We start from the raw sequence: 72089 nt of genomic DNA, 5'->3' as shown, positions 1-72089 counted from the left end.
CTGAAAATAAAAAAAAATTAAAAGTAATTTAAAAAAGTAAAAAGTTTTTTTTTTTAAAAAGTAATTAAAAAAATGAACTGTAAAATATAGAGCCAATATAAATTATATATAAATAATAACATACTGAGTAAAGCTGAAAAGAATGTTAAATGTAATATTTAATGCCAATGAAAATGAATAAAAATAAATGTTTTAATTTTTATTAGAATTTTTACAAATTTTTCTGCATCTAATAATCTCTCTCTCTCTCACTCTCTCTTTCTCTCTCTCTCTCACAGGTATAATCTGAAGGCATTAAGTCTGGATTTTCTGGAGCAGTTAGAGCGTTTCGTCCCATCCGACTACGAGCTGAAGATGATCCAGAATTACGAGCACGATGGCCGCTCCGTGCTGGAGCTCTCTGAGGAAGACCGCTTCATGGCCCAGTTTGGGAAAATCCCACGACTCTGTCGGCGAATCAACACGCTCACGTTCATGGGGAACTTCAACGAGAGCGTCCAGCTCCTGAAGCCAGTTAGTATGACCTCCTCAATTTTTTTAGAATCAGTTGAAGACAATAAGAGAAAATAATCATGATATTTCTAAAATCACAAATATTCCTCATCATATATATATATATATATATATATATATATACACACACATATAATCAATATTCCAAAAACACAATTTATTTATTTTGAGATCAAATTCTTAAACTTGCATGAAATATGATTTATGTTTATTTAAAATTTTTTATATATTTATATTTATATCAAGAATTAAATGAGAATTTTGTAAATGATAAATAAATAAATATATATATATATTAATAATTAAGTTAGTTAATTAATTAATTCCCAAAATGACAAAAAGGTTATAGTATTTAATAGAGTTAAATAAAATACTTAATTTAAATTAATAGAATTTTTTTAATCAAGAGTAAAATATGAAAATTGCAACAAAATTTTTTTTTTGAGAAAATAATCATAATATTGATGAAGTCTGAAAACTAAAACTAAAAATGCTAATATTTTATTAATAATAATAATAGTAATAATAATAATAATAATAATTTAATTTTTTAAAAATAAAATTGTATTATTTTGAGAATCAACTTGAAGTTGAAAGGAAAAAATGGTAATATTTGTAAGAATGCATGAAAAAGGGCATAGATGAGAGAGAGTGAATATAGTAGTGTGTGCGACACAAAGTTAAATATTTTTAAATTTTAAATTGATGGAAAAATCTCTTGATTACAAAAGCATGTGTGTTCATAATGGGATCAAGGTAATGACAGAGATGATGTGCTTTCAGTAGAACAGTCAAGAGACTTGATACGTGTTTGTAAAAACGAGTAAGTCTAAATTTATATTTACTCAACAACTTTGGGGGAAAAAACATCTTTCCACACTGCGGTGACAATAAAGCATTTCAGCATGTTCATCAAAAAGCACCGAATTATTCAGATAATCACATAATTACACCGCTTATCTCTGCATTACCCCTGAGATGTAAATGCAGATTATTTAGATGAAGAGCAGCTTAGCATCTCTTCGCTTGATTCGGATAATGGGTTTAATTTACCTCATTTCTTTTTTTTTCCTTTTTCTGTTTTGCCTAGCAACTGAACGCCATCATTGCTGCATCCATGTCCATTAAATCCTCCGGGAAACTGAAGAAGATTCTGGAGGTACAGCACAGCACACAGGATTGGATGACCTTTTTTTTTTTTTTTTTTTTTTTTAGAACGAATATTTTTAGAACGTCGTCATTTATTTCTGTTCAAATTTTCTTGTCGTTCATTCAGATCATTCTTGCATTCGGGAACTATATGAACAGTGGCAAGAGAGGCGCGGTTTATGGCTTCCGCCTCCAGAGTCTCGATCAGGTGAGAAAACAAACATGGAAATGTGTGTGTGTGTGTGTGTATTCATGGTTTATTAATGTGATGAGAAGAAAAAACTTTCTGAAGTGTTTTATACCACAGCAATTTGCCACTAGTTACATTATTTTTCAGTACCTAAAGAACGTCATATTGTAGTTTTTATCTATTTATAGTTGCATTCAGACAAGCCTGGTCCAGCTATAAACACTTATTACTGTATACTGTTGAACAGAAGGAACAATATTATGATGTAAACATGTTACAAACCTGTTGCCATGGTGACATTTGTTTCTGTAAAGAGAGTTTATACTGTAGGTTTTCAAGTCTTCATGATTTTGTGGTTTCTCAGTAACATGGCTGTGAGAGCTGTAACTGTAAATGGATAAAAAGTCATTACAATTTTCTTTAAAATAAATACAAAATGGGTGTGTAAGAGAAATTGACGTTAAAAGAAAAAAATTATCCTACTATTCTTAGTCATTTCTAAAAGTTGATAATTTATATTTATTATTTTTATTATACTTTATATATTATATAAAATATTATATGTAATATATTTATTTGTATTATTACGAAATAGAATATTTAAAAATAAATGTATTTTTATTTATATCTCAAGAATAAAAGTATCATTTAGAATAGATTCCAAAAATTAAAAAAAAAAAAGAAGAAGAAGATGAAAGTGGCAATATTTAGTGGTAAATACTCAAATTTACAGGAATAAAGTGTTTATAGCAGCATTTTGGGGAGAAAATAACCAAACTTGCAAGAAAACAAAACAAAAAATCATAATAATAATAATAATAATAATAATAAAGAATTATATTTCTAAAGTCTAAAAGCTAAATATAAGAAAATGTCTAGGAATAAATTAGTAATGTTTTTAGAATATGGTCTTGAAGTTATGATCAATTAAAATTCTTGATTCATCAGCCTTTTAAAAATTCTTATGGCGTCACAGTCAGTGTTTCGTGCAATCTGGTTTTTCCGGCTCAAGTATATCGCCATTTTTGCCTGAACAAATATGAAATTGATCAGTTGGCACCTGAACCGGTGTTTTCTGACGTACTTAAAACCAAAGATAAAACACTGAAAAGTAAAAACAACATTAAAAGACCTTAAAATGCTCCGTAAAAACACAAACAGTGGAAGTAATCTGGAGAAGTGAATAAAAGCATGAAAAACTGTTTCTCTCTGTGAACAAAAAGGACAGTCATGTGCAATATCACAATTTAAAATGGATATAAAAGAGTTCACAGAGATAATACAGTGTAAAATTGGAGGTCGGCAGCTTTTTTGGTTAATGGTGGTTTGTAAAGTGCCCTCCACTATGGTTTAAAATCATCAGTAAAACCATGTACACTTCTCCATGGGGTGTCTACGCTCCCACTAAGCTTTTTCTTATTTAAAACCTTTACACACGCTCTGTAGAGCAGCTTCCCCGACACTGACCCAAAGTCCATCTCCCCTTCGCCCCGGCACTCCAGGAGGGGGCCGGCACACCCGTCGAGGTCAGGAGCAATGTTCAGCTGGGGAAAGGGTTCGTCCTCTGCAGGACCTGTGTGCTGATAGTCCATTAGCTGAACACGCTCCTCTGATGTCAATGCAGATTTCCAGCAGTGTAGAAGCTGACTGACAACACGCAGGGACCGCAGTCCCACATGCACTGCCAGGTCCTCTGCCCTCGACAATTCTGACCCTGCGATGTTCACAAGCTCCCGGAGCGTAACGATCCCTGAGGAGATGATTGTTCTGGTCAGTGCAGGGATGGTCACACTGGAGATGTCCAGTCGCCCGCCGTACACCAGAGGCTCCTCCAGCAGCCAGTGTAGCATTCTGCAGCCCTTGTTCTGTTTCTTAGAAAAGTTCCACATTTTAAAAAGTCCACGGTAAAAGGCTGGTAATCCTGAAATGTATTTTCAAGCATTCTTGTGTCCATTAAAAACAACGCTCTGTCCAGCCCCAGTCCTTGAACTGTTCGTAATAATCCACTGGCTGTTGCTCTCCATACCAAGTCTCTGGGTCCAGTGAGGAGTCTCTGGATGAACTGGAGGCAGAAGGCTGCAGCTCTGCTGGACAGCTGGACCAGCCCCTGTCCTCCTTCCTCCTTCGGCAGATGAAGAACACCCTGTGGAATCCAGTGTAGACCGTCCCAGAAGAAGTCCACCAGCAGGGCCTGGATGTTCACTAGCAGGTTCAGCGGTGGATCCACGCATGCCAGCTTGTGCCAGAGGGACGACGCGGCGAGGTTGTTGATGACCAGCGTTCTCCCCCTGTAGGACATCTTTGGAACCAGCCACTTCCACCTGCTCAGTCTGCCCTTTACATGCTCTACAGAGCCTTCCCAGTTTTTGTTTAAAATCTCATTGAAGGTTGCCCTCCTCCCCACTCCACAACTAAAATGGCAGAGGATAAAATCTGAAAGTCATTTAAAATATCAGTTAAAACATTGACATCATTCTGTGTGTTTATCATCACTACCTGATCATCTGCATAGGCTGATAAACATATTGAGGCATTAAGCGTGAGTGGACCAGCGTGAGTGGACCAGCGCCCCCTGTGCTGTAATGTCTAACAGGTCATTCATTTTGCCTTTTTTATTTTTGAGGGCTTCAACATGCCCTCGATTTCCAGTGGCCTCCAAACGCTGGAGTTCCACTATTTCTATCTCCAGAGCTTTCAGAGATCTAACAATGTCTCTTGTGACGTTAAGAGTGTACTGCTGACAAAATTCTTTTATTTGTGTTTTAGTCACATCCCCACCACAGCTGAAGTGAACCAAAAGCTGCCTTCTCATGTTTAAAACAATTCCATAAATAAATAAAAGACTCTTTAAAATTAGCGTCTTCTAAAAGTGCAGTGTTAAAATGCCAGTAGGCACTCCTAGGTTTAACCTTCTCTTTTAGTACACTGTACCATGCTATGGTCAGAGATACCTACTGGAACAATAAAACACTAAAAAAACATCAGCTGATGCTTAAAACCATAAAAACGATCTAATCTTGCCAGGGAGAGTGTGTTATCTATGGCATGGGCCCACGTGTACTGTCTCTTATTCTTATGAAAAGTTCTCCATACGTCACTTAACTCTTGGGCCTCCACCATCTCCCACAGACCCTTACGGGAAGCCACATGAGGTTCTGTGTGGTTCCAATCTAAAATATCTGTAGTACAGTTAAAATCACCACCCAAAATCTCTGCAGTGTTGCAGTCAGCAATAACATTATTCAACATGTCTAAAAACGTCATCCTCTCCACTGCACTAGTGGGAGTGTACACACAGATAAAAACTAAAACCTCATTCTCATAAAAAGTTTTCACTTTTAAAAGCCTCCCATTTAAAATCTCTTCAACTGAATAAAAACTGAATAAAACTGCGAGCAAAGAGCAAGGCAACTCCAACACTGAGCGTTGTGTTATGGCTTAAAATCACCAACCCATCCCACTCCTTCACCCAATCAGCAGCATTGCTGGTATCGCTGTGGGTTTCTTGCAGCATGGCAACGTCAATGTGCTTCTGCTTTAAAAGACCGTACAGTTTAGCTCTCTTATTCTGTTCTCTTGCTCCATTAACATTTAAACTCACAATATTAATTCCAATCATTAAAATAAATAAAACTAAACAGAGGGTAAAAACCACTCTAAAATAAAAAACACCACACATTATTCATCACCAGAGTTTTCCTTGTTCACTCTAGTTATCAGTTTCTTCAGACGGAAAATTTCAACATCAATAAAAGCTCCTTCTCTTCTGAAGAACTTAAAGTTGTGAATAAATTGTTTATGGTCAGGGAAAAACTCTTCTAATGCCACGTTCTTTTGCCATTTGGTAGTCCTCTGCACTATAAATGACATTAACCTGTTCCTCCTGAGAGTCAAACGTTAAAACCAAGTCTGACATGCAGTCGTCACTGTCTGATTCCTCCACCTTTGTGTGTCTTTTTTTTGCTTGCTTTTTTCCCCGTCCCTTACCTTGTTTTTTCCTTTTATTTGGAACTTTAAAAACGGGCTCATCCACCATATCCACGTCTCCCCTGTCCCCCTGCACTGGTGTAGTGTCCGGTGTTTCCGGGCGGTCGCTCTACACCTCCGTGCCTGCCTCTGCCAGCACAGGCAGCTCCAGCACTGCACCAGAACCCACTGAGCTCTTCTCAGTGGAGCACGGCTTCTCCTGGTCCAGTTTTCCGCAGCCGGTCCGGCCGTGCACGGCTTTTCCGTTGCTGGCTTGGCTCCAGTGGGCTTCTGGGCTGCAGGCTGGGCTTGGGATTCACTTTCCTTCAGGTCTAGTGCAACAGCAGCTCCGAGACCCTCAGCAGCCGGCCAAACTGTAGCCGCAGGGGGAACGACTCCAGCTGACTCAGCTGCGTCCTGCCTCGGTCGCTCAGAAACACTGGGGTCACTCTGCCTCTCAGGGCAGGCTCGAACAAGGTGTCCTGTTTTACCACATTTAAAACACTTCATATCAGCATCAGAGGAAACAAAGATGTTGTAATCGAATCCTTCCACACTGAATTTAAAAACAACATTAAGCTTCTCCACATCTTCTCTGAGGACCATAAACACCATTCTTCTAAATGAAACCAAGTGTTTCACCAGTGGGGACTTACAATCGAGGGGGATTTTCTTAATGGGGGAGACAATTTGCCCGTAGTGAGACAGCTCTTTACAGATAGCCTCGTCAGAAATAAAGGGAGGGACATTGGACAACATGACCTTCTTAGATGGGGAACTGAGGGGAGAAACCAGTACTGACTCATTATTAATCACAATACCCTTCTGAATCAGCTTTTTCACTTTCTCAACATTATTCAGAAACACCACAATGGCACTGTTCATTCTGGAGGCAGAGACAATGTTCTCATGCCCCACCACATTACCGATGTTCATTCTGGAGGCAGAGACAATGTTCTCATGCCCCACCACATTACCGACTGCTAAACAACATTCTTCAACACTCGCCAGACACACAACACGGACACCATGCCGGACACACAACACGGACACCGTGCCGGACACACAACACGGACACCGTGCCAGACACACAACACGGACACCGTGCCGGACACACAACACGGACACCGTGCCGGACACACAACACGGACACCGTGCCGGCGAGTCAAACTCTCACACAGCCTCGCGTTCAGATCCGCCATAACCACGCTTCACAGACACGCTACTCACACACACACCTGCACACACCCACAGACATGCACACACTCACAGTTATTATCCATACACACACACAATAAGTATATAAATATTCCCAGATTTTCAATGGAAAATAATCGCACTTAGTGCCGAAAAAACTGGCAAAACGCCAAACGCTCTCACACGCCACACTCGCCTCTCTGCCACGCATGCACAGAGAGAGAGAGAGAGATTTGATATTTTCTGTACTTATGATGCTTATGCTTTTGCTCAGCTCCTGGACACAAAGTCGACAGATCGCAGACAGACACTGCTGCACTTCCTGGTCAGCATCATACAGGAGAAATTCCCACATCTACACACCTTTCATACTGAGCTGCACTTCATGGACAAAGCAGCAATGGGTGAGCGAGTACACACACACACACACACACACACACAAAGATGGTGATAACACACAAATGTTTTTTTTTCTGTTCCTCTCAGTCTCCCTGGACAGCATTTTGTTAGACGTCCGTGCCCTCGAGAAAGGAATGGAAGTGACCCGGAAGGAGTTTGAGGAACAAAAAGACAATTTGATCCTAAAGGACTTCCTGTCCAACAACAGCAGTCTGATGGACACTGTGGTTAAAGACGCAAATACCGCCCAGGTGTGAATTTCTGTTTTTTAAATTATTATTATTTATTTGCATGGCATTCGACTCTTCTTGAAGGGTAGCCTTCAGGTCATTGAGGTTCTGGGGTGCAGGGTTACGAGCCTCTACATGGCAACTCAGCTGATCCCATAGGTTTTCTATGGGATTCAGGTCTGGAGAAAGTGCAGGCCACTCCATCTGAGGTACCCCAGCCTCCAGCAGCCGTTCCCTAATGATGCAACCTCGATGAGCAGGAGCATTGTCGTCTATGAAGATGAAATTAGGCCTGTGTTGTTCATGCAGGGTCACAATGACTGGATTAATGATGTTATTCAGGTAGTATCGGCTTGTCACTGTACCATTCACAAGATAGACACACCTGCCCAGACTGTAACACCACCACCACTAAAGGCTCGTCTGGTGACAACAGTGGCTGATGCATAGCGCTCTCCTTGACATCTCCAACATCGTTGGCAGCCATCATTTCTGCTCAACGTGAATCGACTTTCATCAGAGAACAGCACAGAGAGGCCCACTGGTCCCTCGTCCAGCGTAAATGCTCCCTGGCCCGACGCCTGTGCCTGGTGGTGTGGTCAGGTACCCTTGCAGGTCGTCTAGTTATGCAGGCCACGCTGATGTAAACGGTTTCGAATGGTCTGACATGACACTTGGGTGCCTCTCACCTCCCTTAAATGTGCCTGGAGTTGAGTGGCATTCATCATCCGGTTCCACAGGGCACTGTTCACAATGAAGCGGTCATCAACGTGGGATGTGGCCAAAGGACATCCACTTCTATTCCTTTCTGTGACTCTTCCAGTCTCTCTGAATCTCTGTCGCAACCTGCTGATGACACTCTGTGACACTCTAAGCTCAGTGGCCACTTCCCTCTGAGAACATCCTGTTTGAAGCCTCACAATGGCGAGTTACTGTTGATCAATTGTTAGGTGTGGTCTTGGTCTCATGATGTCAAAATGTGAACAGCATGATGAAGAGGACTGTTTAAATACCAATTCTAATTGAACCAGAAAATTTATTGGTCGATTCATGGATCAAACACCAGTTGTGAATTTTGCCATTAAGCACCTTGTTAGAGAACAGCAAGTTCTGCAGAAAGTACTGAAACACTGAACAGTTGGACATGTGCATTCAAAAGTGTAGAGAAGGTCAAATTAAGTTCATCTGTAAAGGTTATAGTGCATTTTAGGCGCATCCCGAAATTTCACCCGAAAGCCGATTATCCTTAACTTTTTGTGAGTAGTGTATATATAAATAATAAAACGGACACTAATACACAAAAGAACATCAATCTCTCTCTCTCTCTCTCTCTCTCTATTTAGGAGGTGTATGAATCAGTGGTGGAGTACTTTGGAGAGAATCCCAAAACCACTCCCCCTTCTATGTTCTTCCTAATATTCATTAGGTTCATTAAAGCTTATAAGGTAACTTAAGCTTAAAATATCATTTTTAATGCCATGGTTGTTATTTTGGTCATTTGTTGTAAACACAGCACAGTACTTATGTAAAAAATGATTCAGGAAGCGATAAGTGGGTGACAGAGAATGTTGGTCAATTTGCATATTCATTAGTTGTTGCGTTACTGAAGTGCAGCTGAAGAACGTAGCTTCACACATTTTTGCTCCATTCACATTGTATGGGTTTCAGCTTCAGCTGTTTATATTATGTCTATTTACTTTAATCTCATTCAGCAGTAATGTTGTAGACAGGTCTGCTAAATGAAACTTAGGATCAAACTCCAACTTCTCTTCTTAGACGGCTGAACAGGAGAATGAGCAGAGGAAGAGAGACAGCTTCATGGGAGACGATGCAAGCAAAGGGACGGCCATGCTGGATGCCGACAAAAGTGGAAGCAACGTAAGAGTGTGGGCTTAAAGAAAGAGTTTAAAAATGGAGGAACAAAAGAAACTGAGTGGAATAATCTACCTTAAGAGAAAGATGGTAGTTTGATAGGAAAGCTCCTGTAGTAATCGTAAACCTTTTGCCGATGTTCATGGTGTTTCCCGCTAAAACAGAGAAAAGGTCTGGAGACCAGAGCAAACCTGTCGATAAACATTTCATTCTTGCTGTTCAGCAGATGCCCATGATGCCACGCTTGGCACAGGTGGACCTGATAGCAGAGCTGAAGCGAAGACAGGTGTCCCCTCTGATGCGTGAGGGCAAGGACGGCACCATTGAGGACATCATCACAGGTCAGCATACGCATCAGATTTGTGCACACTTCCAGTCTGTCTTTATGACCTTTCCTATTTCCTGTTCTTTTCTCTTAAGACTCACTTGTTCTGCTTGGTCTCTTCTCTCTACCTCTTAGCTTTGAAAGCTGTTCCTTTCACGGCTCGTTCAGGGAAGCGCTCGTCCCGGCTGCTCTCTGACTCCAACTTCAATGATTTGAGTCCTTCATAGACTCCTTTCTCTCTTTCTCTCTTTCTCTGGTAGTGATTTTGCCTTTTCATGCCCTCTCCCTAGGCAGTGTTTCAATTTTGCAGTGATTGTCTCTCTCTCTCTCTCTCTCTCTCTATCTCTGTACAGGTCTGAGAAATCAACCCTACATAAGAGCTGACGGAGCGAGACGCAGCTACAAATGGAAACCAGCACAGAAGCTCCAAGTGTCTTCAGATATCTCTCTCTAACACACCCACGCAAACACACACACACAAACACACAGAGGCATGCACAAATGCAGAGAACTTGTATCAACAATCAGGATTTGTCAAAGGCATGGTCAGAGATTGATCATTCTGACTCTTGCATGAACAGGATTTTAATCTGTTGTATGTAAACCAGCGCATTGTGATCATCACGCTTGGGAAGATTCAGTCCTGATTCTGCTGAACATTAATGCTTCAAGATATTTTCAATAACATCTGCTTATGTTCTGGTTGGAATGTGTTTTATAGTGGGGAACTGTTGCTTTATGTACATGTAAACTTATTAATCAATAAAACGCATCTGATTACACAGAGTTGGGCTTCACTGAGTCGGATTATTAACACACGGTTAATAACATTATAATAACATTGCAGAATTATGTGGTATGAACATTATGCCATTGAAAAAATAGTGCATGGTTTTTACACAATAATAACAATTACACAACTGTGCGAGCTTTGTCGTAATAACATAGTAATCATGTGTTGTAATAACATTTTTAGGACATTTTAATACAGACCTTGGTTAGACCACTGTATTAACATTGTTGTAACATGGTAATAATGTGTATTTTTTATAACTACAACAGCCTTAATTATAAAATTGTTGGAATCGTGTTTTGTTTGTCACCAGCGTGCAGCAATAAACAGTAAAACATAAACAAACACATAATCACAGTAATTATCAACACATACAGTATACAAACAGTGCAGCAGGAGCAGAAATTGCAGCAAATTATCCAGTGAATAAAGAAAGACAATAATAATTACAATATGCACAGAACATGAAGAGAAACTCCACTCAGGATTGAACCCAGGCCCCTGGAGCTGGCAGGGGGCAATGCTGCCTGATGTGCTGATGTGCCAGGAGCATTCTTCTGCAATAGCACTAGTTGATTGAAATTTCTGCAAATAAACATTTTTAACAAATGTTTTATTAATTGTTACATTTGCTAATTAACCTAAAAATAATGAATATTTTTCAGTTATTAGTCACTGAGTGAATGTAAGTCTTTCAAATAATCTAATAACTGCAGGAAACAATACACACACACACACACAAACAACTAACTCTGGAATGTTTGACAGCTGTGTAGGGATAAAATATTTACTTAACTTTAAACTTTATCATTTTTTTTCTCTATACTTTTCTCTATACTCTATACTCTATACTTCTGTAAAGCTGCTTTGAGACAAAGTCCAGTATATATATATATATATACAAATAAATTGAATTGAATTGAATTGAATGTTTTTAAGTCACCTTTTTAACCGAAACCTCTCTAAGCCCCACCTCCTTTCCTTCCCTTTCGTGGCCCATGCACGCTTCTGAGCTTGAAAATCCAACAGAAACAAACAAAGAAGGTTTGCGTGAGTTTGGTGTGGAGGATCATGACTGGCCTGCACAGTTGACTTTTGACCTCAATCTGATAGAACACCTTTGGGATGAATTAGAGTGGAGACTGTGAGCCAAGACCTTCTCGTCCAGCATCAGTGCCTGACCTCACAAATGAGTTTTTAGAGGAATGGTCAAAAATTCCCACAAACACACTCCTAAACCTTGTGGAAAGCCTTCCCAGAACAGTTGAAGCTGTTATAGCTGTAAAGGGCGGGAGACAACTCCATATTAAACTCATGTGCATGTAAAGGCAGACGTACCAGTTTTGGCCTGGCTCGCAGTCTCCACTCTAATTCATCCTAAAGGTGTTCTATCAGGTTAAGGTCAGGTTGAGGTTTTATTGCAGATCCGAACACACTGTGGTGGTACTGTAGTCGCCAAGTCCAGTGAAAAGAAGCTTGCATTACAGTTTTAAAGGCCTTGAGTGGGCAGGCCTTGAAGGTATGACAATACAAAGGCCTTGAGGGAATACTCTTAAAGGCTGCGTCTTTGTTTTCACAGAGTTCCGGACGCCGCCATTCAGCTAGCCAGTGTTTCGTGTCGACAGGAATGCAGCTCTTTGCAGTAAGACTCGCGGTGGCGGTGTGTGTGTTTACATCAACACGGAATGGTGTAAGTACTCTGTAATTGTGTCTAATTACTGCTCATCACTAGTGGAGTTTGTGACTGTCAGATGCAGACCTTTTTATTTGCCACGGGAATTCACTACCGCTTTCATTTTCAGAGTGTACTTTCCCCCCAGCGCTAATGCTAAGGAGGCTTTGTGCGAGCTGTACGGAGCTATTAGTGAGCTGCAGAACGCTCACCCCAAAGGACTGTTTATCATCGCCAGAGATTTCAACCATGCAAATCTCAGAACAGTGCTCCCTAAATTCCAGCAGCCTGTGGACTTTGCAACGAGAGGGGTGAACGTATCATGCAGAGCCCCGCCCCCACCTCGGCTACTCGGACCACATCTCTGTTATGTTGATTCCAGCATACAGACCACTCGTCAGACGCTCTAAACTGGTTCTGAAACAGGTTAAGACCTGGCCTGCAGGAGCCATCTCTGCTCTTCAGGACTGTTTTGTGTGCACTGACTGGGACATGTTCAGGGAGGCTGCAACCAACCGCGACTCTATCAACTTGGAGGAGAACACTTCATAAGTGACCAGCTACACCGGCAAGTGCATCAATGACGTGACTGTCTCCAAGACCATCACCACACGCTCCAACCAGAAGCCGTGGATGACTGCAAAAGTGCGTGCTCTCCTGAAGTCGAGAGACTCTGCCTTCAGAGCAGGGGACAGGGCGGCCTTAAAAACAGCAAGGGCCAAACTGTCCTGAGCCATCAGAGAGGTGAAGCGCACACACGAACAAATTCTACGCTCAGTTTGAGGTACAGAACAACGTAACAGTGAGGAAGAACAAACCTCCTCCAGAGGACAAGGTGCTCTGTCTCACCACAGCTGATGTGAAGAGAACTCTGTGCAAAGTTAACCCACGGAAATCTGCTGGACCAGACAACATTCCTGGCAGAGTGCTCAGTGAGTGTGCAGAGCAGCTAGCAGATGTCTTCACTGACATCTTCAACATCTCTCTGAGCAGCTCCATCATCCCAACGTGCCTTTAGACAATGACTATCATCCCTGCGCCTAAGAAGTCTACGGTTTCCTGCCTCAATGACTATCGTCCCGTCACACTCACACCAATCATGATGAAATGCTCCGAGAGGCTCATCATGAGGCACATCGAGTCACAGCTACCACTCTCACTGGACCCCTTGCAGTTTGCATATCGTCCTAACCGCTCCATGGATGATGCCATCAGCACAACCCTCCATCTGGCCCTCACATACCTGGACTGTAAGGACTCATATGTACGAATGCTGTTAATAGATTTCAGTTCAGCATTCAGCACAATCATTCCTCAGCAGCTGATTGAGAAGCTGAGCCTGCTACGCCTGAACACCTCTCTCTGCAACTGGATCCTGGATTTCCTGACTGGGAGACCTCAGTCAGTCCGGATCGGGAACAGCATCTCCAGCACCACCACACTGAGCACTGGAGCTCCTCAGGGCTGTGTGCTCAGTCCATTGCTGTTCACTTTGCTGACTCACGACTGTGCAGCAATGCACAGCTCCAACCACATCATCAAGTTCACCGATGACACGACCGTGGTGGGTCTCATCAGCAAGAACGACGAGTCAGCATACAGAGAGGAGGTGCAACAGCAGCCTGGTGTAAAGCCAACAACCTCTCTCTGAACATCGGCAAGACTAAAGAGATGGTTGTTGACTTCAGGAGAACACAGAGTGACCATTCTCCACTGTTCATCGACGGATCCTCTGTGGAGATAGTCAAGAGCACCAAATTCCTTGGTGTCCATCTGGCAGAGAACTTCACCTGGTCACTCAACACCAGCTCCATCACCAAGAAAGCCCAGCAGCGCCTCTACTTCCTGAGGAGGCTGAGGAAAGCCCATCTCCCGTCCCCCATCCTGACTGTGTTCTACAGAGGGACCACCGAGAGCATCCTGAGCAGCTGCATCACTGCCTAGTTTGGGAACTGCACCGTCCCGGATTGCAACACCCTTCAGCGGATAGTGAGGACAGCTGAGAAGATCATCGGAGTCTCTCTCCCCTCTATCACAGACATTTACACTACACACTGCATGTACCGGAGCATTCGGGCCCTCACAACCAGACAGTGTAACAGTTTCTTCCCTCAAGCCATCAGGTTCCTCAACACCCAGGACTGAACTGTACAAAACTCTCTCTCTCTCTCTCTCTCTCTCTCTCTCTCACACACACACGCACACTCTCTCTCTCTCTCAACTCTGTGGACACACACACACATAAGTTATATTGTTCATTATTTATTGCACTACCTCAACCCTTGTGAATACTTCATCTACTACTATATTTATGTTTATTTCTATTTGCACTACCTCAACAACTGCTGCTACTGCAGTTTTGCAGAGGCCGCTATATATATATATATATATATATATATATATATATATATATATATATATATATATTTATATATTTATATATATGATGCTGTTTAAAGAAAAACCTATTTTACCACCTGGTCTGATCGGTAGGCATGAAGAACGTGCTGGAAACAAGTACAGCACAAAATTGACCTGTTTTGGAAAACAACATGACTCTAGTGAATTTTAATAGAGGGCGATTAAGTACTTAGTACTTTAGTAATGATTCTACCCAGAAATCATAAAAGATGCAAAAGTAGAGTATGTGTTAAGACACAAATCAAAGTACTGGAAAGACCTATTACTGAGTTATGTCTCTTGCATGAAGAGATATTAAGTGTTTAGATATTAAGGTATTAGATAGTTATTAGATTAGATATTAAGTGTTTAATCATTTTTTAATCATGTATTCTCTATTGGACATATTGGTGCTTTATGTATATTTCAATTTATTTTGTATAGCGCCTTTTACAATAAACATTGTCTCAAAGTATATATAAAATACTATTTGACCTTGACACACACACACACACACACACAAAGGCTGTGGAATTTTTCATTAAAAGAATTTTTTATGGTCTTTATGACTGTTTTTTTTTTGTTTTTTTTACATATTATTATGCCGGTATGGATATTCCTGGTTTATGTAGTTATGACTTAACTGCTATTGATTATAATATTGGCAATTCAAATAATATAATTCGAAGCCGTTTCTACTCTTTCTTTTTCTGCTAAATTAATTTTTGATATATTTGGTATATTTGGAGGTATTGATGTGAACAAAGATGATTTTTAATATTTTTATATTTTACATAATAATAATAATAATAATAATAATAATTATTATTATTATTATTATTATTATTATTATTATTATTATTATTATTATTATTATTATAAAAATATACTTTTAGTTTGATATTTTTAATTATTATTTATTTATTATTATTGTTGTTGTTGTTGTTGTTGTTGTTATTGTTGTTATCTAGATACATGTATTTTGTGCCGATGGTTTGCTATGTTTGGTGTGAGGTCATGGGGCAAAGGCTATATGACATATGCCAGTTAACAAAGTATGAAGGATGTGAGAGTGTGTGCATAATCTAAACTCCTAGGTTTTCTCCAACTTCAGAACAAATGGTCCAAACAGTGTTTTAGAAAAAAAAAAAGAAATAAAACAAAGTTGATTACAGTAAAATTATATACACAAACTCAGTGATCATTTTATTCCGACTTCACCGGTCCAGTTATAACTTGTTTCATACTCACCCGTCTAATTTGGCTAAACCCGTGTCCACTGGTAGCTTCAGAGACCTTCTCTTGGATGACAGGATTGTAAATGCTCTCTGCTGGTGTCACCCATTTCACCTGCCTCATGGATTTGATGCCTTGAGATGCTTTTCTGCTCATTATGGGTGTAAAGAGTGGTTGCATTGTACTTCTTCCACATGGTGGCGTGAACAAGCAGATGTAAAGGTGTTCCTATTAAAGTGGCTTTAATAGTTAAATGAGTAAACCAGGACTAAATCGTAACCCAATTTTGATTTTTATGTAAAACATCCGTAATAAAAATAAAAAAGAGAGAAAGAGAGCATGATAATAAAGATTCAGACCGTAGTACAAGATTGAACACTTTAATACTCACAAAAACACAACAGTAATATACAAAACCAACAGTCTCTGGTACATAAGGTTCATTATTTTTTTTCCCCCACCCCACAAGAGCAGCATTATAATTTCTCCATACAGCTGTTATTCGTATTGGTTGGAAATGTGCATTCAGTTGTTTATTGTTCTAATCACAGTTTTGAACAATAGTTTTAGTTACGAGGTTTACAGACGACAGTAAAGCGAGCGAGCGAGATCAGCTCACTGACACGTACATGATATGATACTATCTTATAACCAAAAAATATGTTTTGTATTGTTTTGTTTTGGTTTTTTTATACAGAATTCATTTCTATTTTACACTCAAAAAACAGCGTACAGAGTTGCTTCTGCATGCAGACTTCAGGTACATGCAGTTTCGCCAACGTGGTCTCACAGAGGCAAAATTCGCAAGAATTCACTCGAGCTTTTCGTATGAAAGCTGGAAGGAGTCGTTAGCCGGTGGGTGTAAAATATTCATCCGAATTGCTCTCGCTCTTTTTGGAATCTTACGAATTTTGCATGATTGTTTTCTCACTAACATCTTGTTATTAACATTAAAATAAAAAAAAAATTCTTACATACAAAGTCACTAAATTAGTACACTATAATAACACAGTCTATGTACAGTTCAGGTTTTTTTCGACACTTTTCCTTTCACGCTTTCATTCGGAGACATTCCTACGTGTGCTTTTGCAGTTTATTTTGCAGACAAGCCGATTGAAAACCAAGAGATCTGTGCTTCTGTGTCACCCAAGAATTAAAAGTGCAACGCATAGAAAAGAAAGAATCTCTTGTTTTATGCTAGCGGCTGTATTTTCAGGGCTGAATCTTGAAAAATCCTCTTCGGGAGGACTAGCAGCAACGACTAAAGGTCCACTGCAGTAATAATATCATATAGTAAGTTTCATTTGTGGTATTTTACAAACTCTAAGACGCAAAACTTGTAATTATGTAATGCTTCTCAATGTAATATGTAATTTTTCTCAGTTTGTAGCAAAAGAACAAAAATTACAGCCTAACTAACAGGACAAAAACTAACAATGAAGCAAAACTAAAGAGACAAAACCAGTCCAGCTCTTAACTACGGCAACTCTAATGGGACAAAAACAATACAGTCCTTAACTACGGCAACATTAAAAGGTCAAAAAGTAACAGGGCTGTGAACCCAAGTCGAGAGTAAACAATATAGACGAGTACAGCAATGCTAAAGAGACAAAAAGTGGACAAAAACATGGAGGCAACACTAACAGGACAAAAAGTTACATGGAGGCAACACTAACAGGACAAAAAGTAACATGGAGGCAACACTAACAGGACAAAAAGTAACATGGAGGCAACACTAACAGGACAGAAATTAACATGGAGGCAACACTAACAGGACAGAAATTAACATGGAGGCAACACTAACAGGACAAAAAGTAACATGGAGGCAACACTAACAGGACAAAAAGTAACATGGAGGCAACACTAACAGGACAGAAATTAACATGGAGGCAACACTAACAGGACAGAAATTAACATGGAGGCAACACTAACAGGACAGAAATTAACATGGAGGCAACACTAACAGGACAAAAAGTAACATGGAGGCAACACTAACAGGACAAAAAGTAACATGGAGGCAACACTAACAGGACAAAAAGTAACATGGAGGCAACACTAACAGGACAGAAATTAACATGGAGGCAACACTAACAGGACAAAAAGTAACATGGAGGCAACACTAACAGGACAGAAATTAACATGGAGGCAACACTAACAGGACAGAAATTAACATGGAGGCAACACTAACAGGACAAAAAGTAACATGGAGGCAACACTAACAGGACAGAAATTAACATGGAGGCAACACTAACAGGACAGAAATTAACATGGAGGCAACACTAACAGGACAGAAATTAACATGGAGGCAACACTAACAGGATAAGAGTAACATGGCAGAAAAACAAACTACACTTAAAGTAACTGTTGAGAGTCTTAACTACGACGCAGATGGGACAAAAGCTCAGGGTGACGTCACTAATAAAAGAAAATCACCACAGCGCTTTGTCTACTGTAACTCTAACAGGACAAATGTAACAGGAAGTCAAAAGTATTGGGATGAGCTAAGTAGAGAAAAGTACTGGGGTGCCAGCAAAACTACATTGAACTTAACCAATGGGATAAAAACAATACTGTCTTGAAATAGAGCAACACTAATAAGACAGCCCATAATTACAGCAACACTAACGGGATAAAAATAATAATAATAATAATACTGTCCTTAAATATAGCAACACAAAAACGAATACTATGAAGTTGAGCAACAATAATAGGACAAAAAAATTTACTAGACTGCATTAGTAAAGGGTAAACATCCAATAAAAAAAAGGGGGTGGAGCTTTCGGAATGCGTCTTAGAGCGTATAAAATACGTGTACATTCGCGTCTAATGCAGCTCTGATTGTCTTTATCTGGTTTACTGATAAAACGGCAAAATCTGGTGTGCTTTTTAATTAAAAAAAAGTTTTCAAAACGGTTCCAATTAATATCCAACGTTGTATGTTTAAAAAAAAAAAATGCTCTGTGATTTTAAAAAGATAAGTGAAATGACATGTTTTTTGAGGGAAAAAAATCGGGTTTTCTCACTTTACTATTCAGATTCTTGTGCATTCGATCGTCATTAAAATTGTTAGAATAAACTCTGTCTCTGTATATATTTCTATATTAAAACCAACTCTAATGGAATATATCAGGTATTCTTTCACTAACACTCTTTCTGAAAATAAGCGCACCTCGCTCGACAGGTTTCCTTTTTTTGTTTTATTTTCTGTGCACTCGTTTCCTTCTGAAATACAAAAATACAAAAGATTCTAATCATACAAACACTATATAGTAGGCATATTTCCTAAACACAATTTTGGTAATAAATACATCTAAATTAGTCACAGTTATCACAGTTAGTTGCTAATTCCGTATATGCATTTCATGGATCGTGAGGTCTCTCCGTAAGTGCTATGTTGTTTGTTAGGTTTCTGTTTCTTTCGAGGTGTCTATGGTGTGGTGGAAAATTCAATTTTTTTGACTTGATTTTGACCCTCCAAATTTAGTTGTTCAACCAAGACATTACTTTTTTTTTATTTAGTTATGCACTGAAGCTGCAAGATTAAACAATTAATAAAAGTCTAATTAATAAATATGAATAAAATAGCTACCTGGTGGTTGAGTATTAGGTTATTGATGGTTTACAGCACAACAGCTGGGCCCCGTCTCCAAAATATAATTTGGGATTTATACTGGAAACCTGAAAGATTTTACAGCACCAGATTGTATTTTTTTTGTGTATTTTATTATACTGTGGATTGGTCAAAATGTTGTTGATTCATTTTCTACAGCAGCATTTTCAAGTCAATTTTTATAATATTTGTATTCGTCATGATTCCCGAATTTTTCAAGCACTTTTTCGAAATTTTCCACACGTTTTCTGAAAGACATGTCACAGGTTTATCATCGAAAGTCATTACATGCTGTGTGTGTGATTACACAGGAAGGGGTTTAGACGAAGAATCGTGTGCTTGCAGTTTCACAACCTCAAGTAGATTTCCACACCAAACAAGTTAAATTTTGCAAATTTTGAAGTCGCAAAATCGAATCTTTTTTATCTCAACATTGTCTGATGAAGGAGTTAGTTCTAATACATCGTCATTTTTATAGTAACAGCTTGTTCAGAGAGACTTGTTTGGCAAACATTTAACAAATGTAACCTTTTATTTTTGTGAGCTTCAGGGAAATCTTCAGGGCAGAGCATGTTGTGCTTTGCGGTTTTTCTGCAACATGATCAACTGCCTTTTTTGCTCTAGTTGTTGTTAACTTGAGAGTTTATAGCTTCTATAGGATAACTGACGTGTTCTGATGTTCCACAGTTACGTCCAAGTAACTAGAAATGGATAAAAAGTACACTGATCGTTTAAAAATGACATCAAATTGTGACAAATTGCTGTGGCGTAAATTCCTTTACTGAAAAACCATCAACTTCTAGGTGATGAATTTGCTGATTATTATTATTATTATTATTATTATTCTTTCTATATATCATGTTTTATTCCTTATTAAACCTAGTAGCTTAGTGATGTCATAACGTAGCTTAATAACGTTGAATCGAGTACAGGAAAAGTCTGATATTGTTTTATGGAAATGTTATTCAGTGCCAGTGAGTTCTTTTTTATTAGTTATATTAAGTTATCTATAGACTTGCAGCTCCAGAGCAAAACTAAAGAAACTGAATAAACAAAAATACATTTCGTTTGTCACTAAACCTTTTCGCTTTTGATAAATCCCATGACATTTGCTCACTTCACACCTGTGTATGGGCTACAGATTAAATACCCAGTGGTGTTGATGTTGATGTTATTTACCTGTACATACAGTGATACATTATTATTACATTTAATTACTCTAACTTACCCTAATGTATTAGATATAACAAGTGCAAGCCTGCCGTTCAGTATCCTACTCAGGGTCCCGTGCATGCGTCGTCCTCGCGGTTCACCTTCACGGTCTTATCACCTTGGATAGGATCAGATCTCAGGGGAGGACAGAGCGAAGGACAGTGATTGGCTGAAATTAATGGCAACATGCCAGTAAGGAGAGAAAGAGGCTGTGATTGGCCAGAAAGGGACATTGGGGAATTGACTTGCAAAAAGGGTTATGCCTCAGGATTAAAAAAAAAAAAAAAAAAAAAAAAAAAGCACAAATCTGTATATTAGACCTAGTAGGATAGGTTTGAAAAAGTTAAGTTTAAACTTGATTTGAAAAAAGAGTAGGACTTAATCTGAATTTGTTTTATTTCTTTGGGGCATGAAGCGCAGCATGTGCAGCATTATGTCTGGTGCATGCCAAATTATTGTTTTTTTAAGCAATGACGGAATGTGAATTAACCAAAGGAGAGAAGTGCAAGCATGAAAAACAAGCAAGTCAGGAGAGGTGATCGAGGGTGGAAAGAAGAGAAGAGACAAAACCGTTAATTGTGATGGCTAAAATTGTGGGGGGAAAAAACCTTTAAAAAACAGTCAATGTTGGAGGACTTCCTGCTGTACAGCTATACACTGGTGAAAAGTCTGGACTTTTTATTTTTACTGTTCATCAAAAGTGTAGAATTATACTGTGACCCCCAAAAAGAGCAGATTAAATCAAATTCTTTGGAATACTTTAATAAGAAATCAATTTTACGCAATTTTTCCCTTTACCTCAAATACAGTGTTACGGTTTTTAATACTTTGTGTTAAAGCTTTAAGGCTAATGTGGCAGCATTGTTATTCAGGAATTTTTTTAGAAGTTTGAATTTGTTTACACTGAAACTAGTCAGAAACATATTAGGCTACAAGAGTAGGAAATGAAAGTTTGGCCCTGCCCACTACACCGGTCCTTGGAGTTACATGGAAAAGCAGTAAAATAGCTGACTATTAGCTTTTAGCTCTAATCAGCCTGTTAGCTTTCAGTAGGTAATTCACCCAGTTAGCACTGAACTGCTATGAAGAAGCATCTACAGTTTTTTTTACAGTTTTATTATTATTCTATGTAAATTAGCATGAACTTGCAAAAAAAAAAAGTGCTTGGACCCCAGAGATCACTGCTTGGATTGTATCCATGAAGCCCATGAAGATTTAAGCAGATGGAAAGATTTCACTTCTAATACATGTTATCTACGTAAGCCTACATTTGTAGCAGCCGTATATTCACGCTGACATAATAAGACACTCATGTTGCTTGATTCTTTTGCCTCAGAAACAATACCGCTCACAGAAAATGAAACGATTTCAACAAGCCACTTTTGTTTAAAAAGGATTTAAGCTTGGATTTATACGCTACATGCTCTACCTCAAGCTAGCCTTGTAATCTTAGCCTGTCTCCCTCAGCACCAAAACAAACAATGTTGGCTTGAGCTACGAAAACATTCTCCAGTGGATTTCTTTTCCACGTCTGCTTTGAGGTACACGTCTGATATTAAGGATACTTCCTCTCAACTCTGGACATGTGAAAATGTTTTATTTTTTGATCATTATTTAATGATTATATATTTCTCCACGAAAACTTTTAGTTCATCAAAAAGAGCAGAGCTCTGCTAAGCAAAACACACACTGTATAAATTGTTCACAAAAGCTAAACATTGCCTCGTGGCACCTTCAGATGCTAATCCAGGACTTTGTGGTATTTAGGAGCAATCCACTTGACTTTTAATGAATAATACATCTCTTCCACAGCCAGGGTGGCTTACAAATGATGTTTCTGCTTACTTTAGCCAAAATGGCTGACAGACAGAGGACTAATTAGATTTATTACCAGGATTGCCGCTAAGCTTCAGACCCATATAAAGGCTGTTTTCTGTGAAGAAGCAGCACACAGGGCATGCTAGCATGCCAAATTAGCCTGACCTCTGGCTGGGTACAAAGCAGAAGCTGCCTGGCTCCAACCATGTTGCTGACAGAAGGTTGGCATCTGCGTCATGCTGTGGTTTCGGCCGCGATGCTCACATCATAGTGCATGGTGACCAGATTGAATGGTTCAGTGAGCTTTTCCGTTCTTCAGAACCGGCTGAATGAAACTGGCTAAATCCAGAATCTAACTCTGATTTTAACAGTAAATCTCCTGGTATCCCTGGCTCCATCTCAAGGGTCGCTTTGTTACTTTTCCGGTTAAAAAAAAAGTGGTTACTGTATGTGAGTAGGGGGTTGGGTTAACAAGCTTATCAATTTCAGTGATGCATCGATGAAGTATTCAGAGACACAAACAATACTAGCAGGCAGAGAGAAAACTATAGTCTGAGCTGTGATATTTTTGAAACAGTAAGAAAACAATGTGCCAAAAGGTCTCATGTGAAGCTACTTATCCAGAGAGACCTCAGCCCCACCCACTTCATTTCTTTTGGCTCACATGACCAAGGCTTAAACAACCTCAGCCCCGCCCACACAATTTCTAGTGGTTTAAATGATCAAAGCTCAAACAGACTTCAGCCCTGCCCACTTAATTTCTATTAGCTCACATGATCAAGGCTCAAACAGACCTCAGCCCTGCCCACTTCATTTCTATTAGCTCACATAATCAAGGCTTAAACCGAGCACAGCCCTGCCCACTTCATTTCTATTAGCTCACATAATCAAGGCTTAAACCGAGCACAGCCCTGCCCACTTCATTTCTATTAGCTCACATAATCAAGGCTTAAACCGAGCACAGCCCGGCCCACTTCATTTCTATTAGCTCACATAATCAAGGCTTAAACCGAGCACAGCCCGGCCCACTTCATTTCTATTGGCTCACATGATCAAGGCTTAACAGACCTCAGCCCTGTCCACTTCATTTCTAGTAGTTCACATGATCAAAGCTCAAACAAACCTCAGCCCCACCCACTTCATTTCTATTGGCTTACATGATCAAATCTCAAACCAAACTCAGCCCCGCCCACTTCATTTCTAGTGACTCACAAGACCCAGGATTAAATCAACCTCAGCCCCACCCACTTCATTTCCATTGACCTTGTGCATTTGTAGATGGTCTAACATGGACACCCTAAAGTTCTCACTCCTTTTTCTACTCTAGATCATAAAGATTGTCTTGTGTTCATCCCAGGAGCATCACACACTGATCACACACTCAGTAGTTTGTCTTTACTTTCCTACACCTAATTCCACATCACCTAGTGGAGAATGTGTTCCCACCATAAGTCTCCAGATTCCTTCTCTCTCATCTTCCACTGTCGCTATTTCCTCCTTGGATCAGTTACGGTGGATTAACCAGCCTCAGCGGACTGCTGTATGTCAGCTAGCTAGCTAACATTTTCAGGGAGAGCTAATGGTCTCTAATGCGCTCAGTCTGTTTCCTTCAGTGTTCATGTCCTTTCCCTCTCTCTCTCTCTCTCTCTCTCTCTCTCTCTCTCTCTCTCTCTCTCTTTCTCTCTCCCCCTCTCTTTTTTTGATCATTTTCGTTCTTTGGCAATAGCTGGTGTGCTGTGACTTTGCAAAGCTGCCCTTGCAGATAAGAGTCACTCGAGAGTCTTTGGAGTGCTTCCCTTTTCTCTCCTTCATCTCTGGAGTGTTTTTTCTTTTTTGCTTCACCTCCTGCTTTCATCTTCTGCTTCTATTTTTCAACATGATTTTTGTTTATGCAGAAGCAATAGTGATTTAGTCCGTTTTAGGTTTGTTTGTCTGATCCAGTCAAGACGGATACTATAGATTTCCTGCGTTTCCTGGTTTGCCAAAGTTTAAAACCACTGATTAGTGTTATGCGACTACGGGCTAGCCAAAACCTGTGAGAAAATATATAGAAAAAATACATTCAGTATGTTATATCCAGCTTGGCTCTGACTGCTGCTTGAGTTAAAATGCTACGACTGAATCATAGAAACCTTCGAAGTATCCATTTAGATAGATTGTTGGTCATCTAAACAAAGGGATTAAACACTGTATTTCTCTTGAGGTAAGGGAAAAGGTTTTTTAGAGCTCACAGCATACTAGAAATAGGTGTCTAAAGTCCATAGGGAAGATGGCACAAGGGCAAAAACTCTTTAGACACATAAAGCAGGAAGTCCTGTGGTGCAGTTTGTAAACAGATTAATTAACTCTTTGTTAACAAATGGTAAAGTCCATCCAGTAGCTCAGGTGACTGCAGCCATACACAAGAATGAGAAAGAGAACAATGTGACCCGGAGGCTTTTTTTTTTTTTTTTATGAGGACTTGCTCTGTTGTAACATATTACAGGAAGTTGGTGTGAGCTTGAGGCATGACTTTGGAGCTCTGCTTTTTAATATGAAGATGGAGGAAGCAAAAAAAAGCAATAGATATTTGAAAAAACAAACAAACAAAATGCTTAAATGGGGTCTGCTGAACGGTTGAACCCCCTGCAGAGAGGTAGACATCATGCCCATGGTCAAAAAAAATGTCTAGCTTCAGACTTGACAGATGATCCTAATTGTGCTTAGCGACTTGTGTGTCGACTTGAAATGTCCTTAAGTGCTAGCAAAAAAACAGACTAGCGCTCAGCTAGCAAGTTTCATCAGGATACGGTGCTAGCGTAGCAGGTAAGCGCTCAGTCCTAGCTCGGGCGTCAGGTTTGGTCGGAAGCATTAGCGCCAGTAGCTGTTTAGAAGTGAAATACCTGCTGCTGGCCCTGCTGCTCGCGCTGCTTCCTGTTTTTCCGCTCCAGACTGCTCTGCTGCAGCTGCTTCAGACGAGACGATGATGACGACGACGGTGTCTTAGCCGACCCTGGAGGAGTTCCTGCATTCTGGACCAGGAGAAACAAAAACGTTTTAACGCAAAGTCCTGGAAGAAAAACAATAAAGTTCACAATCTATAAAGAGGAAGATATACAGGAAAAAGATTGACCTAGCATGTGTGTGTGTGTGTGTGTTTGTTTGTTTGGGTTTTTTTTTTAAAAAGACACGATTTTCACTCGCTTCTGTTATGACACTTCCACCAGGGGAGTTCGGCGTAACATATTACCCCACGCCATGAACAACAGAAAGCACACACTTTGTGTGTCACGCGCCCACACGAGAAATGTCTAAACAGCAACAGTGACACTGTCGTAAATTACACCAGACAAACAAGAACGCAAGCAAAACACTCGCACAAAAACCGCCCAGGCTGAAGCAATTAAGCGAAGCGGCATGAGAGCCGGAGGTTTAATTCCGTAAAGGTTATCTGTAGGTCGCTGCATAAGACACATTAAAAAACATATGAAAAAATATTATTTTCTACAAAATGTCATTGCCATTCTGGATGATTTACTGTATATACTGTAAAAAGGAACAAAACATTTCATGACCTCACAGAAAACCTTCACCGACTTCAATAATTCCACACAAATCCTCGGTTGCTATAAAAACTATAATTTTTAATACAAAGCCATGATCTGAAATAAAGACTGGACTGACAGTTTGAGCTGCATTAAAAAAATAAAATCCATCACAACTAATCAGAATCAAGAGTTCAACAGCGCTGCAGTAAAAGCCTGTAGAGATCGAATTGTTTATTTTAAAGAGTGAAGAAATGGCAACACCTTATGGCATTGTAATGAACGGCAGTAATATATACATGGGAACGTTTGTTGTTGCAGCTACTGGATTTTCTGACACAATTTTCCTGAGCTCATTCGAATACACAATTTCCAGAGAGAGAGAAAAAAGGGAGGAAAGGAAAAGATTAATAGAAATAGAGGACAAGATCTTTTATGCCCATCATACACTGGCAACGTTTTGAGGCATTTTTCATGCAGATTTTTAATCTGTTTTTTTAAAACAATAATTCACAAGAGGTTGAGCACAAGTATTGTACTGTAACTCTACTAATACACAAAGTATTGACTGAGACGTAAAGATTGTGTTATTTATGAACCAGCTGACAGTTTACATTACAAAAGAACACGGCAATAAAAGATAACAGGATTGGCACTGGAGACTCCTTTCTTAAATCTCCTTACAGAAACGTCATCATATTTACAGGAACATGTCAAATCTGTTTTAATGCTTACATGCTGCATCTGGCACACAAGTAAGTGGTTATTATCATTGAACCAGCCCTTTCTGACCAATCAGATTTAAGATCTTAGTAGCACTGTTGTAAAGAAGTATATAGAAATTGTCTCAGAAAGTTGCCAGGGTATCCAGTATATGATAAGGATCTAAGCAGAAGGAAAACCGGGAGGGTGAATTAACCGGTTACCTCTAACCACAAACTGCTGCATGTCCACTGACCCAAACTGGGGGCGCTGCTCTCGGGACTGGTGGACTGTGGGAGGTTGATGGACCTGGGGGTGACGGGCTTTACCAGTGCTGGCTGGAAGATCTGCCATTTGAGTGTGTGTGTGTGTGTGTATGTGTAGGGAGAAATTGAGATATGACCATATCTGTGATTAAGCTCCTAATTGGTTGCTTCATTTACATTTTTGCATAATTACATTGCTTCACTGGTTATTCTTCACATTCTCAGTTGAGTCCAAAAAAAACATAATGAGATGATAATTAAAGAGTAATGCTTAGGGGACCAAGACAAAAACAAATACCACTGTGTGCTTGGAGCAGTAACGCATTAGCATTTGACTGAAATGCGGCATCACGGCATTAATAAATAATTAAAGAAATCTTATGAAAACAGGATTTGTTTTTCACAGCGCACTACCTCGACTCTTGGCACAAATTCCTTCATCCAAATTCTACCTCAAGCTCTGCCATGATCTTCTCATCTTCATCTTCATCCTCCTTCATCCCAGAAGCAGCAATAACCGGCGGCGTGGAGGAGGGCCGGGGTCCATCAGAGGTCGAAGGTCGTCTGAGTTTAACAGGCGGAGTCTGAGACTGGACTAGTGCGTCTGACTCCTCACAGTTTTCATTCTTTTCAGGTTTCTGTAGAGAGCAGACAGTAAAGGAGGGTCTAAATCTTACTCTGTGCTAAAGGAAAATCAGTTGAAGATTCACCGCCTTTACTTTTTTTTCAACTGTTAGTTAACTAATTGGCAAAGTCAACAAGCTAAAATGTCATTGAACGCCACTAAAACACCGTGGCACTGATTTATTGGGATCCCAAATAAATAAACAAGTCTTAATTTGCATGTGAAATTAGGTAAATTGCACAAATGTTAATTGCGCACCACAGGTCACTTAGGAAGAAGAGTTGTGTGAACGGTGTCATATGCAAATAAGAGGGAGGAAACAATATGCAAATGAGATTAGTCGAGAATGCTAATTATTCTCTGTGAGTTTGGAGCTGTGAGACGGCAAAGACAGGCATCCACAGTACCTTGGACTTACGGATTTAAAGAAAACAAACTAACCATTCCTTATGTCTTACGTTAACACTCTTATTGACAATGACGACCTCTCCACTGCTGTTGGTTGTGAGCCTGTGCCCCGATGGGAAGCTGCGACGTGGCGGTGGAGGTGGTGGAGACTTGGACGGCTTCTCTGTTCTATACCGTGGAACGGTCAACTCCCCTATGGTCGTTCAGTCCATGCAACACAAACATATGCACACAAGATAGACTGGTCAGATGATGGAGCCCATTTCAGATATTCGTACTGCAAATATTATAACAATTGATAGATTTTTCTGTTCTAGTTATTAGCAGCATCTTTTAAAGATCTTCTGCACCAAAAAAGATTTCGAACATGCCCATTTTCATCGAGTTATATGATCCAAACCTACAGCTGACAATGGATTATGGAAACTGTGGATGTGCTAAGTCGCATTATATGATTCATACTTGGAAAAGGGATTTACCAGGTTACCATATTTGTCATTGCATGATTTAAAGGATTATGGGTTCTTTTGCCAGGAAAGCAAAAGGTCAGCTTGTCTTGCCTTGATGACCACCATAAATCTTGAGGTACATATCCATTTTACTTTTACCATATCAAACCTTCAAATGTCTAATTGTAATGTCCAAGATCGGGGTAATTAAAATCACTATTATCTTACCTGATTCTCTTCTTTGAATGCCATCCTTGCTAGCTGGTTTAGGTGGCGGCTTTCCTGGTTGATGTTCTGGTGTACAGCTGGGTGTGGAGGATGGCGAGCCAGGTTTGGGTAAAGAGGAGAGCTGTGGTTTTGGGGGCACAGCAGGTTTGGTGATCTGCTTGGCAGCAAAATCTAGATCAGGAATGGCCTTCATCAGTTCTGCTTGTGTCTCCTCCAGGAGACGATTTATGTCCTGGGCACTAAACTGGGTTAAACTTGCCCGCTTTTCTTCCCAATCGCGCTCTGCTGCCTAGACACACATGGACATAAATAATGTCAGTGTATGTAGATTTAATGTGGGTTATGTGGCTTGAGGCCAACTGTGACATATCATCCCCACAGCAAGTCCTGGCTCTATCATTTCAACTGGCTCCTCAACTTTTTTGATTCATGATCTAATCAAGAAGTGTAAGCCAAACTACCCTGTGGAGGAACATCATTTCTGGTGCCCATATCCATGACCTTATTCTTTCAGTTATTGCCCACAGCTTGTGAAGAGAGACGAGGATAGAGACATGAAATAACCTGTAAAAGGTAAGCTTCATCCAAAAACTAAACTACTGCTCCACCACTACAGACCAGCATAAATACCCTGGCCCAATCTGCCAGTATCTCAGGTGTAGTGCAAGTTTCTTTTCCCAAAATGTGTGAATAGGATCCTAAGGAATATAAAATCCTCTATCATTTTCATTTTATCAGCAAAATTTAGGTATGTGTCAGAGGTCCAAGTGCCAAGAGGACAAAATAAAATTGATATAAGGGCCAGTGTGGGTGCATGTTTTCATTCCAATCAAGCAGAAGATACACCTGATTCCACCTGAATCAACTGATCATGTGGCTTCTGCTTGGGTGTGGTTTAGGTGTGGATTCTACTCAGTTAGAGTGAAAACCTGCACCCACATCAACCCTTTGTGGATATGATTTAGACGTCCATGTCCTAGAAAGACTCTGACCAATGACACATCTTTGACCTTCCTTTAACAAAATCCTCCCAGTCACACCCCTCTGGATCAATTCTGAATCCCCTTACTAACAATGTGGAGCCACTATCAAGCACCTAACCAGCTTTCCACAAGAAGTCTGATTACTGTGAAATGCAAAAAAACACTCAACCAAGATAAAAACCTTACCCTGGGACCCATCTATGAGTACTCTGGAGTAAGAGATACCAGGCCAGTTAGGAGGTTTAGTACCATTGCTTGAATCGCATTGATGTAAGGCTGTGGGCTCCACACCTAGACCTGGCTCTAAGTGCAAGTCTCAATAACCTAAATCCAGGCAAGGTGCAATAATGCTTTAATAACTTTCATGGGGGCCTTTAGAGTCAACCATGTCTGACCCCTTAGATTCACCACAGATGGCCCTACTGGGAGTATTAAGCCCAGGGTAACATGACAATGAAGTTCAATAGACAAGGCTCTTTGACTCAAAGTCTTGCTTAGGAGGAATTATTTGACAGCACAGCCGGGTTCAAGTCCTAAAACTGTCAGTGTTTAGATCCTGCTTTTTGTCTTCCCATTGGAAAATCTAATTTAGTGTGTTATTGCATCATAAAATATAAGCTCATCCAATAGTGAGGATTCAGCAAGATGGTGTATTTAAAAGAACACCAGAAAAACAGAGTTTTCAAGATTCTAGGACCCACAAATATTCTATTATCAACTAGTTGTCCATCTATCGTATCTTTTCCACCTTCCTGATCTTGCAGATATTTAAAATATGTTTTAATTAGCTCAACCATCAGAGCAAACAATTGCAAAAGCAAGCACAGACACCACACCATTAAAGCAATACCAGAAATCTGTGTTACCAGACGGACTTCCACGGACACCCCTTTGTCCGTTTCTCTCCGTGAAGGCAGATCCTCAATGCTACGGCCCTTCAGTGTTCCTGCTGAGGTGCCATCCTGCTCGGGCATGCTGCTGTCCACAACTCCGCTGCTTGCCAGCCAGTTCCCAAGAGTGGTAGTACCTGCTAAACTAGCAGCGCCACTCAGACTCGAGCCCAGACTGGTGCCAAGAGCACTAGACAGGCTGGCACCAGAGCCTGGAAAGAAAGCTGAGTCAATTTACAGGATTGCATAATACATTGATGTATGTCTGAAGAATCTCTGGGTAATAATTGCAGTAGCACATCACCTAATCCACAGGTTCTTAACCCTGATCCTGTAGCACCCCAAATCCTTCACATTTTAGTGCGGTTCTCTAGGACCAGGCTTGAGAACCTTTAATCTAACCAATTATATAAGTGGAATATAATACCTATGTTGGCAGAGTTGGTCATCAAGGAGACTGACAGACCGGTAGTGCTTGTTAAAGTGCCTGTGAAGTCAGGAAGACTGGTCAGAGAAGGGCTGGTTAGGATGTCCAGATCACAGCTCTTTGTAAAATCTACATCGCTGGAGCTGCTAAAGTCTTCCGGAGTCTTCCATAGGCCTTCTGATACCTGCCTGTGTGCACACAGACACTTGGTTGTTTTTAAAATCTGCAGTAGATTTGTTGTATATATTTGCATGAGTGTCCACAACGTTCTGCAATGACCTGCATGTATTTAAATATTTTTGGGTAGGTGGGCTTATTGTCCTCATATGCCTGTATAAGTGTTACTATTGTTTTTTGTGTCTGTGTGTGTGTCTGCATTACCTCCTGAGCAACGCAAGTGTATCTGTGACATTTCTGCAGCGTTTCAGTAAAGCATCAAGCCTCAGAGGTTCCTCTTTTAGAAACTTCACTGCCTCGACCTCCACTCGCAGCACCACGCGCATTTTACTTTGCAGCGTTGGGAATTGATCTGGACAGACAACCCCATGCCATGTAAATAAATATGAACAGAACTAAATTTGAAGTCCTTTCCATTTTTTGTATTGGCCAGCCTGGGTTCTGTCTGTGAGCATAATGCTGTTTGTGAATGACTAATATTTGTGTAGGTTGTGTTCATGCACTCACTCTTAAGTTTGGTCAGTGTCTCTCCTAGCTTCTGGAGCTCTTGACTTTTCTGTTCCACTTCCTGTTCTGTCACCAAGCGATGGTTTAACCCTGCCCCTGTCTTCATTTCCTCCACTGAACGCTCCAGGTCACTTGAAACAAAATACACACATGCATGATAATAGCACAGTTCTACAGATTTTCAGCACTAGAGACAGCCCCATATTCCTGTTACTGCTTTTAACATGTCGTTGTTGACTGCAGTTCACTCTGACTTGTTAATTCTCTACAGTAATAATTTGGTTTACTATTTTATCCTTTGGGAATTTTTACTAGTTACAGAACAACAAGCAGCTACAGCTGCAGAGGCCATGTTAACAGTGGGTAAGATAAGTAGGTAGGTAGCTAACACCAGTGCCTGTTGTGCATAGTAAGAAGTGATAGTTTCACGAGCTTGTATTATCATTGTTTTTCTTAAAACAAGTAGCCTTGCTTGCTATGAAATAATGAGTATTAGGCTGTTGTACTGTGGAATTACAGATAAGAGAAAGATATGAATATCATATGATCAACATTGCAATTTACTGACCACACATGGACTCGATTTCACGCGACTCCAAGGACTCATCCCACAGACTTAAATTAATTAATAATAGCCAAATAATTAAGGAATTGTCCATAAGAAAGTGATGAGATTGAGCCAGTAGTGATATGGTGATGGAAAATACTGAAAACATCCAGGTGTGCTTGTGTGCGTTAGCTTACTGTAGCTGCTGTATAATCAGTTCCTCTTCATTGAGATAGCGCAGCCTCTCTTCCTCCACGAGGAGGCGCTGGCGTTGTAGAGGATCTTCCTGCATCCGAGATGCTTCGATCAGGCAGAGACCTAAATCGGCCTCCGCTTGCCTCAGCAAAGTGTGCACAGAGTCCTGATTCTGCATCTGAAAACATGCAAACAAAATGAAATCACTCAACAAATTCTTATTATTTTCTTATTCTTATTTTGCCGGAACTCTCCATAACACGACACACCTGTATTTTGCGTAATTGTGACAGCTGTTTGCGTAGCTCGTTTGTACTTCGTTGCAAGTCACTAAGATGCAGCTGCATTTGGGAGCGAGACATTGTAATTGGCTGAGACGTGCCAGAGGGCGGCGGTGGCATCAGGGCCAGAGGAGCTGAGGGAGTCGTGGCTGTCAGAGAGAAGAATCGAGGTCAGGAGACAGCAAGGTTGAAGTTAAGCAACTCCGATGTGGATTTTGTTTTGAAATCAAATTTGGCTGACTGGAAACCTGATTGACTAGGATTTTTTGGAAAAAAAAGTAAATTAATAATGAATGCTAAAGCTAATTAGCGAGATTGATGCCGAGCCCTTTCCCTTTCAGTGAACTGGCTCATCTGCCTGTTGAAATTTATCCATGTTTAGTCTTTCATCTATGCTCAAAAATCACTAATACTTACATGTATAGTAGTGAAGTTTTGTTTTGTTTTTAATTTTAGTACCATCATACTACAAATTGGCATAAAAATTAAGGCAATTTTTTCTTCATTCACACCACTCAATTCAGAGATACAGATGTACTGTATCCGAGGCTTGCTTCACCACAACACCTCTTCAGGGTTATCACATGCAGTACACATCGACATTTTCCTCAAGTAATGTAAAACACACAAGGCTTGCATCCAAGCAATGCCCAGGTCATCAGCGCTATTGCTCTCTTTGGAGGAAAGGGAACAGAACATGCCGCTGATGAAACCATATTTCTAGGGTTCATTCCAGTGGTCAGGGGTTGCAGCACAAACATTCCGGGATTGTTCAGGTTGAACACGCTTACTTACACACACATTGTTACAGGGTCTTCCAAACTCGGGGTTCTACTTTTTCCCCTGACTCCATTCCGTAATTATCTACAGCAGGTACCAGATATCTCAATCCACTGTTTTTCACTTGATCAGTTATGAAAAACTTGTGCTACGCTTATGATCCTCATTTTAAATTTAAATATATCTTGAACACAACAGGAGCTCTGATGGTTGTTCTGACTGCAGGGCAAATCACAGTTTTATATGAACGCACTCGTTCCAAAACATCATTCTTTCTACTGTGGCAACTTTGCAGTTCCTCGTGTATAACAACAAGCTGAGTCTTGTTGGCTTCAAGAGAAAACTGGTGGTAAGCAGAAACAAGAACCAACTCATTTTGTGGACATTAAATGTAACTATAAATGGATAAAAAAATTTTTTTAAAAATGATCAACTTCACTGTTGTACCTTCAAGTCAGGCTGGTTCACACCATGGGTGGTGAGATCACTGATTATTTTTGCAGTTTTAATTATTGTTTCTAGAAGTTGCCTGTGGCTTATACGCTATGCTTGCTACACTTTTACAGAAGTTTGTTATTCTTTGTGTTTAAAAAAACAGCACTGTTAACTTTTTCCTACTAAGTGCACAGAACGTAGTTTTGTCAGCGGTTAAGGCGTTACTACTGGTTGGAAAGTTGGGAGTTCAAATCCCAGGACCACTAATCTGCCCCTGCTGGGCCCTTGAACAAAGCCCTTAACCCTGATTTGCTCAGTTGTATAAAATGAGAAAAATGCTATATATATAAACATCTTGAGCTATTTATCAGACTCCAGTACTGCTACATTCTATTAAAATTCGTTGTTTTGTCATAACTGATGAAATAAAAACAGTTTATCAGTGGTGGGTTCGACAGACTTTAGACGAACAGAAGTCGACAACACCTTCAATGGGGTGTAGCGAGGAAACAGAGTGACAGACAAACACAGAAATACCTTTTCCTTTTCTAGACCTGCCAGCTGAAACACAAAATTCAAAATGAAAATCAGCTTGGGTCCTAATCAATGTACAGTAAGTGATGTTCAGGCTGGTTTATGCCATGTTTGGAACAGGATTAAAGACTTAACGGAGGCAGAGGCGAGGCAAGGTGGACGTGGCTGTACGGAAAAGTGAAGGTATCGTGTGATTCTGAAGCGACTAAGCTGAACAGCCTTCAAATTTGTCTGGTGTCTCTGAACCCAAATCACTTGAAAGTGACCCTTGTATTGGTTCAGTAAGAAATAAGTAACATAAATAAAGTAAAAAAAAAAAAAGTGTATTCACTTAATTCTATATGATTATTGACCTTATGTTACCTTATGAACCAATCTGAAGCACGGACAGTAGTTCGTAGGGCATTAACATTTCTATATAAATTTTGCGTCATGCTGGACCCCGTTACATCACCCCATCGTTGATTCATTTCCTAGTACAGACTCACTGCTTCCTTAAACATCATACATTTACAAGTATACAGTACTTACTCTCAGGTGCTGAGCAGTCGCTTGCTGTTTCTGCCTTGTCACTGTAAAAGAATATATCTGTCACAAACTGTCCACTATTAATATCCAGTCATATCCAGTCTCTTTATTGCAAGCTTCAGGTGTCCAATATCAATCACGATCAATCTGCTTTTATCTCAACATTTATGTTTCTCCACCTGGATTCAGAAGAAAAATGAATACACACTTTGTCAAATTGAGTTAATGTCACTCCACTTTTATGCACTGGGTTTAGCAATGCAGGAGACTGTGATTTTAAATATTTAAAATATTGGGAAAAATAGCTTACGGGCTGTCTGGGGCACGGGTGAGAACACTCTGGACCAGACCAGTCAAACTGGCTATCTGCTTCTCCATAGCTTCCATTCGCTCCCTAAAACACACAAAGATATTATACAAAATAACACAACACAATAATGAAGAAATCCTACAAACCATTATCAAAGTCATAATAGTTGACTTAACCATTTCTTTCATGAATTGGTCTTTTTGACAAAAAACTTACCTTGTGTCAGTTTCGTATCCTGCCAGTGCCACTCCCTCACCACCTGCTCCACCCATCACACACATCTGGTCTAGCAAAGGGCCCCCGACTCGTGCTTTATGACCTTCTACATACACCGTCCCATCTTTTCGAAAGCCTTGCCTTCCCGGTGATCCCCGACCCGAGTGACCCCTGTACGGCTCCAGCTTCTGCGGTGATGCAGGTGGCAAAGTTCGGAAGCCCATTGGGCCGTAAGGCTCTGCATAGAGCGGTCCTCCAGGCCTGTAGAGGGCAGCGTCAAGCTCGCAATGAAGAGCAGCAGCTGAATACGGGCTCAGGGACCGCAGCGAGCCACGCCGGAAAGCAAGTGACTGGGGTGAAGCCACACCATGGACTAGTGCATATGGATCTGCATATGCCGCCTCGTTCTTCAGGAGCACTACGCTCTTTGATGGTGATCCTGGTGCCTCCTCGTCCGGTCTGACGTCACGCCGCTCCAGGATGGCGCTGGGGGAGGGGCAGAAGGCAGGGTGGTTGGGGTTTTGGTGCTGGTAAGGGTGGGGCTGAGGGGACGGTGGTGGACCAGCGTACGAGGAAGGCCGGACTGATGCATAAGAAAGGCGGGAGTGTGGGCGGGACGGGGAGGCCGATGGAGAGGAGGATGAAGGGTGGGTGTTCAAGCGGCGAGTGGGAGAAGATTCACGCGAGGTGTACGCTAGCTCCCTCTGGTGGGTGCATGCAGAAACAAAAAAGGGCACAATTAATTTAAACATAAATCTTGGCTACCCCTCACGAGTCTTGTAAACCAATTGAAAACAAGTGGACGGGGCTGTGATTTCATTTATGCTGGTTGATTACTAAGTATCAGTCACTCTAGGAGTTTTGTGCCATGGTTTATTACAGATGCTTAAAAGAATTTAAAAATTACTCGCCTTGTTCCTCAGACAGTTTTGTGATAAGAGACTTCAGCATGTTTTTTGTTTTTGTGGTTTAATGCCATCATCAGTCACAGTGTGACTGAGTGTTTGACTGACTGATCATCCTGAAGAAATGAGTTAATTAATACTCACATTAGCATATGCTCATTTTTTTTTTACTAAGGTCTAACATACTGCCAACATTAGTTATTTTGTCTGTCTTAAAGAAATGCATATACCTTTTTTCAAATTGGTTCTCTGAAACCAGTGGCGGGCCGTGCATTTCAGACCTAGGCTTTCACTGGTGTCCTTCCTAATTAATCCACCTCTATACCATCATGATGACACCACCATTTTCCACTCAGCCCTCCTAAAATTCTGCAATTCTCCATAAACTGTACACAAATTTGTGATCGCCTGAGTCCCCTTTAAATTTCATATGACAACGGCTCTTCCTACTTTCGGCTCTTCCCCGTCTTTCAGCGCGTTCTTCAATCTACAGACCGCGGCGTCGCAGAGCGAGGATCAGAGTGTGTGTGTGTGTGTGTGCGTGCGCGCGCGCGCGAGTGTGTGTGTGATCAGGAAGACTCGTATTTGGCTTGTTCAGTACTCAAATGTTATACACATATATGCAATACAGTGGAATGCTGCAATAAGTTTACCATCCTACCCTGTTAGTCAAACCATTATTTTATTTCATTTATTTCATTTATTTTTTACTAATATACCCTCATTGGGGGCTGAGCCCTCCTTAAATGTAAAAACCTTTAAATAACAAGGTAAAAAAGAATTTAGGCTACAGTATTTCACACCTCACAAGGAATAGTCAATTTTATTACGGTTACTTTTCTCAAAAAAGACATTCTTGATAAAGTATGCAGCAAACTGCAGTCTCCGGAGGACGCAGCATCCGAAATGAGACGCAGCGAATACAGAAACACTGTATATGGGCGGGTCGCTGCCTCTGACTGCTCCAATTATCCAATCAAAGGACGGGAAATTGCTGCCGTAATCGTATGCCTGCTAGATGGCCCCAGTGACGCCAACTCGAAATCTGATTGGTTAAGGTAACAGTTTCATTGCCACTTATTTTAAGCTACGGGCGCCTGCACTATTGATTCTGAGGGCCTTAAGGCAGATTTCTTTCACTCTGGCAACACATGATGTTATGATTATATGATTATATGATGATGTTATGATTAAATATGATTGGATAAATACTCTTATCATAAATATACACTACTGGAAGCAGCGCAACCAAGAGAAAAGCTATGAAATGTAGAGAATAGACTGGGAATAATTTAATACACATCCATTGAAAATATATATTAAATATTTTAAAATGAAAGTCAGTGATTCAGATCACTGCTGTTTCGGCCAGCAGAGAAGGCCTTGCTGGCCCTGACAGTCCGCCACTGTCTGAAACCAATCGGTTATTTTTTTTTAAATAACTGAAAAGGGTTTATATACTGCTTTTAGTTTTCATCTAATGTTTTTTTCTAGCTTTATTGAGTTTGTTGGTTTCCATTATTTTCTGGGAGGGGGTTTTCTATAGGGTTAAGCTTGCTTTTTTTTTCAGTAAATTTAGTTCTAGATTAATTTTTTTGCAAACATGCAAACATTACAAACAAAATTTTAAAGTGTTTCTACAGAAATTTATAAATTTATTTATAAAAAACAAATGTGTTTAAGAAAAATAAAATAAATTATTTTTCATAAGACTTTTATATAACAATCCAAAGAGGTTTGGATTGCATAAAATGATCCATTTTGATTAGAAATGATATTAGAATAGGATTTGGCTTTTTTTGTAATTCTGAATCTTTAAATATTTCCCAAATTTATAGATAAGCTATCTAGAATTTGCTAGTTTTTTAATTGTAAGTTTTTAAAAAAAAATATTTTTGTTTATATGCACTGAATTCTGTGTGAACAGTAGATTCAGATATATTTTCAGTTCTATATGTGGATTTTCTCAGGCTTGTTCATTAGGGATAAATAAACACAAATAAATTTAAATTTAAGTCTAATATTAATCTTGAACTTTTTTTCTAATATTAATGTTGAACTTTTTGTACTACCTTTCTTCTGTAAAGCTGTCTATTGATAAAAGTGCTATACAAATAGAATTGAATTGAATTAGCTGACAGAGTGTTCTTCAGTAATATAATGTGTTCTCAGTCTTTTGGAAGCTCACCCGCAGGTCTCCGTTGGTGACATGGCCGTGGTGCGCGTGGTGGTGAGTGTTGAACGCGGCATCTCGGCAGTAGATCTTTAGGACGCATCGGTCATGGATCCGGCGCGGATCATCCAGCTCGTAGAAGACGTTGCGTGCCTCGTCTTTGATGAGGATGGCAGTGGAGGGCGAGCGGAGCGCACTCATGTTCAGCTGCTGAGGGAAGACGTGCACGATCAGCGCATGCAGAGTCTCCATGCTGCTCAGCTCGTGACTGAGGTGAACACGCCGCGTCTCATCACCAAACTGCAGGAACAGAACGCCTTAGGAGGGATAGAGAGAGAGACAGGAATGGGTAAGGGGTAAGATTTAGAACAGAGAGGGAGGGGAAAAGACAACCAGTAGATTAACGCCATTTTGTGAGTGCCTTTGAATTTGTGCAGCGCATCACAGTTGACATTAGGACAAATCTCATGGGAGGGCTTCAAGCTTTCTGCAGGGAGACAAAGATTGCAGTTTAACAAAAAAAAAAACTCAGCAGTCTCTGGGTGTGAATCTCACTCCTCAGTGCACCTCCCTCCGAGACCTACCACGAGGCTGAAATGGGGCTCCTGTGGAGAAAATATTTCACCTGAACAGGCAAGTCAGGATGTCTTTACAGCTTTGGAAATCCAAATGGCTTTCCTGAAAAGCTCAGAAATAAATAAAGCAACACCAGTGCATGTTTGAATTCTCAATTCTGATTGGTCAGAAGGCACTCCAGTGCATTGTCGGTGTACATTACTATGCTGGGACTCGTATAGCTGAAGCTTTACATACGTGGATGATGTTTGATATGGTGGAGTCTTCTGGAAGGAGATGTTGCCAAAGGAGTCTCCTACATCAGCACTTTGAAAACTCTGATTTAAGACTGGGGACTTGAGGGGTTTTTTTTTTGGCTTGATGGGTGTGAATTAATGAAGAACAAGTATAACATAAATCAGTGAACCTGAAGTCACTGTGGCTATTTTTTTCATTTACTGTCCATCATTCTGAAGTGGCTTTCTCATCACTTCACAGTAAACAGCTAAATCATCTGTAGTCCCCTGTCAAAATGCCCTGTGTAGGTTTCATCACATCAGAAAGTCGATGTCTGTCTGTTGTACTGTGAGTGTATCTAAGTAGGTGTGGGCGAGGCTGTACCTGGTGGGCGGAACTTGTTCTGGCTGGGAGAGCGGGCAAGCGGCAGGCTCTGTCTGAGGCGGTTGGAGCGACTGAAGCCGAGAGCGAGATCAGCGTCGCCCATGGTCTCTAGATTCTCTGCCGAGGCGTAGAACGACCGTCCTCCACCCTGATCGGCAAGAGAGTGATGACCTCCACTGCTAGCACGAGGAGTCCTCGCCTACACAGGGAGAGCAGAACCGTGATGAAACCCCTTACTATCACATCACAGACCATACACTCGCTCTCATAAAAGAAAAATCTAGATCAACTGGCAGAGAATTTCTTAAAGTGGCATTTTCACACTGTGCTAGAGGAGCCAGCTAAGAGATTTTGGTTGTTAAAAGAAATCATTTACTCAGTTTGGTTTAAATAGCTGGCTGATGATTCTATTATTGAACAGGAAACATTAACAGAGTGAAGTTGTGCACTAGCTTTAACAAACCCGTGAAGGAAAATGGCTTCTCGGTAGTGCACTCAGACTTTAATTAGCTGCACTGTAGTAACAGATGTGCAGAACTCAACAATGATGCCTTCTGGGAAGGTGGCAGACCATCAAGAAATAAGTTTGTGTGTGTGTGTGTGTGCGTGTGTGCAAGCCTTGTGCTTTGTCACTGTTGGTGAGTGAAGCGGAACTAATGAGGCTAAAACGTACAAAGGCTCTTTCTCTCTATAAAACACACACACATACACACACACACACACACACACACTGTATAACCAACTTTAGAGTCTCTGTGTGTGTTTTTTTTTTCATGCACAGGACTAAAATGGCCTGAAAACATCTCATTCGTAGGTAGAGAGAATTCAAAACTATGAATATGCATGACTATGCAAATTAGGAACCGCCTCCACTATCCCAGCCCCACCCCTTCCCAAAATACGCTGATTACTATGTGCCAGGGTTTTTTTTTTAATTTATTGGTTATCTTTGTGTGTGTGTGTGTGTGTGTGTGTGTGTGTGTGAGACTGTACAGATGGCCACAACAGACTGAAGAACTAAAGTGACACTGCATCACACTCTGTAGGTGGAAATGAAGCAAAGGCTTAATAGCACTGCCACCACTATCAGTCCATGTAGTTGAATGGCATTGTGGGTAATGCCATGAGCAACATGACAACATAAACCTTGCATGAGGTTTATGATCACATATTGATTCTAAGTTTTGATGTGCAAGTCAATTGAGGGTGGATTTTCCTTACAAAAGTAAACATAATCAATTGAATCGATCACACACACACACACACAGAGGTTAAAGCAGGACAACAGAGTCAAAGTATCTATGTACCGTAGCAAGCTAATTAACCTCATGTTCTAATGATTTACACACTAATTATGACGACAGTGTCAGAGCGACAAAACCTAAATACTGACGCAGTGCGTTTGTGGGTCAGTTGCATAGCCAGGATGTCATTTTTATGGGTTTGGTTGTGAAGCAACAGGCTCCTGGCAAGCATTGTGTCTCAAAGACATACTGTTTTCACAACTGCAGTGTTAAATATTTGCATATTTTTTGCGAGTCTGACTTTGACCATGCAAATGTAAAAGTAAAAAAAAAAAAGAACATTATAAATCACAGTGAAATAAATAAGAATGGATATAGTAATTAGAGTGTGGAGTGTAAATCTGAATCCCAGACAGCTTTACAAAACCTCTTGGCATGGCACCAATTTGGGATTCACCTCCCGCTCTCCGGATGCAATCTATTTTAGTGTGCATTAATAAATGATTACACTGAGTTATTACAGTTAAATGCTGTTTAAATGAAGAGATGACACTAGTGTTATCTGAATGCATAATAGGCAATATGCATCTTAGTGGGTTTTAATGACCAGGAAAGCACAGGAAATGCAGCTAGATTTTGAGTTTTTACCCAATTCACTTTTAAGAGCTCATTAAAACATGGTCTACTTTTCTACTACTTCTCACCACACTCCAAACAACTATGGTTTGCCTATTGCTATTATTAACATTCATAAAGAACAGTCCATTCGGGACCATTTCTTTTAATCTCTCCTGGAGGAACACATCCCCAGGCCACTCCAATAAAAAATCCCTTATCCAAAAACCTTTAATGACCCGACTGCTAGCAGGCAAAACACAAATATGCTTGATTACTCAGTGAATCTGACGAGTGTTTGCAAATTGCATTGTCTGAAGCATGCATATCAAAGATAACAGTGGCAGAAATTCAGCAAACAGAAGAGACTCAGGAGACTTGACTACTCATTACTGGTCTAGACTCCTCACTCCTTAACTGCTTTGATGTTACCTTAGCAACAGTCCTCTAAGCGCAAGCCATCACAGTATAATTGACAGCACATAGCTGGTGGAAACCACTGGAGACTGGGAAAAAAAGTCTTACATTCGTAAGTCGAAAGGCGCTTGCTTAAGTTTGTGGAAACCTCAACTGGAAAAGAAATCATCAAAGTGAAACTTTGAGGCAAACAACAAGCCCTGTTAAAAACACCAGAAACGCTTAAGTTCTGAAAGTTTTGTCATGCCTGCGGCTCTGGGTAGCCCCGTCAGCTCCAAGGTCCCTGGACTCACCACAATCTAGTCCAGTATAAGCTGGTTACTGAAGAAAGAATTAATAAATGATAAGTGTCATGTCTATGGTTACAAGCAATGATGCTAACTGTCCAGAATCTTCTAGGGTTTCAATGTATAACCATCGCTCCATCATCTGAAGCTCATTGTTAAATGCAGCTTAGTTATGCAGTAATACAGTAATCCATAAAACAGCGTATTTAGTTCCACTATTCTGGTCTTCATATTTGCAGCAACCTAGCAACTGCTCCTGCTCATTAAAGTGTATTTTGCAGTGTCCAACCAGGAAGGATCAACCTGTACAATTCAAGTGGTCAGATTTCAGAAGCAAAGACTGTCCCTGTGAGTAATTGCCCTGCAGAGAGTCTGGGTATTTTTAAAAAGACAACACAATGAAGGAGATCAGCAGAACCAGTCCATCTCTTCTTCTAGTCGTCTTCAGAAAGCCACGGCAAGAAAAATTAGGTCCTGCTCAGCCATAACACCATTATACAGATGGCAAGGTCTGTGGTCAGACTACAGAATACCATGGATGATGTTCTACATTTCCTGGAACTGCTCTAAGGGAAACTGAAGCACCTCCTCCCACCAGAAGTTCCATATTTGGGACACTAACCCAGCTGGAGCAGGTCATGAATCTGAATGGCCATCTGCTTCCCTCTCTACTTCCAGGATAGGCTGCATAGAAGTGCACTGATTTGGCTCCCCACCACTCCTTGGGGAAATTCCAGCGGTTTCACAGATTAGAGAGAAATTTCTAATACTAGGGCAGCTGATAAAACTTAATCACCAGTAGTTTACCAAATAAATAGGTGGTGTTAATGGTAATCAATAAATGTATGCTAGAATTAGGAGAGAAACTTTCGGCAAACTGGATTTTTCCAGGTATATCAGAAAACACCTGAAAACTATTTCATGAATCAAGGTAATTTCCTAAAGAGACAGAAAGAATAAAATCAAATGAAATTTGAGGGAGCTGTCAAAGTTCTATCACTGAGTAGAAGTCTTGAAGAAATGGTTTTTGAGGCTGGTTGCAACTAAGAAAATAAAGTCCTTGCCGGCACTCGGAAGAGACTGCGGTATGTTCAAGATCATAAAACTTATGTGATAGAAAGTCTTCTGGAGAGATGAGTCCAATTTTGTTAGGAGAGCCTATGAGACATATAAGTCTGCAGGTTTCTGTGACAGCTGTCATGGTCTGGAGTGCATTTCAGAAAGCGATGTAGGAAATGTGGTGCAAATCAATCGGATGATGAATGCTGAGGAAATAGAAACAGATTTTGTTTCATCCTGCAGTACCGTTGGGAAAATATCGGAGTGGTAAAAACGTTCTTCCAGCATGATAATGACTCCCTGAACGCTTTGCAAACACAATTAAAGCCCACTTCAAGCAGAAGACAGATGGGCAAAGCTGTACTAAATCGGTCACCTCAGACCAGAAACAAACATCGCTGAAGCTGTTTGAGATCACTTGGGCAGCAAAAGTAAAGTTAGAGCAAACTGTTCATGATGGATTTCACCAAGCAAATACACAATGCGGCCAAAAATTTGTGGACACCTGACAATCACACTCACACTTAAGTTGTTACCACAAAGCTGAAAGAAAAATGTTGTATAGAACTATGTGGGCCAAACTTGTTCCATCATGACAAAGTCCCTATGGACCATGCCATGCAAGCTCCATGGAGGCACGGCTTCAAGTGGAAGAACTCAAGTGGCCTGAGACCCGAGACCTGATCTTAAACCCACTGAACACGTTAGGATGAACTGAAACGCTGACTGCACGCCAGACCTCTTCACCTGACATCTGTGCCTGAAAGCTCTAAACCCCTTAACCACCTTCCAAAATCTAGTGGAAAGCCTTCGGAAGAAGGAAGCTTATTTTGTTCAACAAGGGTGGTGGTAGCTCAAGTTAAAACCAGAACCTGGAAACAAAGCTGCGTTCAAGCCCCAGCACCAACAAGCTGTCACCATTGGGCCTTTGAACAAGGCTTTCAATCCCCCCTGATCCAGGGGTGCTGCATTATGGCTGACCCTGCGCTCTGACCCCAACCCTCCAAGGATGGGATATGCAAAGAAAGAAGCTCACTGTGTATATGTGACAAATAAAGGCTTCTACTCAAAACAAGCACATATGGGTGTGACAGTCAGGTGGACAAACCTTTTAGCCATATAGTACAAATAGATCCCAACTCTTCCCAAAGATATCACCAATGCTTGACGTACAATTCCCTGCAGAATATTTAATAAACAATGAATATCTACAGGCATGCTACATTAAGCAGTGTTCCCCAGACTTCTATAATCATCAAATCTTGTGTAATTATGACCGATATGCCGGGATACTAGTTAGCAAAATACATTAGACTTATATGATAGTTTCAATCATTGCCCCACTGGCCAACAGAAATCTGGCAACACTGGCAATTTTTAATCTGCAGGTCAAGTTAGTTATTGCTAGCATTGTTTTTCCTGTCATCATATCAGCTATCTATTCAGGGTAGAATTAGCTAAATTGTGGTATCTTGTCACGTAATGAGGTACTTGAAAATTCCTCACTGCTTCCTTGTTTTCTCGCAGGCAGCGGGATATAGAGGCAGGAATTATAAAGCGCATTAAGCCACAGCTTGTTACCACAAGGTCATCATGAAAGATCACCATGCTCCTGTGGGGCAACTTTAAATCCCATTAGAAAGCCATCAAATTCATACAGGAGCAATCAAAGCTCTGCAGTTAAACCATTATGGGAGAATAAACTTTTTTTTTTTTTCACAGGTCATATGCATGGTTAAATTTTCTTGCTTACTTAAGGGGAATTTTTCCCACCAAAAGGAAATCCAGTGTTATCTGGAAGGTTGGAAAATAGCTGTGTAATTGCACTTTGTTGCTGCATTTAAGTACTTATTCAGTTCAATTTACAAAAGGTTTTTTATTCTGTAATTTTTCATTTCGAGATTAAAAATACTTGTTACAAAGCTCAAATGCCATGAGATATATTTTTTCCTTTGTAAAATATTGTATTTTGCTGGATGCCCAAGATTCAAGTAAAGAACATTCCTCCAGGACTCTGATGCTACAGAAAACAACACAGAACTAGGGCTAAAGAGCAAAATGAAAAAATCTACCTATAAGTGCTAGAATAAATGTTTAGATTTCATCATTATAGCTAAAGAAGAATGTTAAGTGAGCTATGCCTTTAGATTTTGTAAATTAGCTAGCTTGTTAGGTACTAGATAGCTGATAAACGTGTGATAAACTTTTCTCATCGTTAAAAAATATTTACGATAGAGAGAAAAATAGAGACATAGTCCCTCTAGCGTGTCCTCGGTCTTCCTTGGGGTCTCTTCCAGGGGGGGCATGCCCGGAACACCTCCCCAGGGAGACGACCAGGAGGCATCCGAAACAGATGCCCGAGCCACCTCAACTGGCCCCTTTTGATGTGGAGGAGCAGTGGCTCTACTCTAAGCTCCTCCCAGATGACAGAGCTCCTTACCCTATCTCTAAGTGAGCGCCCCGCTTCCCTACAGAGGAAACTCATTTCTGCCTCTTGTATCTGGGATCTCGTCCTTTCGGTCATGACCCAAAGCTCAGAACATTAAAAACTCTTTTTTTTTAATTCACCATAAAGTCTAAAGAAGTATATTGATATAACTTAACTTTGAGATTGGTGAATTAGCCAGTTAAAGTTATTCAGTTTAGAAAGTTAAAGTAGCTAGCTAAGTAAAACATAGTAAATTATCTAGTTTAAGTTATTTTTTAAAAAATATAAATTTTTTTGCTAATGAGATAAATATAACTAAGTTTAAATGCTGAAAGCTTTTTATTATTTATTTATTTATTTATTTATTTATTACTTTTATTGTACTTTTGTGCACATAGGCAGGGGCATGAGGATTAATCGCAAAAACTGACTTTAATTTTAAGTAAAAGTAAAAGTAAGAATTTCTTCTCTTCCTTGAGAATATATTCAGAAGAAGAAGATAGACTTGGCTAAGATTCTAATAGCGTAACCTAGCAACTATTTCTAAAAGAGGCAATTAAAGTTTCTACGTGGAGCTAAACGAACACCGCTGTACAGTGTAGGTGTACGAGGCTCCACGCTCCATCGTCAGAACCTCAGTGTATATTCAGCGACTCGACTTTTCATCTTCTCTCTAGCGGCGGAATAATTCATGCGCTAAACTCGTCGGCTAAATGAATTGTCCTGCTGCTTACAAACCCATAATGTGATGATATAACAAACACAGGAGTGATTACTGAATATATTACAGAGTGAATAATCCAGGCTGTGTGTGTGTGTGAGAGTGTGTATACACCTGTGTGGTAATGATAATGCAGACTTGTTTTGATTGGTCTGTTTGTTCAATATAAATGAATTCTGAGTTTTAAATGATTAAAACTTTGATTAGTTCTTTATAGCAGTAGCTCCGACAACATTTCTGGCTACAGTGTGAATCAAAGCTCTTGGTCAGTTATTGGAAAAGAATCAACTTCAGGAAGCAAAAACAACAAAAGTTAATACAAAATTCATAGGAATAATATGAGGTATGAAATATGATAATGAACAAAGTTAAACAGGAAAGAAATCTATTCCTTTTTTTGTTACACATATATTTTCAGAGAGTACTGACCTTAAAGCTCCAGTAATGTGGTTGCTGAGAGAAAGGGGGTGGAGGTGAGAGAGAGAGGGGGAAGGGGAGAGAGAGAGAGAGAGAGAGAGAGAGAGAGAGAGAGGGAGAGAGAGAGTGTTAAACTTTCCACATTCATTTGAACAAACATCTTGTCTTGTCCTAGACAACGGAACCACTATTTGAGAGGAAGAATGAGGAAAGAAAAAACTCAAGACATAATAAAGAGAGAGAGAGAGAGAGAGAGAGAGAGCGAGAGAGAAAGAGAGAGAGATAGAGAACATCTTTTAATAATTTAGCAAATTAAATTGACCCGTTCTCACCCAGTCTTTATTATGATTCTCACGATTACACTTCATACAGGTGAAAATACACACACACACACACACACATACACACACACACACTTTATAATAAAAGCTTAACACATACTCTCTCTCTGTCGAATCTTAGTCACATACACGTACAGACAGATGGTGTAAACGCCTGCTGGCTTTTATTATAAAGGCTAATTGCTGTGCATCCGGACTGCCTTGTGGTCATACACATACATAGTAGGAACGTCACACACACACACAAAAAGAAAAAGAGAGAGATGGTCATTTGAATGCATTTAAGTATATTCACCTCAGGCAAATAAGCCTGTAGGAGAATGAGACTTAAACCTGGAAACAAATATAAGCATGTGTGTAACACCAGCACTACCCCAACACACACACTTTCACCGAAACCTTACAAACCAGGACAGTTCAGTAGCTCTTTCTTTGACAGGCAGATTTTTCTATTCATAGTAGCTTAATCAAAAAGTTTTTAAATTAGAATGTAGCCTCACAGTTGTGTGTGAGAAACAACATTCTAGCAACAACTCGCTTCACTACACACATCATCTGAGACCTGGTCTGGCTAACAAGGACAAGCAGGTACGTGTAGGCTAAAATTTAAAAAAAGTCAAAGTCATATAGCTCTCCTGTTAGCACAACATGCTGTCACCTCACACTGGCTAATTTCTATTTTTTATTTTATTTTTTTAGCCGAAGGACTTGCTAGCATTTTGTCAAAGGTGCTTCTTCAGATACTCGGTTAACAATCATCCTCTTGTTTGTTTCACTTAAAGATTTGTATTAAGCCTCTTGGTATTATTCTCAGTCTCCTGTGTAACTAACTAGCTAGCTCCTAGTTCGAGCTAGGTCAACTCTGTTTATTATTAACCTATAAACTTTTCATGTCGCTCTAAAACAAAATAAACAGTTAAATTATGATGTGGGGTCTTGATGTAATGCTTGAACTACCTGACTAACTTAGCATACTTTTTTTTTTTTTACATTTCCAGGCTTATTTTTATTTGCCTGAGGAGCTAAACAATGTTTGATTCATCAGAAATAATCCAGATTATTCTGGAACTTCTGTGAAGCAACTGTAGTGAGACTAACAGGAAAGAAACATGGTTATGAGGGACAGAGCGCCACTTGAAGCTGTGTTTACTTTATCAGCCAAAACAAACACTTTATTTTGTATTCTGTCTTTACCAGCCTTAAGTGAGTTTTATAAACATGATAGCTGTCGAGAAAGTTGCTGTTGGCTTGCAATGTCGGCCAAAAGTGACCTATTCCTGTGAAAGTAGGCGTTTCTTGGCCACGATTAGGGAAGAAGAACACTACTGACTCTTCAGTCAAAGCTTGAAATCTGACTTGTTGGTCTGTAAGAACCTATTTTTATGTTCATGAACATATTGCTGGTTGCTTAAAGGCACGAAGAGCTTACTTCAAGACTAAGCTACAGATTTCCACTTTTACGCTATTTATTTTCATGTCGCTATCAGAACAAGAATTTTTGCTGGTTATATCCTGATCAGGCATAACATTATGACCACCTGCCTAACATAGGTGTTGGTCTCCCTTTTGCTGCCAAAACAGCCCTGACCCGTCATGTACTGTGTGTTCTGACACCTTTCTGTCAGAACCAGCATTAACTTCTTCAGCAATTTGAGCAACAGTAGCTCGACTGTTGGATCTTATCACACGGGCCAGCCTTCACTCCCCACGTGCATCAGTGAGCCTTGGGCGCCCATGACCCTGTCGCCGGTTCACCACTGTTCCTTCCTTGGACCACTTTTGATAGATACTGACCACTGCAGACCGGGAACACCCCACAAGAGCTGCAGTTTTGGAGATGCTCTGATCCAGTGGTCTGTCCATCACAATTTGTCCCTTCGTCAAACTCAAAGCTCAAATCCTTACGCTTGTCCATTTTTCCTGCTTCTAACATCAACTTTGAGGACAAAATGTTCACCTGCTGCCTAATATATCCCACCCACTAACAGGTGCCATGATGAGGAGATCATCAGTCTTATTCACTTCACCTCTCACTGCTCAGAATGTTATGCCTGATCGGTGTATAGCTGAAATGTTAAGTATGTAAAATATGTTATTTATTATTTTTGTCTAAAGAGTAGCTTGAGGTGAGAAGCGGGAAAATAAACACTAACCTTCATTTTTGCTAATGCAAGCTGTTCACTTTCGCTAGCAAGGTAAACATTTCAATACATTTAAAGCATAGCTGTTACCGTTCTCTAGTCAAACAATCACGATCGGACTCGTATCTTGGATATTTTAAGGAATTTAGCTCTGCAAAAAAGGGCTAGATTCACAATCTGCAAGTTCAAATGCTAGGTCAATATTTATTCAGCAAAATTTCCTCCAAGTGTCTGCAATTTTTTTCTCCTTCATCATGCAGCTAGCTAAAGACTGGGACTTGACTGAAGCGGCAATCTCGAACTTTTTACTAAGCCCCGCCTCTTAAACTTCGAAAAGGATGTAGAGTTGTCTAAGATTACAGCTCCTACAGTGTTGTTTATATTAACCCTGAGATTTGGGAAGATGATAACATTAGATATTTTGAGACTCTGTTAGTTAGTTAGTTAGTTACTGGGAAATGGGAAATTTGAAGGTGTCATTCAGGAAAAGTCTCAGCCCTGTTGGAACAGTGTCATATCAACCAAATCCTTCTGTGTGTGTGTGTGTGTGTGTGTGTGTGTGTGTGTGTGTGTGTGTGTGTGTGTGTGTGTGTGTGTGTGTGTGTGTGTGTGTGTGTGTGTGTGTGTGTGTGTGTGTGTGTGTGTGTGTGTAAGAAATCAGGAAGCAGAGTTGAGGGATGAAATTGCGACACGGTCTGCATGCCAAGCAGGCTCATGTGCCCACCCATTCTGCCCTCGCTTCCTCCTCTGGCATTCCCACACATACACACACACACACTTCAACACACACATACACACTTCGACACATTTTCATGACCATGCCCCTCAAAACCATTTCTGTCTCTGCCTGTCTCTGTATGTTCCTCTATCTAACACACACACTCACATACACACACACACACACACACTCATACATACTGCGGCAGGCTTTCCAGCCACACCTGCTGCCCACCTAATGCCCCACAGCACGCTATTACGACGACAGCACTCTAGCCACTAGCCGACAACCAGTGCTATAAACAAAACACAACGTAACGCACACACACATGTGCACACGCGCACACACACACGCATGTGCACACGCACACACCTTCAGTCCTCCTTCTCACCTGGTTAGATGAATATTATCCTCCACCTTATCCAAAACACAAACCAGTTAAGCAAACAGTCTCTCTCTCTCTCTCTCTCTCTCTGTTTGTTCAGCACAAATTGTTCATGTCTTCATCGATTAATAAACGTAACATACCATTGCTAATTAATCCTCCTCCCTCGCGTGCCTCCTTCCACCCCTCCTCTCCTCCTTCTCCCTCTGTATCTCCATCCGTTTCTCCGTTTCCAGGCTGCAGATCACAGAAAATCCCCTGCCTCTGGAGCTTTCCGTTTCTCTCTCTCTCTCTCTCTCTTTTCTTGCTCCCTCGCTTGCCCCTTCTCTCCCTCTCTCTCGCTCTCCCTCACCCTTTCTCTCTCACTCACTCATTCACTTTCTCTACCATTTTGGACACCCACTGTCCCTTTCCTCATCTTTCCCTGGTTATTACCTCTTCCCTCTGTCTCCGTGTCTCTGTCGTTCTCCACCTTGCCGGTTCTCGCCATGTGATCTATTCGATCGCCATATATGGGCGCCAGGTTGCCGTGGAAACATCCGACTCCACCTGCCTCCAACCCCTCCCCACCCCCCCTTTTCCCATTTCTGTTGCTAACAGCGGAGTACAAACAGATAGCGCAAACAGAAAGGAAGGAAAGGAAAGAGCATAGGGGATTAAAAATAGAGGAAAGAGTTTGGGATGGGGGAAAAATGGGAGAGGGCGTAAACCTGCAGTGAGTAAGTGACATGGGAAAGAAAGATACCAAAAGAAGAGATTGCAAAGAGAAGAATCATAAAGGAAAAGGCAGAAGAATCGGCAAAAATCCTAGAGTGAGGTTGTAAAAGTAGAGGTTTTGCATTTTATGCAAATGAGTTCAAACTCTTCATGGGTGGAGTTACAGAGTGCAGACTTGTACATACTTAGAGGATGGAAAAAAGACTCGAGAACTAACAGATGTGGAGACATGGGTCACCATCAAGTCGAATGCATCCCTCTTTCCTGAGTAGCAGAAAGGGAGTTTGTAGTAACTAACTGACCAATTTTCATGTCTGAAGAAGCTAGAGTTGGGTACAGGACTGTGCCACTCACTTGAGAACAGAAGAAGAAGGTAAAGCAAAACTCTGGTCTTTTCCAACATAAAGTCTATTTACTGGGTCTGTAGCATGTCTGTATTGAGAAAAATGCCCCATTATGGATCAGTCCGAAACAGCAAAAATTTAAACCTACCACCATTACCCCGTAACAATAATAGTCTTAAGTTGAGCTAGACATGAGAGTCTTTCCAGTGCTGGTGTTACAGGGTATTCACTTGGGGCAATATGGCAAAAAAAGCATTCAGATTAGTGGTATCCATGTAACATCAGACCAAAAATTCCTTCCTCAGAAAAAAGTAGTTCCATTCTGGAATTATACAGATTTAGAGCCTGATGGAAGGATAAACATGACTGAAGTATTCAACATCTGTCATAACTCTGGGATTTGTGGAGTCATGGGGATCTGTGGATGGTGGGGATCCATGGATGGTGGGGTTCCATAAATGGTGGAGATTCATGGATGGGTGGATTCTATGGATGGTTGGGTTCTATGGATGGTGGGGTTCCATGGATGGTTGGGTTCTATGGATGGTGGGGTTCCAAGGACGGTTGGGATCTATGGACAGTGGGGTTCTATGGATGGTGGGGTTCCATGGATGGGTGGGTTCTTTGGATGGTTGGGTACTATGGATGGTGTGGATCCATGGATGGGTGGGTTCTTTGGATGGTTGGATACTATGGATGGTGGGGATCCATGGATGGTTGGGATCTATGCATGGTGGGGTTCCATGGACGGTGGGGTTCCATGGACGGTGGGGTTCCATGGACGGTGAGGTTCCATGGACGGTTGGGATCTATGGACAGTGGGGTTCTATGGATGGGATCCATAAAAAATGAAAACAAAGATAAGAACAGGATGAGGATGGAGGGTAAAGGAAAAGTATGGGAATGGATGAGAAATGTGCAATGAAAGGAAAGGAAGGATAGTGAAGGAATGTGAACAGAATGCAAGGATAGATGAGATATGTGATGGGAGGGGATCAGAATGAAAGAGAAGGAATTTCAAAAGAGGAACCAGGAAAGGAAGAATATGAGTTGTGAATGAAAGGACATGGTAGGAATGTGAAATGAAAGACAGATGAGAAACATGAAGGGAAGAAAAGGGAAAGAATGTCAGGGTAAAAATCAAGGAAATGGCAAGACAGATAGGAAATATGAATTGAAGGGCTAGGAAGAGTAGGATAGGGATAGGGTACAAGGGGAAGACAGGAAAGTTATGAAGTTCTGACACACAGTACAGAGAAGGAAGGGAAGAAGGGAAGAGAAGGAAAGCCTCTTCAATATAGTGTGATACTCTAGAGAAGTAGTATATTATAGGGAATGGAAGCAAAGGGGTTGTGAAAGAGAGGGAAGAGAAAGGATGGATAGTGACGGTAGAGATCTAAGAAGGAAATAGACAGATAGCTGGGAAACGTGAAGAGAAGGGGCAGAGAAAGGAAGGATATGGAAGGAAGGTTACAGAAGTGATACAAAGGGAAGGGAAAGAAAGGAAAATCCATAAATGGGAAGCATTGAGAAACCATGTGAAAGATAGAAAGGGAAAGGCAAGAAGGGATGCCAAGGCATAGGAAAGAAACGGAAAAGCAGATCTTCACGCCTACCTGTGATTCCTCATCATTCACAACAAGACAAATGTACACTCAGATACAAAGCTCTACACTATATTACACACCCCCACACACACATCTGCTGCCTCACACAGTCCTTCTTACAGTGATTCAACACAACATTCCCTTCTCTGGAACAGCATGCCAGGTCATGTTTAGCATGTTTTCAAGGCAACACACACACACACACATACAGGTACATACCTGCTGGCGTGAACAGTTGGCACTGACAAGCGTAGCAGCATGCTGCGGTGGGTATTTGCCCCGCTGTCTCTCAGCATCCCCAGCATGCAACTTGGCCATTGCCTCAACATCTGGATTGGAGTAGCGGCGGGCCGCGTTGCCCAGTGTGTGGTACTGACGTTGGTATTCACCATGCTCCCCTCGCATCATCCTACCTTCGTCTCACCTGGCCAGATCTGTGCGGTGGGTCAACAAGTCAAAGGTCACACATATAGCTGGACAGGTCAGAGTTCTATTGTTATAATACAACGTTGTCAAATTATCAATTTTAAGTGCTGTTACAGGAATGAAACATTCTGGGACAAGCTATTAAAAGAGAGTAATCAACTCTGGCGTATTAACAGTCACTCAGCTTCGCACCAGGCTGCATCACACCACCCCGTCATGTTTTATTCCTTACTTGTGCCTGATATCTTTCTGCTCCGGGGGTTTGGTCTTGAAGATGCTTCTAGTGTTGCACACACACACATCAGCTAATACAGCTGTAGGCTACTGAGCTGTTGAGATTTTGAGATTTATATAGAAAATGGCAGCAGGAGTGGAAGAGGAAGGGGAATAAAAGGAGGCAACATAAAATAAGAACAAGATACGAGGCAGGAAGTTGTCCAATGATGAGACTTAATCCGACGCAGCTAGGGTTCACCTCATGACACCAGATTGAATAACATAAATCGATCGTAATCAACGAGCATGGTCGATGCAACACACATGCCAGGTTTTATATTCACTTTATTTATGCACTCAAAATGTATGGCAGATCCATTTTTTTCGAAGTGCAACCCAAAATCGATACACAAATACTAATCCTGAGCAAAGCGTGACTGAGGGTTTCGTCGAGAAATACTTGGTTGAAAATATCTTCAAGGGAAAACAGATTTTGGACCAAACACAAAGAATGGCAAGACTTCACTACAAGGATTTCTGCATGTAGTAATGATATTTTCAGTGGTTGTTTCTCATTATTGTTATTATTATTATTATTGTTTTTATTGGTAATAAACTGAAGTCCAAATCAAATGTAGCACCACTTTCTTCAGCTTCAGTAAATGTATAATCCTGATCAAGGTCATTGTGCTTCCAAGAGTCTATCCTGGTGTAATGTGTAGTCCAGACTTGCCTCCAGTCTCCTGACCACCAGAATGCAGTTTCCACTTAATTTTAACCTACTTCCTCCATTACTTCCTACTTCCTCTAGAATCTCTAAAAAAACATGAACCTGAAAACATGAACCATGAACCAAAAACATTTTTTTGTTTTTTATTGTTCTGTTCTACCTTGTCCTTGTGATTTGACTCTTTTCCGGATCTCTGGTGTTATGATCTTGCCCTGTTTCCCAACTTCCTCCGTCACTTCCTACTTCCTCTAGAATCTCTATAAAGGACATTGACCTGAATTCATCTGTTTCTGTTTTTACTGTTCTGTTCTACCTTGTCCTTTTGATTTAACTCTATCCCGGATCTCTGGTGTTTTGATCTTGCCCTGTTTCCCAACTTCCTCCATCACTTCCTACTTCCTCTAGAATCTCTATATAAAGGACATGAACCTGAATTCATCTGTCTCTGTTTTTATTGTCCTGTTATACCTTGTCCTTGTGATTTGACTCTATTCCTGATCTCTTGTATTTTGAGCTTGCCCTGTTTCCCAACTCTTCCTTGAACGTGTCCTTTGATGGTGGTGAATTTCTGCTGGTAAAAACGCTGACTGCTTTGCCTCTGTTTTGTCTCAATAAAACTCATGCACCTGGATACATATTTCTGAGCCAAATTGGGAGTACAGGATCCTTCCCAGATTCCACAGGTTCTGCAAGTCATGTTTGAAGCCTGATACCTGAGACGCTATAATATTTGTTTCATTGAATTTCTATTCATTCATTTTCAGTAACCTTGATCTGGAACCTATCCCGGCAATAGTGGGCATGAGGCTGGAATACATCCTGGATGAAAAATCCATGTGGTAAGAAGAAACTGGAGAACCCAGAGGGAAACCTCTGAAAGTTTTTGGGCCTTGCCCCTTAGTCCCAGTCAAAGGACCTCTTAATGCTTCAACATACCAAGACATTTTGGACAATTTCATGCTTTGTGGGAACAGTTTGGGGATGACCCCTTCCTGTTCCAACATGACTGCACACCAGTGCACAAAGCACGGTCTATAAAGACATGGATGAGCGAGTTTGGTGTGGAGGAACTTCACAGAGTCCTGACCTCAACCCCATAGAACACTTTTGGGATGAATTAGAGCGGAGCCTGTGAGCCAAATGTGCTTCTAATGGAATGGTCAAAAATTCCCATAAACACACTCCTAAACCTTGTGAACAGCCTCCCCAGCAGAGTTGAAGCTGTTATAGCTGCAAAGGTGTTCTATGGGGTTGAGGTCAGGACTCATGCAGACCAGTCAAGTTCCTCCACACCAAACTCACTCATCCATGTCTTTATGGACCTTGCTTTGGTCACTGGTGTGCAGTCATGTTGGAACAGGAAGGGGTCATCCCCAAACTGTTCCCACAAAGTTGGAAGCATGAAATTGTCCAAAATGTCTTGGTATGCTGAAGCATCAAGAGTTTCTTTCACTGGAACAAAGGGGCTGGCCCCAACCCTTGAAAAACAACACCTGAATTCAATGATTTGGAGGTGTGTCCCAAAACGTTTGCAAATATAGTGTATTTTATTTTATATGTACATTTTTTTGTACACATTCCGAAATGTCTATAGTACGTTATATGGTTCAACCATCTAAAACTCCTATGTTTAGATACTCAGTTCTTTTATCCAGTGCCTCTGTAATGTGTCCATTTGCATTCTGTAAGGCCTGCATGTGAGGCTGAGTCTGCACCATTGCCTTTTCTTTCTCTCACTCTTTGTCAAATTAACTTGGCCTCTCTGGGAACTGTTGTATCACAGGAATGTGCAATATACTGGGCATTGTTTACGGATTTCTTTTTTTCTCTCTCTCTCACCAGAGTCTACTGTGATACACCGTACTGTTTAAACTCTGTTTTACAAATGCTAACAGCAGTGGAAATGGGTGTTAAGGAAGAATATAAACAGCAGGCACTGGCTACATACCAACCCCATAAATATCAAACCCACACACTTGCTGTGCTATTTCTCTAGGGTTGTAGCAAATAGAATAAGAAAAAGAAGGAATACGGAGCATCATGCAACATGTCTCTCCACCTTAGACACGTTTAGAAGCCTAATCGATGATACGAGATCCAGCAGACTAATCACTACGCCAGCCTTGAACCTTATTCAAGAAGAATTAACACTTTAGGAGAAGGAAAAGTCCAGAGATGTTGTTTTTAACCGATTCTCAGCTGCTTGATTTGCACCTGATATGAAATAATCAAACATTTCACAGATCTCTTGCTCCAGAAGGACGACGATTCGCTTCCTGGACGTGACAGATGTGAGAAATAAATGAGAATTGATTGGTCTAGTTTCCAGTATTACTCATCAGATTTCTCAAAAGGTAGCAAGCTAATATTTTTCTGTCTCCTTTCATCTGAGTCTGTGTATTTAAAGGTAGGTCTGATTTATAATTGATTACTTCTGCCTGCTAGAATGTAGCTCTAAGCAAAATTACAAATCTTCCTTTCATTCCAGCACCTTCTGAGGTAAAAATTTCACTTAGGATCTAATTTACAGAAAAAACTAAAAAGTTGGTTTTATATTTGATGGTTAGAAATCACTGGAGACTCCTTCTGAAAATGTTAAACAAATATGTTTGTGCAGAAAAGATCACCGTATCAGCAAATACATGCAAGTAATTTTATCATAAAGTGTAATTATTGCTAGCATCTAGCTACTAAAAATAAAAGAATAACAAAACACATTCCGACCAATCAGAATTGAGACTATAAACCCAGTGTATTACAATGAAAACTAAACCTGTGGTACCATAAATTAGCAGTATAACTGTAGTATAATTCTTTTCTCTACTGTTCAGTTTTCAATTACGTTTAGTTTTTATTGTTTACAGCATCCTTTAAAGTACAGCATGTTGTTGTATAACCTGGAATCTGTACCCCATATGGCGTACACTACTTAAGCGTAAGCAAGTCACAGTAAAGGGTCAATCGAAACTGCACAGTCTGGTAAGACTCACTGCATTGTGTGTGTGTGTGTGTTTATATATGCGTGTTAACACATTTTTCCTGCTGTGTCAGACATCCTCACAGCAGAAGGGCAGACAAGAGAGCAGCATTTCATGCTCAAGCCTTTACATACAAATTAGAGACGGATGGCCGTATCATTTAAAAAAAACTACAAATAAAGACTTTTTTAATCATAAGACTGCAGAAATGAATTAATTCCTGTATTTACAAAAAAATGCAACATGGCTGTTCGTGTATAACGAACCAGAACGTCATTCTGCTAATCCTTATCATTGATTCACAGCCGCCTTTTTATTTATTTTTTCTTTTTTACTATTAATTCCGTGATTGTGGCGACTTTTGTGACAACTAAAAACTTGCCTTTAGAACAAGGACTTGAGCATAAAAACATGGCAGCATTTAGTCCATTGTGAGTGCTGCTTAAAAATTCACAGCCCCGCCCACTTGTTTTCAGACCATTCACATCACTGAAGTCACACGTCAAAGTTCATGTCGATGAAGCAAACGGAGAGAAATAAATGCGTGGGTTTTGATTTTGATTTGACGTCCTTTCCCTTTCGGTGAATTATTTCTTTATTTAATTTGGAATTCGTACTGAGAAAGCAGAACAGCTTTTAGATCACAAATCGATCTTTGAGGTAATTTTTTTTACTTTTTCACCATTCTTAACCAAACTTCACATCAAATTCATGGGAATTCATTGATTTATTCCTTAATTCACTCGTTCATATTGCATCTTGGATATGTTCTAATATAGATATACTGTATTCCAGTTTAGTGAAGGATTTTGTGATTTCTTACAGTTTCCAATGAGCAATAAACACACTGAAACATTTCCACTAACACACTAAAATCTCTCTTTCCGGATGTTCCCCCTGGTGCATTCCTCCGACAAACCCTCTCCTCGTTGCTTCCTAAGGAACACTGATGTTTGTCAGAAACACGACAATAAAAGAGTTTGGATTAATCAACCTCGTGTCTCAGGTGACTCAAACCTCCCTAATCTCCCGCTATTCACAGCCCATAGTAAACACCTTCTCACTGTCGGCCTCTGTGCAATTTATACGGCGACGGCGATGATGATAACGGGACGCCTGATTTATGTCTCTGTGGGCTGATTTTTCTAAATGTGGTTAAGCCTTCTGTGACAAATTAAAAATTCTAGCGAAGGCGGATAATATCTCGCTCTGTCTGTCTCGCTATCACTAAACCCCCAGCAACACACCCCACCCCCTCCCCCTCAGTCCACCGCGGCCTCCACTTCTTTCTCTCATGCAAGACAACTGAAATATGTTCAAATTGCATCAGCTGCTTTTCTTAAGGAAGAAGAAAAGTCCTCTCGTGCTTCTGTCTGGTGTATAAATGTCCGTGACCTTCTCAGAGGAACAAAATCGGCACATTGAGCTGCGATAAGAGCCGATACAGCAGGCGTTTCCCCACTAGACAGTGAAACAGCCGGTGTGATGGGAGATTTTTATTATAAGGCGGTTTGGCTCGCACGGAAGTGTAATGAGAAATGCCACGGCGGCCTTCGAAGTCGACTGAGGACACTGAAATATGACATAATCCCAAACAAGGTCGTTACTTAGCCTGAGAGCGGCGACAGCTAACGTCTTCGCCGTCATAAATCCACATGGCTGCTGTGTACACAGCCTTGGCCACTTAAATGACTCCGGAAAAAAAATAAAGTAACAGGGGTGTGTTTGACAAGGACGAAGTATTATGAGTGTTGCTTTAATTAATAGGTGAATTTAAAACAAATTCATTTACAGTTTGTGGGTTTAGTTAGCGATGGCTGATGACACAGCGGCTTGTAAGGCTCGAGAGTCCGAGACGCTCTTTTTTGGGCGTTATGATTGGAGGAAAAGAATTCACCGAAAGATTTGACAGCAAAAAAAATAAACAAACAAACAAACAAACAAAAATGCTTCAGTTGCAGGTGATGAAAAAACAAAAGTTAAGTGTAGATATTTGCAGACGTCTGCTCTCTTGGTTCATATTAACCTGCTTGATAGCGAGGGTAGGGGAAAAGTGAACACTGCAGGGTTTAAAATAAATGGAATTTGCGCTTATGAGGACTCTTAGAACCCGCTGGAAGAAAGTTAAAGGCTAATTGGGTTTTAATTGGCATCATAGGCGAAACAGCATGATGTGGACACACACACACACAGAACGTCGGTTTCTCAGATTCAGCACCAACTTTTACGTATTCACACCTGAACACCAGAAGCTCTTTTCCGATCCATTTAATAACCAAGCGACTCGACGGAGATACACTCATGAACGTGAAATGTTGCGTGACCAAATGCGGCGTTGGGAACCTAGTCTTTCCAAAGTCCCACAGCGCTCTTTATTACATTACTACTGTGTGTCCTGGTGCATTTATTATGCCTCATTATATTTCCGTTTTTCTTTTAAAATCTACCCGAAATAATGAAGAATGTTCTGAAAATAGCTCTTCATGTAAACGATCTTCTTCACACCACAGGGTCTCATTGTAGGCAGCACTTCAGCTAACATCAATTTAAACCGCAACTGAGACGAACGTCACAGGAAATTCGGACCGAACATAAATAAAAGTCCATAATTCACCGAAGGGGAAAGGACACAGGAGGTATAGGAGGCATTTGCTTCAACTTTTGCTTCGCGACAGTTTCATCTAGATGACCTCCCTCTCTCGGGGTGCCAGTATTTTTGCGCAGCATTTTGTAAGGAAAAAAAATATATTATTTCAACTTTTTTTTAATTTAAGTAAATAACCCTAAACTGTTCTACCACAAAAATTCTACCACATCCACTTATGCTTAAGATAAAATATTTTTGCATATTTATTTTAGTTGTAAGTTACTTAAAAGTTGATTTTAAACATCTGCGTAGGATTTACAGACGTCTTTTCATTCGATCCTTGTACCACTGGCCTGGGGGCGTGGTCAAGATGGCTGCTGAGTGGACAGATCTTTCTGAAAGACATGAAAACCAAGAATTTTTTTTTTTTAAATAAATTTAATCACTAGCATTAGCGTTAGGAACATCTTCTATAGTCAATGCTATTTATTTATATTTATTTATTTATTTGTTTGTTTGTTTGTTTGTTTGTTTATTTGTTTTTACTTGATGGAATTTATCTATTTATCTACTTTAATTTATCTACTGCTTACTGCTCACACACAACCCCAGGCTCCAAACCACTCAATCTCTCTCTCTCTCTCTCTCTCTGTCTCTTTAGCCTTTGACCTCGATGACAAGCTGCCTGCTGAGGGGCCTGACTGGAGGGAGAGTAAAACTAATGTAAAAAAAAAACCCTCGAAGGACACACACTTCTAATAATAAGATAAACCAGGCATTTAATTATATTTTACAGCTAGTGCTACTCATATCCTCCCTGACGTTAACTCTAACAAACTGAATGTAATCCACACAAAAAGATTTAGGCATCTAATTGGGTTACCATTAACGAACATACTGGCCCTAAGTGAGTGTATTCATGAGCACGCTAATATGAAGTTACAGGAGGAGGCTCAGGGGGGGCCAATATTTACGGTTGTAGGATGAATGAGGGTTTTTTTTCATCTCCTTCGGGTTGGCTTTACTCTGAACAAGTGCAAATAAAATACTCCCATCAGAAAACTTTGTTTACTGAAGGAGACAGGATGTGGGTGTGGCTGGGGTTCGCACCTCAATTTGTATAAGCCAATAGAAAAGACGTGGGCGGGGAAAATCTGCCTAGAGTTTGTATTTTCTATGTAATTATCTTTGTGGGGTGTCAATATTTTTTTGTTAAATCCTGTGAAAATAATGTGCTAGTTCAGAGAACTTTTTCTAAACAGCACCAGATCTTCATATGTATAAAAGAAATATTTTATAGATTTATTTTCTCTCCATTTCTAAGATAATTCTGGAGTTACAGTACATCAGTGACTAGTCACTTCCTCTTTTTCCATATATGGACATGAAAGCTCCAGAATGTTCCTGATGTCAGATATAGGTGTATTTAACTTGAGTCCCTATCATCGTGGAGGCATTTTGCAAGAGACACGCAAGTACACACACACACACACACACACACACTCCATGTCTGTGTGCCAATCAATTTCAGGTGCATAATTAGTACTGGAGCTGCTACAGATTCTGGCGATACAAAAGGAGTGCATAATGAGGCAGGATGTGAATAATAGCATGACTTCCTGCACGTGTCAATCAACCATTCACAGCCAATCAGCTGACTCCGGAAATACAACTGAAAAGACGTATGGAGGAGTGTAGAAACGATCTCTCTCTCTCTCTCTCTCTCTCTCTCTCTGTCTCTCTCTATCCAGATTTGGCATCTTACATCTGGCTGACATCAAAAGGAGACTGTGTGTGTGTGTGTGTGTTAAATCAAGAAAAAGCCAGAGCATCCACAAAAGAGGAATGAGGGATAAAGAGAGAGAGAGAGAGAGAGAGAGAGAGCGCGCGTCTGAAAATCAAAGAAAAGAAAGTGGGTGATTATTTGTCATTTTGACAGCCAAACGCTTCAAATTGAATCAGAGAGAGAGAGAGAGAGAGAGAGAGAGAGATTTAATAGTTTAAGAGAAAGCACCCAAGAAAAAAAATAAAGGAGAAAGAAAAACAGTGAGACAGACCGATTGAGAGAAGAGAAGGAGAGAAGAGAAAAGTGATGGAGACTGAGGGATAGAGAAAGAGATTTAGAGCACAAGCAATTGAGAGAAGGGGAGATGCAGAAAAGAAGTGTAGTGATGGATTCAGGGATTGGTGGATAGACTGACAGAGAGGGAACGATGGAGAGTCAGAGAGATGGAGAGATAGATAGATAGATAGATAGATAGATAGATAGATAGATAGATAGATAGATAGATAGATAGATAGATAGATAGATAGATAGATAGATAGATAGATAAGCAAGTTTTTGGTGGCCTTTGTCCTTTTTGCCCTTGACACTAACACACACAGACAAACACACACACACACACAAACACACAAACACACACAAACACACACACACACAGTCTGATCCATCAATCCTGCAGCCATTAGTCTGTTTGTTTTTGTTCTCTTTTTCAGGTGTCTGCTGTATGACTGAACTGTGTGTGTGTGTGTGTGTGTGTGTGTGTGTGTGTAAATATTCTCCTTTCTCAAGATTATTATCCAGCACAGCTTGTTCCCCCGAACGCACGAGCCTGCAGTTTGCACAATAAAACACACACCTATTCAGTTCAGCTGTACAGACTGTTTTTCTCCACCTCTGTTTCCATCTCTCCTCTCGTCCCCTTTATTTCTCTTCGTCACTCTTTCTCTCTTTCACTCCATCACTTTTTCTCCCCCTGTCCATCATCTCTCTCTCTCTCTCTTTCTCTCTCTCTCTCTCTCTCTCTCTCTTTCTCTCACCAACCTTTTCTTTTGGCCATCCCTCCTTCTTCATCTCTCTACCTCAACATCATGCTCTATCCATCTCTCCATATCTGTCCAAGCTATCTGTCTATCTGTCTGTCTATCTATCTATCTATCTATCTATCTATCTATCTATCTATCTATCTATCTATCTATCTATCTATCTATCTATCTATCTATGTGTGTGTGTGTGTGTGTGTGTAAAAAAGAGAGAGAGATACTTTAGGGAATTCTGATCAAAAAGCACATCCATCTTTCTGTATCATATATCTAGAGATAGTATCTCTCTCTCTCTCTCTCTCTCTCGCTCTCTCTCTGCTTTTTCCTCAGGGTATCAGAAGCTTCGAATCTCATTTTCTTTTGGAAACTTCTGAGGCTGGAAGACAGCATGACAGATGTCCAGCACTAGCAGAGGCCTCAAGTGTATCTTCACTACAACACACACACACACACACATTTATATTAGAGATATTTTTGAACCTTAATAGCACTACAGATGGACTGGCAGTGTGTCCGGGGTGTATTCCCGCCTCACTTCCAGGATCTAGTCAAACCCCTGATGGACTGAGCAAAAGATAAATAAATAAAAAGTAGTATTTTTTCATTTAACTTTGAATATGAAGTTAAGAAATAAGTTCATGACCTCCAGCAGATGTGTTTTGAACCTAATAAAAAAAAGGCAATTCATGTTTATTTAAACTTAAAGAAAATATTTAATTATAAATAAATAAATAAATAAATAAATAAATTTGATAATACAAATAAATAAATAAATAAATAAATAAATAAATAAATAAATAAATAAATGAATGAATGAATGAATGAATGAATGAATGAATGAATAAATAAAAAAATAAAAAAATAAATAGATAGATAGATAGATAGATAGATAGATAGATAGATAGATAGATAGATAGATAGATAGATAGATAGATAGATAAATTTGATAATACAAATAAATAAATGAATTATGAATAAATAAATAAATAAATAAATAAAAAAAATGTGATAGCTAGCTATAATCAATTAAAGCTGTTTAATCCAGCTGAAGGACAGGTATTAAGCAACAGAATCAATGAAATTCATATGGGGGAAAAAAGCATTCTCAATTTAAAAAAATTAAATAAAAATAAAAAATAAAATAAAATAAAATAATCTGCTCCAATTCAAAGAGAACCAGGACAACGGCTGTTTATGGACCCTGAGTATGGACACATTTCTGTGTTCTGTTCTTCATCATCTTCATCATCATCTCCTCCTCCTCACAATGGTCTGTCAAAACCTGTGACACCTTTATCATACATCCGTCATGCTTCCTGCTTCATATCTTTGCTCTGCTCTCTTATCTTCCAGTCTTTTCTCCTTCTGTCAGTTCTCTTCAGCAGCCATACTGTCACGACCCCATCACCTGACTTCACTTGTCCTTTGTCCTTCCTCTGTATTGTTTCTTTCACAGTTTTGCTCCCAGTAGAAGGGCAGGACTGAGGGTCTACAGATTGACCACACTGATCTGCCTTGGATGTTGGTTTCTGTGTGCCTGTATTCGCTGCACTTAAGTTCTCTGTAAGGAGTCTCCAGTGTCACCTTGTCAGGACAAAAGGAGGTTTCACTTTTTCAATTGTATAAGGAAGTGAAAAGTGAAGCTGGGGCTGATTTCTTTCTAGCCCAGACTGCCCAAGTCAATTGATCTCCATTTGATCTCCTAATATTTTTAACCTGGCTTTGCTAAGATATCAAGGCAGAGAGAGGTTAGACCTCATAACATTATGAATCTAGCACATAAGCTACTACCATTAGCCAGTTTTTAGTATTTTCCACCATATATACATCTCAAAAACCATGAAAGAAGCACCAAAAATATCAGCTTTGGAAAGTAGAGACAATGTTTTATTTGCATGGAGAGTCAGAGGTTCATGATTGCGGCTTCTGACTGCGTTCACTTAGACTTTGCAGCCGATTACTTGCTACAGAACAAGATCTCAGTAGCCTCAGTGTATTTTGAAACACAATTTGGCTACGTTTTCTGTTTTTTTTTTTGCTCTGCTCCCATATGTCATGGGGGACCATGATTCCTGCCCCAATGGGACTCCATGATGCTGCATTTAGATGTACAGCGACTCGCAGTGACCGTTTATTGGAAATGAAAGCTTCCGACTTGAAGGGACATGAGCAACCGCTGGCCACCCACTGATAAACTTTATAACCATGGCAACCGGTAGCCTACTGGTGACTTGCTAAAAGCTTTAGCTTGGCGTAGCTTTTGTTTTTGTTGCAGTTCCCATTTTCGACCACTTGGTAAAAATGAGCTCTCAGGTGCTAAAAAGGGCAATGAACATAACTGCAACATCATCTTAGATCACTGGTCACTCGAAAGAGGTCAGAAGTACTTTGCCAAAAATTGGAATTTTACAGTAGTTTATATTTACTGAACAAAATACAGACGTAGAATCTTCTCCATCTGTCTCAGGGACGAGCCTGGGATGAGCTTTTAGTTCAGGTGATGAGATCAAAGCTTCATGTCCGACTGAAGTAAAACTCCATCCCATCCCATCTGTTCCTGTCGGTCAGGATTTTCTCGCTTCGCAGTAACAGAAGGTCATTAGAACCTGCAACCTTCTGGTTCCACACATCCTCAGTTTGTTAGTGAATACGCTGTCAGTCAGACCACAATGTCGTTTCTTCGCCTCTTTTTTTTCCACACTCTGCTCTCTCTCTCTCTCTCTGCGACTATCTCTCCATCACCACTTTGATGTTTGCCCGCAGAGCAATTTCTGCCAGTGCACTCTCTCTCTCTCTCTCTCTCTCTCTCTCACTCACTCACTCTTTCTGCAGACACACACGATCTCTCTCTCTCTCTCTCTCTCTCTTTCCCCCATTTACACACATCCGTTGGTGATATTCAGATCGTATTCAGGGTACATTAGAGTGCATTAAAACCCATAGTAGCCATACACCAGCATAATAATATAGCAAAGCTGAAGTGCATATCTCTCTCTCTCTCTCTCTATCTCTCTCTCACTCTCTCTCTCTGTCTCTTATATATACATATATAATAGGGTATCCATATCTCCAAGAGAAAGTGAGCGTAAAAACCCCAGAGCCAAGCATTTCCACACTGACCAGTTTGGCACTTTTCCACATCCCAGGTTGTGGCACAATGCAAATCTGATCCCACCTCACCATGAAATTGCACTCGGGCAGTCCTGCACCACTACATACCTGCTCGAGCTGTGGTTTCCTTTCCTCCTACCGATCCCTCGGTTGTCACACAGCCTTCTCTCTTTTCATGTTCAGCCTCCTAGTCTCCATCCTCCTCTTGCCTCTTTTCCCCCCACCTGTCTTCCATCTGTCACTCAGATCCGTCGGTCCTAAGGAAACCAGGGAGCACCGGTTCGTCTGCTGGTCAGCGTGGTGCCTGTGTGTGTGTGTGTGTGTCAGAGCATCAAACCCATTCTACTGAGTAAGGGGTGGTGGATGGTGGTGGTTTGGGGGGGGGGGGGTTGCTTCAAGTCCGCATGGCACAGCCGGACCTCATCCGATATTCCTGCAGAAGACACGTCCGCTTCCCCCTCCTCGAGTGTTGATAGTGGAAAATCCCATTTCAGTCCACACACACAGCCCGAGGAAGACGGAGCGAGGAATGTACCATTCACAGGGTAAAAAGAAAAGAAAGGGGGTGGGGAGGAGGGGAGGGGGGTAGATGATGGGAAAATTGCAGCAGATGAACAGGACAGGCAGGAGACATTTGCTCTGAGAGAGGCTTGAATAGAAATGACAGGTTTATAAATCAATAGACTGCTTTCAGTAAAACAGGCTTTTAGTTATTCATATATATATATATATATAAAAATATCCTAATGGTTTGTATGAAGCGAGATAAATGAGATAAACTGCTTTTTTTTGTTGTTGCAGTTTTGAAAAGCGTTTATTTCTGCGTATAGTAACAAGCGCCTGAAACGCAAGCCAAATGACGCAATTAAAAAGCGATTAAAAACCAATTAGCTCGTATGCGCAGGCTATAAATCCGATCCCTCATGCATTTTCTTTTTTTCCGCTGCGTTCTATGATCAGAATTGAGGTGAAATTTGAAAATTATAGTGTGTGTGTGTGTTTACATTCATTTTTTGACATGAATCTGGATTGGTCCAGCAGGCTTCCATGGTGTAGCTGGATGGAGTAAAGATAAGAGAGGAAGAGAGAGAGAGACCAGGGAATAGACTCACCACCCGGGCTGTAACTCAATCCAACACGAGGTCAGGTGTTAGCCGTGTCGTCGGCAGCATCGTCAATGTCGTCGTCGCGGCGGTTCGGGTTTCACCTGGAAAGTGGAGAAAGGTATCGGGGTTAAATACGACCTCAGGGCATTGACATGCATACAGAATGAAATTTGTGCAGGAATATGTGGTGGGTATGATGTCATGTGAGAAGAAGTACAGAGAGAGAGAGAGAGAGAGACAGAGAGAGAGTTTTTCTGAGAACTCTTCTGTGTAATATGCAAATATACACATTATCGATCTTGATATCAAGGAAATAAACTAATCTCGAGTTTATATGCATAGCACTGGAATTGTAATCGTGTGTGTTTAGTTCATTTTAATAAATCATTATGTCATAAATAAATTATTAAGGCTACAATGTGCTTGGACACTCCCCTGACAGACCACCAGAGGGCAGGGCTTTTTCTAGATCGCTGGAGTGTTTTTGTACCATGTGCTTTAGTTCACGTTTTGTGTTAGCCCCGCCCAGTCCTGGGTCCTGTTTCCCCGCCTCTGCACACCTGTTCCTTATGTTCCCCGGGTTGCCTGCCTTAAATATACCTGCTGTGTTGTGTGAGTCTTTGTTTCCTGTTTTCAGCGTCCAGTTTGTGCCCCCTTTTTCTTTTCTTTGTTTCGATGTCCCACCGTTCCATGATCTCTTTTATTTCTATATTTTCTGTCGCTCCATTTTATTCCTAGTGTTTCCTTTGTTTTGTTTCGTTTTGTTTTTTTAGTCTGTTTGTCCTAGTGTTTCGACTGTTGACAATGTCCAGTGTTAGTTACCACTGCGAAATTTTTCATTAACAGCAAAGCGATTTATTTATTTCGCCGATAAGTTTAATCCACGTTATGGCTACGTTTAACGCCCAGTGAATCACGTTCCTCTCATCGTCTGCGTTAGAGCAGCTAGAATCAGCCCTTCTCTTACAAGCCTCTCTGTTTTCTCACTATTGAACTTAATAAGACAAAAAATCTAGCTTGTTATATTACTGAGAAAACTTTAAAATTTAAAAAAATAACTGTCCTGAAGTTTGTCCTGAAACTGGAGACTCCTTACACAAAACATTAAATGAGAGTCCCCTTGCGAAAAAGCTCAAGTTGTATGTTAGTATAAAAATAATTACTAAATAATTTTGTGCTGTTCTGGGAACCAGATTTAACAGCATTGTTTATACAAATAAATATACAACACACATTCAAAATATGCTAGAGTTATTTTGTTTACTTGTTTTTTTACACTAGATCTCGGATTCAGCGCTCATTTTAATTATGTGTAAACTTTTATATTATCTGTTCATTTTTTGTCGCTTCTCTTTTTTCTTTGTTCCACCTTTTTTTTTTAATGTTTACGTACTCAGAATTTTCCGATTATATTTAATTCCTGAATAAATCCAGGTAGCTCTCAGAGTTTTATGCTTTTGTTCGATTGTATGTTAGAATTTTTCATTTTCACATAAACAGTTTCATGTAAATCTGCATTTCTGTGGAGGAAAGAAGTTCAACTGTATAACATTCTTCTAGAAGGTCATGATTGTAAATATCACTCGAACTACAAAGAGAGATTTTGTTTGCCACTAAAATGTTCCGGAAATGCCAGAATGTGCCAGAAATTTCATTTGAATATGGATTTACAAGCATGGCGGTAAACACAGAGGAGAAACCAAAAACTTGGAGTTTGGGGAGTATGTGTAATGTATAATGTCCATTTTTTAAACTGAAAAATGTAGAAAGTTTTTTTTATTATTGTTATAAATAAATCCATCCCCACACTGTGATGTCACTGGATATATTGCATCATCATTGTTGTCCACTCACAAAACACTTGACTTTGACACTTTTTCCCCCTGTACATCATCATCATCATCATCATCATCATCATCATCAGTAATGATCCATTATTGCAAAATAACATGTATTTATTAAAGCTTAGTACGTGGGATTATTACGCGATTCCGCGAGAACACATTTTCATCTCATTAAAAAAATCCATGTCATCTATGCAAATTTGGATTTTCAAGGTTCCTCTTCCAGTACACTTAACTTCTTCAAACAGAGGCCTGTCTCCATGGCAACGTCACCATTGACAACTGACATCTCAGGGAAATAAAGTAAGAATAGTCCAAGCCAAAAGGTCAGAGCACTTATGCTTCCAGCATGACCGAGCTGCGTGGGTTAGAGAGATGTCATTTATTTATGTTATTTACGTTAGCACACAGCGTCTGTAATGTCTTTACTACAGTCTAAAAAAAAATTGGATTTTCACAAAGCATGTGATTTAAAAAAAAAGCTGTACCCTTTTTTGTTTTGTTTTTTTAAATACAAATGTATTTGAATACGTTTTCATTTTACAGAAATCAGTCATGAGAAGAACTCTGGCCAATTGTCCAGCTAATTTCCTTATAAAATGACACAAAGTGTTCCTTGTCACAGATGTTTACTTTGTCACTTTGTTTAGTTCATTAACATTCCAAGACCCAATGCAATGTGTTTGGCAGAAAACGAGAGAGCTTAATAATAAGCTGTGATGAAGCATGGTGGTGTCAGTATCCTGCTGTAAAGCTGCTTCTTTTCAGCTGTTTACCGGAGCTCAAGTCAAAATCCATATACTAATCTGATTAGTAACGGATGTCACCTTCCGGTAATTGCCACATGATAAATCTTGCTGAAAAAAACTGAGTTAGAAAAACTATAAAAACAATCAATTTTAAGATTTTAATTTTACGATTATTATTTTCCGATCATTTTTTTAACGCTATTTTTTTTTCTTTTTTTTCCCCCCAATTTATTTTTTTTTTATATTTTACATTTTTTTGTAATAATTTTCTGAAAACCAGATTTAACAGCATTGTTTATATAAGACATTAAATCTTGGATTCAGTGCTCATTTTAATTATGTGCAAACTTTTATATTATCTGTTCAAATTTAGATTATTTTTGTTCGTTTCTACTTTTTCTTTGTTCAATTTTTTTTTCCGTTACTAACAGGGGCGTCGCTAGGGCTAATCATTCGGGGCTTGACCCCCGAATGATTTTAATCTAGCCCCGAATGTTTTATCCCGAATTTTAAAAAATGGTCATAAAACACAACAATCTTATTATTTAAATAATATCCTAACTTCTAATATTTAATGTTAACACAGTTGATAAAAGTCGGCTAACAAATGTATGTTGTGTGACAAAGGAGGCCCACTGTCTTTGATTCTGAAAACTCCTGACATATAGGACCCTTTTGAATATTATTCCATACCCAAGACCTACAAAAGCCTTAAATGAAATCAGCCTAAAGATAGATCTAAATAAAATCTAAACTGTTAAAGCGCCAAGACATTACAGTCTGAACCTCATGACTTTCTAATGCAGTATTTTAGTTAAAATCCAGACATGACTTAGGTGAACAATGGACCAGAACAGACTCCATCATTCAGCTGTTCTGTCTATTGATAAAGGAATTCTCAGCACTAGAAATACTAGTATGGTAACTGACCGTTTTGTTCAAGTCGAGTCTCTGATGATTCCAGCCTACATACAGTATAATACATACAGCAGTGCCAGCATAAATTAGGAATGAAATAAGAGGTTCAAGTATAATATAGATTTTTGTTAAATAATAATAATGGATCTACACGACACTGCTTCACATACAACCTGTAAAAGAGATAATAACTGTGTGAGAGAGAAAATGTAAATGAATTTAATGACCTTTTTTAGTAGCAATGATGGGAGGAGTCAGAAAAAAGACTGAATGAAATTTTCTAAAGTTGCATACTGTTTGTGTTAATTTGTGTTTATTATTAAACAATATTACATAAAAATGCTCTTACAGAACATGTTATTCTTGCGTACCCCCTCTTGGTAATTAGCCTCTGATGTTTCGGGCTCAGCCCCTCATGTTTTCAAATCCTAGAAACGCCCCTGGTTGCTACGTACCTGTACTTTGCAATGACAATAAAGTTCTATCTATCTATCTATCTATCTATCTATCTATCTATCTATCTATCTATCTATCTATCTATCTATCTAAAAGGCAGTTTGAAGAATTAGTAAAGGGGTGTGCAATTTTTTATTCGTTTTTCACCTGCCTGTGACAGTGATGCCTCCCTTCCAGACGCACTGAACAACTTCTATGCTCGGTTTGAGGCACAGAACAACACAACAACGAGGAAGACCATCCCTCCTCCTAATGACCCAGTGCTCTGTCTCACCATGGCTGATGTGAGGAGAACTCTATGCAGAGTTAACCCACGGAAATCTGCTGGACCAGACAACATTCCTGGCAGACTGCTCAGGGAGTGTGCAGAGGAGCTAGCAGATGTCTTCACTGACATCTTCAACATCTTGCCGAGCAGCTCCATCATCCCTACGTGCCTCAAGACAATGACCATCGTCCCTGTGCCAGTGTCCTGCCTCAATGATTATCGTCCCGTCGCACTCACACCAATCGTGATGAAATGCTCCGAGAGGCTTGTCATGAGGCACATCAAGTCACGGGTACCACCCTGGACCCCTTGCAGTTTGCATATCGTCCTAACCGCTCCATAGATGATGCCATCAGCACAACCCTCCATCTGGCCCTCACATACCTGGACTGTAAGGACTCATACGTTCGAATGCTGTTCATAGATTTCAGTTCAGCATTCAACACAATCATTCCTCAGCAGCTGATTGAGAAGCTGAGCCTGCTACGCCTGAACACCTCTCTCTGCAACTGGATCCTGGATTTCCTGACTGGGAGACCTCAGTCAGTCCGGATCGGGAACAGCATCTCCAGCACCACCACACTGAGC

At 40.3% G+C, this 72089-nt stretch overlaps 2 protein-coding genes across 18 annotated transcripts in view; one reads left to right on the top strand and one right to left on the bottom strand.

Moving 5' to 3' along the window:
- fmnl1b (formin-like 1b) overlaps window positions 1-10629 on the top strand; it is a 31433-nt gene extending 20804 nt beyond the window's left edge. For 2 of the 7 annotated variants that reach the window (XM_058378889.1, XM_058375763.1), the window contains exons 18-27: window positions 279-513; window positions 1604-1672; window positions 1790-1870; window positions 7290-7419; window positions 7502-7665; window positions 8988-9089; window positions 9421-9522; window positions 9740-9857; window positions 9977-10097; window positions 10195-10629. In XM_058378889.1, the coding sequence (XP_058234872.1) occupies window positions 279-513; window positions 1604-1672; window positions 1790-1870; window positions 7290-7419; window positions 7502-7665; window positions 8988-9089; window positions 9421-9522; window positions 9740-9857; window positions 9977-10068 (1093 nt within the window). In that variant the 3' untranslated portion in view covers window positions 10069-10097; window positions 10195-10629. The remainder of the gene's footprint in view (window positions 1-278; window positions 514-1603; window positions 1673-1789; window positions 1871-7289; window positions 7420-7501; window positions 7666-8987; window positions 9090-9420; window positions 9523-9739; window positions 9858-9976; window positions 10098-10194) is intronic. The other 5 variants (XM_058378131.1, XM_058374248.1, XM_058376574.1 and 2 more) reach the window with 4 other exon arrangements.
- A 5692-nt stretch (window positions 10630-16321) lies between these two features.
- On the bottom strand, window positions 16322-66582 carry srcin1b (SRC kinase signaling inhibitor 1b). Of its 11 annotated transcripts, none has more exons than XR_009205000.1 (21): window positions 66269-66581; window positions 53509-53723; window positions 47049-47072; window positions 39849-40047; window positions 38688-38989; window positions 35595-36298; window positions 35379-35462; window positions 35072-35112; window positions 34544-34567; window positions 32780-32940; window positions 32513-32688; window positions 31769-31899; window positions 31466-31613; window positions 31085-31272; window positions 30634-30869; window positions 28785-29073; window positions 28158-28300; window positions 27527-27712; window positions 27033-27155; window positions 20781-25593; window positions 16322-19164 (listed from the first exon to the last, which is right to left on the bottom strand). XR_009205000.1 is itself a non-coding variant. In XM_058395192.1 (21 exons), exons 2-21 carry the CDS (start codon window positions 53695-53697, stop codon window positions 21196-21198), a joined length of 3483 nt encoding a protein of 1160 aa, XP_058251175.1. In that variant the 5' UTR covers window positions 53698-53723; window positions 66269-66581; the 3' UTR covers window positions 16326-21195. The 11 variants fall into 11 exon arrangements, 10 of the variants coding, with proteins under 10 accessions (XP_058251169.1, XP_058251187.1, XP_058251180.1 ...); XM_058395192.1 differs by having other exon boundaries at window positions 16326-21201; window positions 25465-25593; XM_058395186.1 differs by having other exon boundaries at window positions 16323-25593.
- Between the last annotated feature and the right edge of the window lie 5507 nt (window positions 66583-72089).

This window comes from Hemibagrus wyckioides, linkage group LG01 (assembly GCF_019097595.1).
Source record: "Hemibagrus wyckioides isolate EC202008001 linkage group LG01, SWU_Hwy_1.0, whole genome shotgun sequence".
Lineage (NCBI taxonomy): Eukaryota > Metazoa > Chordata > Actinopteri > Siluriformes > Bagridae > Hemibagrus > Hemibagrus wyckioides.
This window is presented reverse-complemented; position numbering and strand designations above follow the sequence as displayed.

Coding starts and splice junctions, on each gene's coding strand:
- srcin1b (XM_058395186.1), bottom strand. CDS start 53,697: ATGATGCGAGGGGAGCATGGTGAATACCAACGTCAGTACCACACACTG. Junction 47,073..53,508: donor CCAACTGTTCACGCCAGCAG/GTATGTACCTGT, acceptor CCTTTCTCTCAG/CAACCACATTACTGGAGCTT. Junction 32,941..34,543: donor CAGGTCTAGAAAAGGAAAAG/GTATTTCTGTGT, acceptor TCTCTCTGACAG/CCACGACTCCCTCAGCTCCT.